General features: G+C 34.5%; 2 protein-coding genes across 2 annotated transcripts in view; one reads left to right on the plus strand and one right to left on the minus strand.

The window, feature by feature from the left end:
- Positions 1-1,457, minus strand: part of LOC142335251 (uncharacterized) — a 3,842-nt gene extending 2,385 nt beyond the window's left edge. The window contains exons 1-2 of the mRNA XM_075383672.1: positions 620-1,457; positions 134-321 (exon numbers count right to left, since the gene is read on the minus strand). Of these exons, the coding sequence (XP_075239787.1) occupies positions 134-321; positions 620-1,271 (840 nt within the window). The 5' untranslated portion in view covers positions 1,272-1,457. The remainder of the gene's footprint in view (positions 1-133; positions 322-619) is intronic.
- Positions 1,458-3,338: 1,881 nt separating this feature from the next.
- On the plus strand, positions 3,339-50,335 carry LOC142335252 (uncharacterized). Its single transcript, XM_075383673.1, has 4 exons — positions 3,339-3,608; positions 23,765-23,933; positions 37,459-38,076; positions 49,506-50,335. The coding sequence occupies exons 1-4, from the start codon at positions 3,387-3,389 to the stop codon at positions 49,895-49,897; spliced, it is 1,401 nt and encodes a 466-aa protein (XP_075239788.1). The 5' UTR covers positions 3,339-3,386; the 3' UTR covers positions 49,898-50,335.
- The last annotated feature ends 21,754 nt before the right edge of the window (positions 50,336-72,089 follow it).

The raw sequence follows: 72,089 nt of genomic DNA on the forward strand, positions 1-72,089 counted from the left end.
GGTCTTTTAACTAAATTGTGGCTACTTCGCTCAACGTGACAGCCATCTTGAAATTTAGGCTTAATCTGTTTATTAAGGGTACCATTGTCATCAAGTAAAGTAAATGATTAGTTTATTTGCTTGAAATATGTACCTGAGTCTCAGTAAGACCTAAACAAGTGGCCAGCTGACCCCTGTCCCTGCCCACCATGTACTGGTTGTGTGTGAACTCTTTTTCCAGTCTGAACAGCTGTTCTGGTGTGAATGATGTTCGCTCCCTCTTTGGCCGATCGAGGTCGAGCCCTCGTGGGAAGATCAGCTCCTTGATCTGGCCATTTGTATCTAGATGCAAACTTTCTGGTGATTCGGGATTAAAATTTAAATATTTTTCAACACTTTCAAAAATGGTTTGTAAATTTAGCCAAAGCTTTTTCTAAATATTATTCGGACACTTAAGAACGTTCGAGGTAAACACAGACTTTAGAATTTCGCAAAAATCTGATAATAAATGAGCTGATGTTTTTAGAGAAATGTTGATCAAAAAGTTGGAAACAAATATTGATTCGAAAGATCTGCGCTAGCTTGGTAGTTTCATCCGGAAAAACAGTCCCCCTCAAAATGATAAAAGAACAAGGTATACCTTTGATCAACATTCTTCTTGGCTCAGGAATAGTTTTCTCCTTGTCCTCATTGCCCGATGAATTCAAATTCATCAGGTCATCATCTTCGTCCTCGTCTTCATCATTCTCGGGATCTAAGTCGTCCTCGTCCTCCCCGAGATCGGAGACGCAATCGTTCTGCTCACACATTGCATACTTGATCTTTGACTGTGCTATTGGTGAAACGTGGTTTTCGTCGTGCTCAGACCAGCCGCTCGTTAGAGAATTGCTACTTGCATTCGGTGACGTCACTGTGTTGCCAACGCTGCCGTTCAATCTCCAAGTCGAAGGCAGATCTCCGATTCCTGAAGTGAAACGAGGCTGCGTGGCTGTCGCAATGTATGGTGAAAATTGCTGAGGAGCTGCTGGCGATTGAAAGGATGCAGAATTGTACAAAGTGTGGAATGTTGGATTGAGAAGGGTAGAAGTAGCGCTGTATAGTAAACTAGCCGCCCTACTGCTTCGCTCGTGTGTTGAAATGCCCAAAGTGACGGTAGGGTTCGGAATTTCTGGTTGTGCCGAGGGTTTATCAGCCACTGGACTGTTCTGTGGACCTTTAGTTTCGAAATCTGATTGTGATTTCTGCTTCTCATAAGGTTTCGAAAGAAGATTGTCAATTGAAAATGCGGCCATTGTGGTTTTTATTAGTTTGGGTCAACTCTCCAATTTGTGTCCAATGGTTCTTATTCCCAAAGTTTGTCGTTAGTGTTACAAATATTTGTTGGTTGCTGTTAACTGAGGAAAACAACTGTCAACTGGTTATTAGAATTAAAAGATGAGGATCACAACAGAGTGATGAGCGAGACTGCCTATAGGAGGAAGTGTCCCTACTGTTTCGAACAATCTGATTGGTCGAGAGTGGACTGCTACTATTTTCCATAGCAGAGCCTAAAGAAGAGGGAGAGAGGATAGCTGAGGAAAGGGGAATAATGGAGGGGGAATTCGCCAGTAGCGAAGCGAGCACAGTTGAATAATTGAAGCAGCAAATGAAATTAAAACAGTGTCTATTGTATAGCGAAAAATTGGATAATGTTGGACAGTGTTTACTTAGGAGAAAGAAAACAAGTTTTGCAAATTGTTAACGCTGCATTAATTTATCATCAGGCCTTTTCATCAGAATAAAGCCTGCTTTTTGTGTCATTTGGGCGCCTTTGTCCTATCAAAGAGAATCTTCTCTCTCCCCTAAATGGCATACCGGCGGCCTCATCCTTTTGTTAGCAAGTGTTAATCCAGATGAGCTACAGTAGTCGCAGCTTGTCCAGTTTGGAATAAAAACAATGGCTGTGCCAGTCATAGTTGTAAAAATATTGAACAAAAGGACATTTTTGCTCCTGTTTTGCCAAAACAATCTCCCCTTGTCAATATTGTTTTGCTGTGAATTAATTGCTTAATTATTCACGATTAGATCTCGCCTCGAGTTTAGTTTAATATTCCCAAGTCCACTCGAGCACTGAGCAGATTCTTTAATTAAAAGTTAAAGCGCCTCCGCTCCTCTCACAACTTGCAATGATTCAAGAGTGGTCCGAGTGCCTTCGATAGTCCTCGAACCTCTTCTTCAGCTCAAAATGGGAAACGTAAGATAAATGCACCTCAAATTCTCTCATCAATCTTTCATTCCCATTTTATTCTCATGTTCTTTCCACCAAATATATAGCCTATTTAAAGATTGATGGTGTTGTTGTGTATACTTTTGGAGAATCGACATTGACCCGAACGACATTTTTTTGGATCAAAATGATTTTTTAGGCCTCTTGATTGAAAGAAGGGGTTCATGAAATAAAAGTTGACAATGGAAACTCTTTCGAAGACCGAACAGGAAACTTAAGAATTTATTCATCTCAAGCTTTATTTGGTTTCTCTAAGTTCTTATATTTTAAAAATCAATTCAATTTATTCTGTGATTTTGTCTAGTAAGTTTTATTCATACTGAAAAAAAAGTTTATTAAATTTATAGTCAGTTAAACCGCTCAGCATTTATCCAAACAAACTGTTTCAAGTTTTCAGGTTAATCCGAAAATCTTATAAGAAAAGTACTTTTTGAGGAAGTCGAGATTTATGTTTCAACATTCTGTGCTATGCACAGGCTTTCACAGGCCTCGTATTGTTTAATTATTCATCGAGACGATTCGGTGTTTAATCAAACCGGACAGTACTTTAGTACTAACTCATTTAATTTAATACTCAGCGTGTTTTACTTTAAATGCTCACTGACCATAAGAAGAACTCGAAGTGACCTCAAAGCTTCGGAGCTTTCAAATTTGTCCTAAATTAGTTCATGTTTTTAGATGGCCTTTTTAAAAATCTGCAAGAAAAAGTTTGAAAGTCGAACTAATTACGTTTTTTAAAGGTTTTTTCCAGTGCTTGCCAGGCTGACGGTTTGATCATTCAGTGGCATTTCATTTTGGTTCAGCCTGAGCATATTACAAAAAGTTGATGAAACGCAACGGTGTTAGAATTGAAAACTTTTCAAGGTAGAACTTTGAGTGGAATTTTTTTGTGATTTTGTAAGCATTTTACTCCTTCTGTTTTAAAAAATGTAGATTTGACATTAGCTGTGCACGTACCAGCTTTCATTTTTTTTGATGTCAAGGAAGCTTTATGCCGTACTGAGGATATTCATTTGAATGTCATATCAATTTACGTGCCTTTTCGTGACATGTTAGAATGTACATGTTGGACTGAAAGCGTCATTACGAATAATTCAATAAAAGTTGTTCATTAATCTTATCGATTTCAGAGTGAAATAGAATGACACACGAGGACGAGCACTCAGTTGAGTACTGGAGGTGCAGATCTGAAGAGCTAGAGGGAAAATACTCGGAGTTACAGGAGGAGTACAAAACGTTGGAGGCAACGGGGAAAGAAGTTGAGTCGGAGTTGGAGGATTTCATACGTGTGTTGGAGGAACAGAATGGCAAGCTCAAGACGGAGAATACGCAGTCATCTTCAGACTTGGAGAAGTTAAGACAGGTCTAAAAGAGATCCATATTGTTCCTTTCCCAAATTCTGAAAAAAAAATGTAATTCTCTTCAGACTATTTGTTTGACGGGCTGGTTAAACTTAAAGTAAATAATTATTAAGTACTTGTCGTGGTCTTATAGCTGAATAAGTTGCACTTATATTGTTTGTAGGGACGTAATTTCTGAGGTGAAAGTAGCTAGCTAAAGCCATTTTTATCTTGGAATCGATAGCCTAGTGAAGCACAAATGCTGCAAAAGTTATATTTTCAGGCTGATACTGAATGTTAGTGCTAATGTTATCTGCTGCATTTTTTCATTCAGGGGCTTGACAAAATTTTTGAGGTCTCCCATTCTTAGGTGACGGTAATAGCTCATGTGCAAGGTCTGTTAAGTTTTTTCGTAGCACTTCCAACATCTCGGATAGATGGTTATGTAGTTATGGCTCCTAATTGAAGAAAGGTTTTTGCATTACCTTAAGCAACATTTTAATTTTGCATGGTCGGTTTTCAATGCCGTTTAGTATTTTTTTTTCTGTACTGCGATAGATGTGTCATTCAATAAGACCCCTCTTAGGCTTCAATTTTAAATATAGATCGGTTTTGTAATGATGACCTTCAAATGGTGACTTTTACGCGGTGACCGTAGCGAGAACAAGGAGTCTCGGAAATGTGCATTTGCACATAATGTTCCGGCTCACCAACATTTTTGACTTAATTATCTAACAAATCAAGAGAAGATATGTTCACATACGTTTCTCAAACTGTTAAATGAATCGAAAAATGCCATACTGTAATAGAGTGCCGATGAGAGACTATGAGGCAAGACAAACAATAAAAACCAAAAATAATAATTACGACTAAAGCCTCAATATATACTTGTTCCGACCCCACTTGTGGGGGAAGGAACTATATACTCAACTGGGTTTTTTTTGTTCAGACAATTTTGGCCGATCGATATGTTCGTCGTAGAGAAATGTGAGTGGTATCATTAAAAGCTCGTCCAGCGTAGAATTCGAAATTAAGATTTTTTTAATTTCGTTTTTTTCCGAGGAGTTGTCGAGGATTGAAGTTTTTGTGTGAGCACGGGATATTTGGCATAATTTTGTTCACTTTTATGTAATTTGTCTTCAAATTAAGATTTTATAAAATAAAAATATTTATTCACAATTATATTTCACGCAACAAAATGAACAAATTTTGAGTTTCTAATAGAAGAAAGGCGATAAAAGGAGTAGTTCTGGTCTCATAAGAAAGTTTGCTATAAAAAAGTTTGAATTCTGTTTGAGAGCTTTTTTTAGAAAACTTTTTATTCTTTCTAAGTCACCTAGAAACTAGTCACTTTTCATATCGAGGTTCTGTTAATGGCAAACATCATTTACAGTCAAATGAAGCCCAATGAAAAAAATTGTTTTAAAGGACTCGCTAATGTTTTTTTTGGCTTCGACGCGTGAGAAATTTTGATTTTCTTTCTGAAGTTTTAAATTTTTGGAGTCTTATGGGATAGACTGAGTGACTAAAATTGCAATACGTTTCATAGGGAACATTAAGTGAACCTATCTACTGCTTTGAGTGGACAGCTAATGGCTGTTGAAGGATTTTTCGAAAAAAAAATTCAACATTAACCCATCAAAAGCCTATGTTTGTGAACTGTAATTCAGTCTCAGTAATGACAGCATCACCGTCATGTCTACTGCAACCAAAATTAATCTAGTTAGCGGTTTTATCTTCTAACTATTGGTTACATGACTTCAATGCCACAAGATTTCAATTTTTTTTAGTATTTGGATATTTTCGTATTTTTGGTTCCTCCTGAAATTTTATCACAATATCCTAATATTGATAGCTCGCATTGGCTTAGAGAAGACGTTCAATGGATCATAGATAATAGTTTTCAGAGAAAAGCTTCTGGTTTAAATGGCTTCGACACTTTCTTTCCGCACTTTTCTTTTGAATTTTTGGGTTTTGCCTGTATTGTTGTTTTCATAGTCATAAGACTTATTGTGATCTCTTATTGAGTACCTATGCATGGAAAAAAATTTTTGTCCCGCATCGAGGCGTAACTGACTGTATTTATTGAATTCGGTTGAATTTTATAGAATGTAATGGCTGTTAAGACATAAAAATAATTGAACATTAATATTTTTGAACGTTAACCATTCTTGAACTTGTTTTCGTGCATTGTAGGTAACCGGACCCCCTGTAATGACCGGACCCCTTCTGTAATGACCGGACCCCCTTCTTTTCTACCTCAATCTAAATTTATCTATTTAGCAATTTTATCTTTAACTATTGGTTATGTGAGTTCAATGCCACAAGATTTCAAAAAATCTTTTTAAATGTTTTGATATTTGCGTATTATTGGTTCCTGCTGAAATCTGATCAGATTATCCTAATATTTTTAGCTCCCATTGGTTTAGAGAAGACTTTCAATGGATTATAGATAAAGATTTCAGAAAAAGCTTATGGTTTGAATGACTTCGACACTTCGTTCTCGCACTTTTCTACTGAATTTTTGGATTTTGCCTGTATGTTTCTTTTTTCATGCTGAATTGCTTATTGTAATGTCTTTTGATGACTTATGAATGACAAACATGCTTGTTGTCCCATCGAGGCATAACTTAGCTTAATTTTTAGCTTCCGTTAAAAGCTATTGAATTTATGGCGTTGATACTACACGTTTTCTCAAAAATTTCGTGGTTTTGTTCATATGTATTTGTTCATATTTGTTAATTTTTTGAAGTCAACTTGTTAAAAAGAAGAATCACATTGCTGTTAAAAATTATTTGAAAGTAGAAAAAGTTTTTAGTGAACATTTTATTTAATGGCTTCGACACTTTCCGCACATTTTTTTTTTAATTTGCGACTTTTGCCGGTTTTTTGTTCTTCAGGTTGCCGTTAAATGTTGACCTGTCTAATAAGCTTATAATCAAGGATTCAATGAATGATGTCAGTCAAAGCAGTCAGTTTATAGCGAATAGTCCTAAAGTTTATATTATAAAATTTCAATGGTTTTTCAATTTCTTATTCATCATTGAGAGGTCCCATCCAATTTCTTTTTCAAAAATTAACTTGTGTTTTGATTTTATGTTGTAACTGATGTTTTGTTTGTTGGACATTATGCGTTTTCAGAAAAAGTTTTGTGAGTGTTGGAGTTGTGTGTCTTTTTCTCTTGTAGCTCAATTGCGTAATAACAGATTGCAATGATGGGCAAATATGGCCCAAATGAACTTATTTATTCTTTCAGTATAATCTTACTTGAGTTAGTATAAATAAAAAATGAATTAAAAGTAACTACTATTCAGATAACACCTAATGGCTTTTATAGCGTCAGTAAGTTGTGTTTTTGCCTTGTTTGTAATTTATTGTTTAATTTTTTGAGTTTGTCTGCATCTTTAGTCCGTTCCTTTGGCTTAATTTTAAAGACAGGTCCTATAGGTTTCATAATGATTTTTTTGTAAATATCAGGAATGTTTTTGTTAAAAGCTAATGATTGTCAAGACTTTCGATTTATTTGGTAGAAAATATGTTGATTGATTTTTGAATTTCGCATTATTCGTCGCCTAATCTTATTAGGGATTTCCGATTTCTGCTGTATAGTTAGGAAAAAGTAAATTTGTGTAGTTATGGTTCTAACTGATTGAATTTTGACGTTGTTAATAGGTGCTTTAAATTTAGATATTGAGCTTTTGCCCTGAAATTTTTTGTTTTTGTTTATTTTTTTTTTCTCGCAGTTTTTTTTCTCGTAGTCTTTTTAATAGCAGATCTCGTGAGTGCTGTAATGAGGCGTGGTATTAAGTAATTCATTTAGTAGTTAGGTTGTGTAACGATTTTTTTAATCTTCTATTTTTGTTATCTCTTCATATGGTTGACAATTTAGTCATAAATGTAGATGAGCTCGGGTCGCAACATGTGCGAACGCACATTAACGCTCATGCTTGTTTTTTAAAGCAAAAATGAAATCATTTAACAGCTAGTCTACTCAAATTCACTTGTTCTTCACTAGAACGCAGATGGGACCTGACTTTAATGAGAGACTATGTAACACGTCGACATAAAGAAGAAAAAGGAAAGGGATAAGATTTAAAAATCCTTTTTTTTAAAAAAAAAGTGAAAACAACCATTAACTTTTCACCTTAAGATTCTAGATAAGTTCAAATATAACTTAGGAAGCCAATGGGACCTGTCATTAGTTATACTTTGTTATCAGAATACAAAATAAGAAAAATAGGCAAAACTCAAAAATTGACAAACCATTTACAAAAACAAAAAGATAAAATCATTTTCTAGAGATAAAGAAGGATTGCAGAACCGTTTCGTACGACTTATTTTTGATATTTATAAAGACTTTTCAATAATAACAATAATAAGAGGCGCCACATTGTTTTTTAATGCCGATTTTGTGCAAATTTGCCAAAAAAATGGCTGGCAACGTCTTCCTTTTAAGCTGAAAAGAGGCTTGTTTATACTTCCATTATCCAGCAGAGAGATGTGGTTCAAAGTGCTGTTTTTGCTAAATTGAATAGATTGTTATCCAATCTATTATAATACAGATATTTTTGCTCAATGTTCGATCTGTCCCGCTACTTGATATCAAGAGACCTCAAATTTGGGCCGATCATGTGAACCTTTTTTTGTACAGAGACTGTTCCTAAAAATCAATTTTTGCTTTAATGACAGAATATGAACTACATCTTTAAAGGCATTCTATCTCTGCTGTGATTGGTAGACTATTGAGACAAAAATGTGGATCAGAGCTGTGAGAACATTGTGCCATCGTACATTAGCGAGCTTCCTAGATGGAATTTTGATTTTGAAAAGGTTTGTTTTTGCGAATATTGTTTTTGCATGTTACTGAAGTCTCCATTATCATTGGCCATTTTGTTTTAATAGAACACAGGTCGTTAATAAAAATCTGCTATTGCTGCCTGGGGCAAGTCCTTAGAAGTCTAAAATTTCTATGTATTTCTTAATAATTTCGAAGTTATTTTTCGGTTTTATTTTCTATATAGGCTGATGTGCTATATTTTTGTGTGAGATTATATTAAATTAAATCTTTTTTTTGTTAGTTTGCTCTAAATGTTAACTGATTTGATGTTTCCATTGAATTTTTGACTTGATGTAGATATTTTTCTCTGTCGTTCTGTCAATCTAGCTAATGAAGGAACTCATTTTTTTCAGTAGTGGTATGATAGAAATGGATCAGTGTCCTGAGTTGATTGCCAATTGTCTTTTTACTGACACTAAATGTTTTCCAAGAATACAAGTGAATTTTGAGTTGCCGTTTGTTGTTTTTGTTGTCCTACGCTAAAATTATAATATTCGTGAGTCATATCCCACGATAAATTTTGAAATTCATAGCATACCATACATAGGGAATTGTCGACCTTCAATGTGGTAAAAATTTTGGTAGTTTTTGGACTTTTGTTTGCATATATTTTTTCTCTCGTTTGGTTTTTGGTTAAATTTGATTATTTACGATGGAATTCATCGATAATTCTGATTGCTTAAAAGAACAACTGGTTTTTCTAAGGGAGAATTATTGAAACTAGTGTAGAGATTGTTTGGATCTAGTTTATAATAGCTAATTTTGTTTTTTATTCGCTTTCATATGGTTTGTTTCGTATTTTTTTGGCTAACTTTTGGTGAAGTATAGTAATTGCGATGCTTTCGCTTGAATGGTGAGTATATGCTGTTCTGTGAATTGGTCTGTTGGCAACGATTGATTTTGTAAACTTCGTCCATTTGAGTCCCAAAACTGACAGGTCTCGTTGAATTTCTTTCACGTTCTTTTTGGATCCAAATATTTTTCTCCGTTTATAGTTTGTAGCATTAATTACATTGAAAGGTTTTTTTCGTAATTTTTTTGGTTGTTCTCGGTGGTGCTGTCACAGTCTGAGTAATGGACGGTCTCATTGATTTCAGTAGTGGTAAGAATTACACTCATCAACGGCTTAAGTTCATTGTGAATGGTTTTTTTTTTACTTCACACTAAAAATACAAACGCTTTACTTTTTTGTTGTCCTACGCTTCAGTTATAATATTGTCATATCTGAATCAAGATTTTTCAGTGCATAGCTTATCGTACATATAGAATTGTCGACATTCAGTGTGGTAAAGTTCTAATAATTTTTGGGGTTTTGTTTATTTGTGTTGTCGCTGATTGGTTTTAGTTAACTCTGGTTGTTTACAGTGGAAGTTATAAATAATTCTGAATGCTTAAAAGATAATTCTGATAGTCTAAACGATCAATTGGTTTTCTAAAGATGCATTATTGATACTTTTGAAAGTGTCAATTTGACAACAAATGGTTTTAAATTTGTTTCAAAAGTGATAACATATTATTCGAACAAAAATTTGCGCCTCTGTTTTAACTTGTCAACTTGTAAAGTTTTCTGGTTCTTAGTGGTTTCAGTTGCTGAATATTTCTGCGAGGTTTTATTTGTTTCTTCAGATTTTGTTTTCTTCAGTTTTGTTTTTCGAATATGTGAGTTTGTGTGGTTGATAACTAAATTGTTAGATCAAGTGTTTCGCAAATCCCATGGGCTAAGATCCAAGGGGCAAACCCGACATACGCAACTCTTGAGTTAGCTTGTTATTGTCGAGCACGTGTGACCTCTGTTTGAATATGCGCTCTCAATTTAGATTTCAGAGTTCGATTTAGAGTGCAGAGATCGGTCTTTTTAAATACTGCATTCTCTAGTAAATCTAGGTTGAATTGTTAGAATCTAATTGCAATTAATCATTAGCAGGCTGAATTTTAATGAAGGTTTCACTGGAGACATCTTTTTGAAATTTTGTTTAAAATGGGTAAATGTTGTTGACTGAATCTAACTAATGTAACGTACAAGTTTAATTGATGTTCTGAAGCGGCAGGCTTGGAACTTGTGAGTGTGGCCCTTTGACAAATGAATGTTGACAAATGAATGTCAACAAAAAAAAGCAAAGTCAGCAGCGTAAATTTATGTGAAAGAACACGCTGATAGATTTTTTCTGCTTCCAATCATTGAGAACGTTATCTGACAGACCTTTTTGTTTTTGCGATAAAGCAAACAAGTTTTTTTCAACAAGCAAACCGAATTATTGGGTATTCTATATCTGGACTTCAAACTGGTGAGACCAAACCAATTTAACTTTTAATTTAAAATAGTGTCATTTTCAGGGCGAGTCTTTTTTTTCTGGTTTATGCACGAATAACTAAAACCAAATCACCCTTAAGCATAGATATCAAGATGACAGATACTATTTCGGGTTTGTCGAAGTGGACAAAAGAGAAACTAATAAGCGAGGTGATGTAACTAAGAAATCAAAGAAGGGAGTCACCTAACTTAGCAAACAAGAATCAAGACAATAACCAAGAATTGGACAGACTTAAGCTTGAATTGGAAAATCAGAAAGAACTTTATAATCAAGCTCAATCTGAGATTCAATTTTTGAGGAGTCAGAATGATAAATTAATATCAAATTTAATTAGCGAAAAAACAGCAGAAAAAGATGTCGTAAAATCTACTGTCAACCGTCATTTTTATCCAAAGTTTGTTCCTCGTTTCACAAAACAGTTAATTATTTCTGACAGCTCGTATGAACTGGTTCGCCAAAATGACATCAGTAATGATGCTGCCATTCACTCTTATCCATCTTCGACAATAAAAGACCTCAATAATATCATTGACAATTATGCGCCATCAACAAAAGCAGAATGTCTGATTATTCATACAGGGCATAATTCCATTGATCAAGGTACGGAGAAGATGCCGCTAAAGAGTTGGGAGTCGTTTTATCGAAGTGCGTTAATAAAATAAAACCTTACAAAGTAGCGATTTGTAAATTACCCCATGTCAAAAACGGCAGTTTTGGACGCGAAACTAAGAACAATGAAATAAACAAATTTAACCGGGCTTTAGACGATATAGCAGATGGTTTACGCGGCGAGTTTCAAAATACCGACATAAAAGTTCTGGATTATAATTTGGAAAATTTAGATATACGAATGGATGGCATTCATCCTAATCACACTGGAATCCAGAAAATGGTTTTTGGCTTGAGAAATTACATATCAAGTGTGGGGTATCAACCTTCTGTCAGCAACGTATCTATGAGACAAATCAAAAAGCAGCCAATAGATAATGTCAATAACTGGAACAGAAATGGTCATATGGGATATAATGCGTTTGGGTGACTTTGAAACATATGTTTTCCTATTGCAAATTTTTCGTGTTTTTTAGCCTGTTTTTTGCAGAGAATAAAAAATGTAAGTGTTCAATCAATTGTCACCCAAGCACTTCAATTTATTTGATTTTCAAAAACAAAACAATGGTTGATAATGTATGTCTTGGATTTTGGTCTTTATACTTAATATACAGTTCCTAACTATAACCTACTTAATTTTAGTTTGCGGTGATGTCGAATTTAATCCAGGGCCCAATTTACATAATTTACAAACATTCGAAAGCTACGATAAACATAAGGCAAATGCAATTTTGCATCTATGTTTTTGTATACACAAATATTAGAAGCGTTAGCAACAAACACGAAGAGATTTCGGATTTTTTGCAGCAGCAGAACAGACAAACATGCTTTATTGTTACTGAAACATGGATAAACGATAATCAGAAGATACCCTTAAATTTTTTAAGCAACAATCACCACTTTGTTCATCAAAGTAGATCAAAATTGACGCAGTTAACGAGAGGTGGTGGAGTAGGGATATGGGTAGAAAATACGTTCAAACATAAAATACGGAATGATCTCAACTCTATTTACAGAAGTTTTTTTGAATCACTATGGCTTGAAATACAAGCACCGTTTAAGGAAAAACTTCTAGTTAACGTTTCTTGTTGTTCAAATAAAAACTTGGGCGAATTTTTTCTAGAAGAGTTGACATCAGAAATTTCAGGCGCATTTTCAATAACTGATAATGTAATACTATTCGGAGACTATAACATCAATTTTTTCAATCAAAATGAAAAAGAGTTATTGACAGAATTTGCTTCCAACAATGGGCTTGAGATAGTAAATAAAATTACTCCAACCTGGACAAATGGAAATCAGGAAACACTATTTGATCGCTGTTTAACAACGAAACACCAAATTTTTGATACAACTGTTATCGAGCAGTTCTTTGGAAGTGATCACTTTACACAAGTTTTCCTTTCGTCACTGGACATTGATTATGAAAACAAAACGCAATTTTTTTACCGGGATACTAGCAAATTTACTAGAGCTAATCTTAACAAAAAAATTGCATCCGCGGATTGGAGTTTCATGTATCAACAAAACAATGCAAACTCAACTTTTGAAAAATTTTCAATTGTTTGAAAATATTCTGAATAGTATAGCTCCCATCAAAATAGGAGAGCCATCATCAAAATCAACGAAAAAGAAATGGTTATCCAGAAAAATTTTGAATCTAATCAACGAAAAGCACAGGCTTTTCAATATTTGGAAGAAAAAAGCAGACGTTGACACATATAACTCATTCAAAAGAATAAGAAACCATACAAACAGACTACTTAGAAGAGCGAGTCACAATTATTCACAGAAATTGTTCGAAAGTCTTCCCGATTCAAAACAGTGGAAATTCATTAAAACAAAAATAAAACACGAGGATAAAAATGGCGAAATGTCTAGAATTCGGTTCAACCAAGATATTTTAAAAGACAAAAAAGAAATCGCTAACACAATTAATATTTGTTTTTCTAAATTAGGTTTATACGAAGGCGAGACAGAAAAGGTTGAGCTACCGGACTTTGCTTTTGACAAAACTGAGTTTTCCTTCAAACATATAACGAGAAAAGAACTGTTTACTGTAATTGATCAATTACCACAATACAAAGCAGCGGGTCCTGGATTACTTACTACATTGTCCTTCAATTGTAGCAAAATGTCTATTGGAACACATCTACAGTTTGCAATAAACGAATGTATATCAAAAAATATTTCTCCTGACATACTTAAAAAAGCATATGTAACTCCAATTTACAAAAAAGGGGATCCACTGGAAGCAGAAAACTACAGACCAATTTCAGTTACACCGACTCTTGCGAAAATTTTTGAAAGACTTGCTCCAACAAATGCTAGAACATGTTGAAAAGTATGAAATAATCAATAAAAATCAATTTGGGTTTCTGGAAAGAAAATCTTCGAATGACACAGTAATATCGTTGACAGAATCAGTGAATAGTTTGTTAGAAGAAAACGAAACCGTTGTTAGTATATTCTTGGATTTAGCCAAAGGTTTTAACTCAATATCTCACAAAATTTTTCTCGAAAAAATTACAAAATATGGATTTAGTACGGAATCAATTGCAATGCTAGAATCGTTTTTGTCTAACAGAAAACAATGCGCAAAGAACGGCATTGAATATTCGAACTGGGTGACAATAAATCACGGAGTACCTCAAGGAACGGTTCTCGGGCCTTTAATTTTTTTGATATATATCAACGACTTCCCTGAAAAAATGAAAAAAGAGGACGTTTTACAGTTTGCAGATGACACATGCATTATTTGTCATTCCAAATCCGATGAAAATCTCTTATGTGAAATTAACAGTGTATTTGAAAGTACTGACAGTTATACGAGACAAAATATGCTAACTTTAAACAGAGATAAAACAGAAATTGTGGTTTTTCAAAAAGTGGTGAATCAAAAATTGAACAATTTATAATGGAATTTTCTTAGAGCCAAAAACAAGTTGTCGTTTTTTAGGTATAATGATTGATAACAATCTAAATTTTGACATTCAGCTGAACAAAACATTAACAAAAATGGCAAATGCTATTAGGTCAATTTATTTAGTAAGACATTTTCTACCACTAAAAGCAAGAATCGGTCTTTTTAAATCACTTGTTTTGTCCCATCTCAATTTCAGTGCAATTTTTTTCAACCGTTGTTGGCTATGTCACTTCAAAGAGTTAATAAACAAATAAATTTGGGAATAAAGGTTTGCCACCTGCGCAAAAAGGTTGACATGGCAAGAGATCTATTACTGAAAGACAAAATTTTATCAGCAGAGCTTTTCATTAAAAAAGTTTGTCTTCTTAAATTTTTTGACCTTCTCTCACAATATAAAGAGAGTAGTCGAGAAACCAAAAACTCCTCTTTCAGGATTCCTGAAAAGTACGAATTGACCAAAAACTGCAGAACTGTCCAGTTTTTTTCCAAAGAATAAGTGCCAATCCAAATGGAGTGACAGGTTACTGATCAGAAATGTTTCTAGGAAGTGGAATAATTTGCCAATTGAAATCCGAAAAGCGAAAACTAAAAACAAATTTAAGGAAAAACTAAGCAGCGAAATTGTCAAACTGCATGAACGTGTTCCAATATATAGACAAGTAAAAGGCTTTAGGAATTTTTTCTACTGAAGTATAAAGACCAAACTATTCATATGTTTAAGAGGCGATTTCGAAAATGTAAATATTTAACCAAACGTTTTTTTTTGTGATTAGAACTTTAAATTTACATTTTTGAAGATTAAAAAAAATGTTTTCAAATTTCTTCAAAGCAGTAGATTTTAGAAAAACGTTTCCCCCTTCAATAGTTTGTCGACTTGTAAATAATCTCACTGACAAGATGAGATAGCTGATTCATACTCAAACCTCTCTGCTTGTGTTTACTGTTTTTAGTTCTTTTATTTTACCGTGTGTTTGTTTTCGGTTTCTCAATTTGTAGCATCAAAATTTTTAAATTTGCGGTTTTGTTAGGAGTTTTTCTTTTTTTTTGTTTTCGTTAAACATTTAGGTTACCATCGATTGAAAAGTTGCGAGGACAAAGCTGACTTACCTCAATGTTGAATTTGTTATTATTTAGATTGGAAACTCCTATTTGAATTTGATCTGTTTGCATTCTCAATAGTGTTTTCTAAATTGTGAATTTACAATCTAGTGATTCTCAATATTGAATCTTACAAACATGATAGATTACGTTTTAGTTAAGTCGAGGGAATATTTTTCATTAATATAGAAAACGGTTAATTAAATATATGTTCAATTGCTTGCAAACGAAGTTTGTAGCAATTATATTAGTCCTGTCGGTCTTTTTATTCGATTTTTCGCTTAACCGTTTTTTCGTCTGACGCTTTCGACTTTTCGTCCTCAAAAACGGGATAAACAGGTAGAGCCCAGCGGGCATCAATTGCTCTTAGAGCCTTTCAGCTGTTTCTGCTCAAACTGTTTTGGAGACTTATACATATGTTGTGAAGGGCGCTTCTTAGAGGTTGAAGACACCCCACCCCCACTGTTAACCCCCACCCCCACCGCCGCTGTTGCCCCCACCCCACTGTTGCCAACCTCCACCCTCCCTCCCCTTCAACCCCCAGTGCCCCCCCCCCCGGTGGCTACTGACGAACAACCGATCGCTAAAAACACGCAATTTTATACTATTTTTCGCAATTTTTTTCAAGCTTTTTTGAAAAATTTTCTGTTTTGGAGTTTTTTTAGCCCTGGATGTAAATAAACCTCCTCTAGGGTTTTATAATAGATTATTGCATAGTTTCTAATGGTAATGCAATTGTTTCAACATTTTAACATGACGGATTTTAGCATTTTTTTGACAGAATGTGCAAATTTTTACAATTTTTTTTATTCATTTTTCATTATTCACGTTTTTCTGGACGCAAGGGACAGAAAACGTCTTTAAGAGTTTGCTAATAAGTTACTGAAAAAAAAATTTATTTGCCATGTAATAGCTTTCAATTTTTTAATATGAGAAATTTAAGCATTTTTTTTTATAAAACTTGCCTTTCTTCCAAGTTTTTTGAAATGTTTTGTCTTTTTTAGGTTTTTGCAGTCTCAAGAGCCAACGAACCTCCTGCAGGGTTTGGTAATAGGTTACTGCATAGCTTCTAGTGGTAATAGAAGGTTTTCAACATTTAAACATAACGAATTTTAGCAAATTTTTTTGAAACTTACAATTTTTTTTGCACATTTAAATATTGTGATTTCTAGGTTTCTCCAACTTGAAGGGCCACCCAACCTCCACCTGGGTTTGATAATAGGTTACTGAATAGTTTCTGGTGGTAATGGATTGGTTTTTCAGCATTTTACCATCGTGAATATTAGCAATTTTTTTTGACAAAACCTGCAATTTTTTCATTTGAAAATTTGTCATTTTTTAGGTTTCTCCAACCTGAAGGGCCAGCGAACCTCCTCGAGCGTTTGATTATTACTGCATAGCTTTTAGATGTAATTGAATGTTTTCCAAGATTTTAATATCAACACTTTTTAAAAATATTTGCAATTTTTTCAAGTTTTTGGAGTCTTTTCAAATTTTTTATCATTTTTCCGGAACCAGGGTCCTAGTTCTCCTCCAAGGTTTGATGATAGGCTGTTGCAAAGATTTGTAAATTACCCAAGGTCAAAAACGGCAGTTTTGGACGCGAAACTAACAACAATGAAATAAACAAATTTAACCGGGCTTTAGACGATATAGCAGATGGTTTACGCGGCGAGTTTCAAAATACCGACATAAAAGTTCTGGATTATAATTTGGAAAATTTAGATATACGAATGGATGGCATTCATCCTAATCACACTGGAATCCAGAAGATGGTTTTTAGCTTAAGAAATTACATATCAAGTGTGGGGTATCAACCTTCTGTCAGCAACGTATCTATGAGACAAATCAAAAAGCAGCCAATAGATAATGTCAATAACTGGAACAGAAATGGTCATATGGGATATAATGCGTTTGGGTGACTTTGAAACATATGTTTTCCTATTGCAAATTTCTCGTGATTTTTAGCCTGTTTTTTCTTGCAGAGAATAAAAAATGTAAGTGTTCAATCAATTGTCACCCAAGCACTTCAATTTATTTGATTTTCAAAAACAAAACAATGGTTGATAATGTATGTCTTGGATTTTGGTCTTTAAACTTAATATACAGTTCCTAACTATAACCTACTTAATTTTAGTTTGCGGTGATGTCGAATCTAATCCAGGGCCCAATTTACATAATTTACAAACATTCGAAAGCTACGATAAACATAAGGCAAATGCAAACTTGCATCTATGTTTTGTATACACAAATATTGACCAAAAACTGCAGAATTGACCAAAAACTTCAGAACTGTCCAGTTTTTTCCAAAGAATAAGTGCCAATCCATATGGAGTGACAGGTCACTGATCAGAAATTTTTCTAGGAAGTGGAATAATTTGCCAATTGAAATCCGAAAAGCGAAAACTAAAAACAAATTTAAGGAAAAACTAAGCAGCGAAATGGTCAAACTGCATGAACGTGTTCCAATATATAGACAAGTAGGAGGCTTTAAGAATTTTTTCCACTGAAGTATAAAGACCAAACTATTCATATGTTTAAGAGGCGATTTCGAAAATGTAAATATTTAACCAAACGTTTTTTTTGTGATTAGAACTTTTAAATTTACATTTTTGAAGATTAAAAAAAATGTTTTCAAATTTCTTCAAAGCAGTAGATTTTAGAAAAACGTTTCCCCCTTCAATAGTTTGTCGACTTGTAAATAATCTCACTGACAAGATGAGATAGCTGATTCATACTCAAACCTCTCTGCTTGTGTTTACTGTTTTTAGTTCTTGTATTTTACCGTGTGTTTGTTTTCGGTTTCTCAATTTGTATTATCAAAATTTTTAAATTTGCGGTTTTGTTAGGAGTTTTTCTTTTTTTTGTTTTCGTTAAACATTCAGGTTACCATCGATTGAAAAGTTGCGAGGACAAAGGTGACTTACCTCAATGTTGAATTTGTTATTATTTAGATTGGAAACTCCTATTTGAATTTGATCTGTTTGCATTCTCAATAGTGTTTTCTAAATTGTGAATTTACAATCTAGTGATTCTCAATATTGAATCTTACAAACATGATAGATTACGTTTTAGTTAAATCGAGGGAATATTTTTCATTAATATAGAAAATGGTTAATTAAATATATGTTCAATTGCTTGCAAACGAAGTTTGTAGCAATTATATTAGTCCTGTCGGTCTTTTTATTCGATTTTTCGCTTAACCGTTTTTTCGTCTGACGCTTTCGACTTTTCGTCCTCAAAAACGGGATAAACAGGTAGAGCCCAGCGGGCATCAATTGCTCTTAGAGCCTTTCAGCTGTTTCTGCTCAAACTGTTTTGGAGACTTATGTTGTGAAGGGCGCTTCTTAGAGGTTGAAGACACCCCACCCCCACTGTTAACCCCCACCCCCACCGCCGCTGTTGCCCCCACCCCACTGTTGCCAACCTCCACCCTCCCTCCCCTTCAACCCCCAGTGCCCCCCCCCCCCCCCCGGTGGCTGCTGACGAACAACCGATCGCTAAAAACACGCAATTTTATACTATTTTTCGCAATTTTTTTCAAGCTTTTTTGAAAAATTTTCTGTTTTGGAGTTTTTTTAGCCCTGGATGTAAATAAACCTCCTCTAGGGCTTTATAATAGATTATTGCATAGTTTCTAATGGTAATGCAATTGTTTCAACATTTTAACATGACGGATTTTAGCATTTTTTTGACAGAATGTGCAAATTTTTTCAATTTTTTTTTATTCATTTTTCATTATTCACGTTTTTCTGGACGCAAGGGACAGAAAACGTCTTTAAGAGTTTGCTAATAAGTTACTGAAAAAATTTTATTTGCCATGTAATAGCTTTCAATTTTTTAATATGAGAAATTTAAGCAATTTTTTTTTATAAAACTTGCCTTTCTTCCAAGTTTTTTGAAATGTTGTCTTTTTTAGGTTTTTGCAGTCTCAAGAGCCAACGAACCTCCTGCAGGGTTTGGTAATAGGTTACTGCATAGCTTCTAGTGGTAATAGAAGGTTTTCAACATTTAAACATAACGAATTTTAGCAATTTTTTTTGAAACTTACAATTTTTTTGCACATTTTTTAAATATTGTGATTTCTAGGTTTCTCCAACTTGAAGGGCCACCCAACCTCCACCTGGGTTTGATAATAGGTTACTGAATAGTTTCTGGTGGTAATGGATTGGTTTTTCAGCATTTTACCATCGCGAATATTAGCAATTTTTTTTGACAAAACCTGCAATTTTTTCATTTGAAAATTTGTCATTTTTTAGGTTTCTCCAACCTGAAGGGCCAGCGAACCTCCTCGAGCGTTTGATTATCACTGCATAGCTTTTAGATGTAATTGAATGTTTTCATAGATTTCAATATCAACACTTTTTAAAATTATTTGCAATTTTTTCAAGTTTTTGGAGTCCTTTCGAATTTTTTATCATTTTTCCGGAACCAGGGTCCTAGTTCTCCTCCAAGGTTTGATGATAGGCTGTTGCAAAGTTTATGGAGTTAATGGAATGGTTATCAATGTTTTAATGACTCCAGCTGTAACAATTTTCTAGCAGTTTATTTTTTGTCAAATTTTTGGAAAATTTTTATGTTCCCAGTTTATGGATCTTTTTGAGCCAGCGAAACTATTTAAAGCTTGAAATAAGGATACTGGATTCTCTCTTGAGACAATGAAATTGTTTAGAAGATTTCAATATATTGAATTTCAGCAACATTTTGGTAAAATTTGCGATTGTTTTCAAAAATTTTTTTCCTTCTATGATCATTACTGCCCAACGAAGCTTTTCAAGTCAAGCAGATTAGTTACTTGACATAAATCTAGAGACAAAAAATAGTTTTGAACTTTTTCACTGCGGAATCTGGAAGCTTTTTAAAAATTTTGCAATATTGCACTTTTTTAAAATATCAGTTTTTTTATTTATTTACTAAAAAGCCTCGAAAACAAAGTTGCAGAGTCGAATCAAGCTAAAGCTAGCCTCACTTAACTGTGGCTAGCCACTGAGAAAGCCAACCGCTTGCCAGTCATTTGAGAGCAATTCGCCCGACGTTAGTCGGTTATGTTTATGCCATTACTCAAGTGGTTCCTTTGTTTTCGCAAGTTATATTGTCAAATTGGAGAAACAGCTGAATTTTGTTCAATTATCATTAGTCGCTTTGTTTTAATAGAACACATGGGGATGAAATTTTGGTAATGCTGCCTGGAGCAAATCTTTTGAAATCTAAAAAAGCCTAGAACTTTATTTCTTCATGATTTGGAAGTTGGTTTTGCATTGTAGATATTTTTCTCCGTAGTCCTGTCAGTCTGACTAATGAAGCAACTCATTGATTTCAGTAGTGGTATGAAAAAATTGATCAGTTTCCTGAATTGATTGCCAATGGTCTTTTTACTGACTCTAATTTTTTTCCAAGAATGCAAGTGAATTTGGAGTTGCCGTTTTAGTTATTTTGTCCTACGTTTAAATTATAATATCCACGAGTCATATCTCTATATGAATTTTGAAATTCATACCATACATATAGAATTGTTGACCTTCAATGTGGTAAAAATTTTGTCTGTTTATTTTCTATCACTCATTTGGTATTAAGTTGAATTTTCATTGCCAACAAGTTCAATTGATTTTCTGTAGTGGCGGAGTTGGAATTGTTGAATGTCCCGATTTGACAACGACTGCTTTTAAAAGTTTGCTTCAAGTGCCGTAGATTTTAGAAAATCGTTTGCCCTTTAATAGTCTGCCGACTCATGAACTTATGTGAATAGCAAAATGGCATAGCTGATTCATCCTCAAAACTCTGTTTTACTGTTTTTATTTCTTGTATTTTACCGTGTGTTTATTTTCGGACTCTCAATTTTTAGCATCAAAATTTTTAAATTTGCGGTTTTGTTGAGTTTTTCTGTTTTGTATTTTCAATAGTCGCCTTCATCTTCTCAGCCGGCTATTATAGCGCTCCTATTTTTTTACGACTCGAAGAGGAGTATTGGAGAAGTCCTTTTTTTCAATCAATTTTATTGGAGTGAATTTTGAGGCGGGAAATGAAACACGTGAAAAAATTTGGTGTGATTTTGTTGCTGAACAAAATGAAGGGTGGAGCGAACAGAGTGGTTTTTTGTTCATATCGCTGTTATCTAAAGAGCGAGAAATTGAGGTCTGAAAAAATTTCTGTAAGCGAGCAAAATTTTTTGTTCACGTGCTGCATTTTGAGCAGTTTTTTTTCTTTTTTTTGGTTAAGAGGTTTGGTTATAATTTGTTTTTAATTTTAGGCAGGGCTTGGTAGTGGTTTTGAGGGTTTCTGAAATTTTTTTGAATTTCCTGCGTTTTTCATGTACGTTTTTCATGTATTTTGCTGTTTTCTGGCCTAATTTTTACGATTTCGTTTACTCTTGTTTTGTTTTTCTGCCTCAAATGGGTATTGAAGATACCCCTATTACTTGAGAGCAATTTTTAGTTTACACGTGGTTACAGATTTGTGGATATGAAGCAGTTTTTTGTTGAGAAATATGACGAAAAATGTCGAAAATTGGAACTAATTTTCTTAATTTTTTTGCAATTTTTCGGCTTTCGAGTCGTTTCCGGAATTCTTCCTGCTATGTTTTTTACTTCTTCGAACAAAAAAATATTTCGCTTCACCTCATTTTGCCGCTTTTTCAACATTTTGCGTGAAATCTTTCTGACTTCTCTCTGCTAGTCTCTCTCATCCTGCTAAAAGTGATTTTGAACATCAGTTGATCAGCAAAGCAATTCAAAATGAACAGAGTCAGTATAAAAAATTGAAGTCAGAAATAGAAACGTGATAAACCCATAAAGCCCAATTTTAGATGCCCGCTATTTGAACGTCGTTCCTATGAGTCTTATTACCATCTCTAATGCTTATTGGTTTTGATAGTAGCCCCTGTAGCATCTCTCTAAGAAACGGAAGTATGTTCAACTACGAAATGCCATCAAAATAAATCGGACTTAAAAAATGTTTTTGTACAAAACTCTTTTTTTTCAATATCTATTCTTTCAATCCCAATCATGCTTATTGGTATCAACGGCGGCTATTTTCCGGCAATCTGCCGGGAGTGTTTTTTTTTCAATATCTTCTATTCTTTCAATCCCAATCATGTTTATTGGAATCAGCGGCGGTTATTTTCCGGCCATCTGCCGGGTATGTTTTTATCCGATAAACTTTTAGGTTACCATCGATTGAAAAGTTGCGAGGACAAAGATGATTTACCTCAATGTTGAACTCGTTATTATATAGATTGGGTAAGTCCTATTTGAATTTTGATCTGTTTGCGTTCTCAATCGTGATTTCTAAATTGAGAATTTACAATCTAGACGAACATAAAAGTAATTACTGTTTGAGATTTAGTTTGCAAATGGGATAGATCTCTTTTTGCATTTTTTTCGAGTGTGCAGTCTATTGAATTCAAGAAATTTGATATCGCTTAAGTGAATCTTTTTCGATTGAATTTTGTCCGTTGTTAAGATTTTATCAAAGTTTAAATGAAAGTATATCATCTTCTTTGAAGCATTCTATCTACGCTTCGATTGGTAGAAAATTGAGACAAGATTGTGGATCACGGTTGTTGGACCGTTATGAGCCTCCTTGTTGCAATTTTCTTTCAATACTGTGCCGCTCGAGCTCTTTCGATGTGATTCTCAATGTTGAATCTTACGAATATAATTGATTAGGTTTTAATTAAATTGGGAAATGCAAAAACAATATTTTAAATTAAACTTTTCAAGAAAAATTAGAGTTAATTCTAGAGTCATGAAAGAGTTCGGAAAAGATAGTGTTGAATTTTGTTTGTATGAGAATAGATTGCTTTAAATCGTCTCTCTGTTAGTTTGCTTTGAATGTTATTATGGATTTATTGATTTATAACTTTATTGATTTTTGCATTAGTTTTCGTTGCTGCTTGCTAGTTTGTTGCCATTTTCCAATTTGACAAAAACTGTACCGAAGAATTTGTCAGTGTATGTTAAAAGGCTCAGTCGATACAAAATTTGGCTCTTTTAGAAACAATCAATCAAATTTCTGTGTCCCAATTGGGCCTCATTGAATGAGGGACGCCTGGGTTTAGGTGAAAAGTTTTATGGTTTTTGTTTTATGAATCTTTGGTGTTTTCGTTTTTTACTGCTATTTTTTCTTTTTTAGTTGAAAATTAAATTCGACTGCAAGGATAATCTAACGTCAATTGATCATCTTTCATAGCGGCTTTTCTACCTATTTTTTTCAGTAGTTCATCGCGTTTTACAATTTTAAAATACATCCTCTGCTGCCCATTTGATCAAAATTGAACAAAAATTGGGAATAAGTGGGCCTCCTGGTTCAATTTATAAAAGTTCTTAAAAGACATCTCAATTGTGGTTTCAAGTTTACATAAATTTTTGTTATGAACAATTTTGCTCGATCTGTTTGTAGAGGTATGCCGAGATACAGAAAGAGAACAACGAGTTGATGAACATTCGGGACAGACAGGAGATGAAGATAAACGAGTTGGCTAATCGGGTCAGGGCGTTAGAGAATGAAAATGATACCCTGAGTCAGTCAGAGAGAAGAGCCAACTACACCATAGAAACACTGAGAGATGGTTAGTGGATGCTTAAATTGGCAATATGTACTGTTCAACTTAATTGAGACGTAGTTACTTCTTATTAAAAGCCGTGAGCGATGGTGAGGCTAATATTGATGTTAATGTATTTTGTTTACAATTCAAAGAATATGAATTTCATTCTGTGCGCTCCTTTCATGCAACCCAAAGGATTTGGAGTTTATTGTGGTGCTGTCATTTTATAGCAGGAAGAAGAGTGTTGGCGGAGCGTCTTTTTCAGAATAATTCTTATTAGAGTGTATCTAAGTCGGGAACTGCCGGACATGAAAATTTGGTTTTCAGGTCGGATTTCCAAACAAATTGAAGAGCTGATATAAATGAGAATCCTTTTCTTTTCATACTGCATTTTAAGAGAACAAAGAGAGGTGTTTAAAACTTTTCGCTTAGCGAGCTAATATTGTCAATGTTTAATAGCGGCTCTCCTTTTTACAATTCAAAGAATGTGAATTGTATTGGGGCGCTGTATGTTAAGATTGATCACACATTTTCATAATTTTTTAAGTCAAATTGGAGTATTGATTTTTGTCACGCCGAAACAGGAAGTGGAGCGAAAACGCGAAAGCGAGTAGTTTTGTGGCGTGAAATTTTTTTTACTGAAAAAACGGTGTTTGAACAAAAATTCGCTTTCTCAATAGTGGTTTTTTGTTCATATGCGGCAATTTCACTTTGATTTTTTACTGTTTTTTAATTTTTTGGATCGGATTTTTTTTCTAAATGGTTTTCCCAATTCACTCATAGTCAGGTTTAGGTCTAGTTTTTTGTCTAGTAAATGAAAATTCTTTGAATTGTACATCAGGACTTGTCCTGCAATGTTTTTTTTTAAATTCGCTCAGCTTTTGATCACTTTCTTCTTTTTAACATAAGTCACGATTTTCACGCTTGACTTCTGTCTTACTTCACTCACTGTTTCAACTGAATGAATTTTAAGTTCTTTTACGCATTGAATTACACAGTGTAGTGAGTACGGTCAAAGTCAAAAGGGCAAAATCAAAAGATGGAATAATTATATAAAGCCCGGTCATTCAGTCATTATTCATTAGGTTATCAAAGTTCATTAAAGCGATTGCTAGCTGGCGTTAGTATTATGCTTAATAGCCTTTAGTTTAGAAGCTGGATCGAGTGCAATCTTAGAATCTAACCCAATGCGCAGAATTTACACACCAAATAAGAACACTTTGAAAAATTTTGTCAATTTCTATCTCTTTTTTCTTTTGTTTCAATAACAATGGGTGTCAAGCGGGTCAACAGCGGCTATTTTCCGGCAATTTGGCGGCTATGTTTGAAATTTTAAAAATTGTGTGAGAGACAGGTGGGACATCTATTGGCCTTCTGTTGGATTTTACCACTCGAATGGGCGTAATTTTCTTGAAGTTTTACTACTCAAAGGGGAGCATGGGTTCTCTTGAGGTTTTTTAAGCTGAAGCAAGTTCATTTATGACTTTTGTTGTTGAACGTTGACTTCTATCTGCGATTAATAGACTTAAGCAGTAGTTTAGTTTCTAATATATAGTGAGTAGTTTTCTTCCCATACTCCTCCCGATCCAAACTACAGACACCTCAACCTTCCTCAACTTCCCACCTCACCACTCAACCCCCCCCCCCCCCCACACACACACACACACACACACGACCTGCACATCACACCCTCTATCGACTACCCCCACCTACCACCCCACTGCCAAACATTCCCCCCCCCACCCCAACTACCACTGAACTCGCCCCTCCCACCTACTCCCCACCTCCTACCCCCACCCGCCCAAGCCTAGCTACCCCTACCTAACCAACCCCAAACCTCCCTTTCACTCCACTTAACTACCACCAGCCAGATAGCGAATCCCTGAACAAAAAATTGAATTATCAGTATTTTATAAACAGTAGTTTTATTAGGCAGTTCAGCGAGTAACATTGCCGATGTACATTTTGCTGAGCGAGAAAAGTTTTTTGATCATGTGTTGCGTTCAGTGCTTGACTTTTGTAAAAATTATTTTTAGTCGATGATCTTTTATTATCGCCCTCTGAAATTGATGCCACGGTGTCTTTAGAGCCTGATAATGCATGTCAAGCAGACAATGGGCGAATACTTCAATCGTACTCTTCTTCAAAAATCAGGGTTATGTCAATTATTTCATGCCTTGAGTGCCTCATTGTTATGTGATTTTTTGGCAGTTTTTGTCCAATTCTCCGTTTTTTATTCCTGTTTTTGTCCAAATTACTAGAAGGTCTTCTTTTGCGACTTCAAGAACATCTTTTGATTTTTTTGATGCTTCGGATCTTTGAACCCTGTTTTTACTTTTTAGTTTCTCTCAAAGGGAAGCAATTATTGTAAACATGGGTGTACTTTTATGCAAAATTTTTGCTTGACCGTTTTTTGACTTTGCCAAAACGCCCTTAACTTTCTGCGTCTTGAGCGATCTAAAGATCTTTCATTCAAAATTTCAAGCAGCTGAACTCAATTGGAGGCAATTTAATACTAAAAGTTAAATGATAAGTGCGCCGAAACTGGTGCCATTTATAATTTTAAATCTTAATAGTGGTTATTTATTAACATCTAATGAGGCTATGTGAAGCCTCGAGTGAATTTCTTAGTCCCATTCAGACTACAACCCCTCCAATGAAGCAGGCGCAGCAGTTGGTTAGAATTCTCACTAGTCCTTCGAGAGCAATTCTTCTGACGTAAGTCTGTTATGTTTTAATCTATGCAGCAGGATGGATATTTATTTTTTCAGCCTCAATTATTGAATAATAAAATGTGTTTGTCTTTACTTCATTTTTACAATTTGTTTCAGTATATTTTTTGTTTTTTTTTAAATCAATTTGTCCATATTTTCCACATTTTAGCAGTTATCATTCTAGCTGTTTGCTAAGACCTTTAGTTTTATTTGCTGTGCTTTTATCAGTTAATAATTTGGATATTATTTTTGTTGTTTTGTTGTTTTTTGGTTTTCCTGACACTTTGCTGCAATTAATTTCAAATATTTTGACTGAGTCCAATTTTGTGCGAATTTTCTTCGGGCATCGGTTTTGGTTTTAAACCGGGTTTTTTTCTTTGAATAATTTTCGATAAATAATTCTTGTCATTAATTCAATTTTTGCTATTTTTGTTTAAATTCATTTTGTCTATGATAGCTCCAACAAGAGACAAGAGAATCTTTGAATCTTTTTTCTTAATTGCTTTGAATCCAATTTAAAAAATGTGTTTTGAGTCCTAATTCTCTATATTCTTCCCTTGAAAGGTTGAGTTTAGTTTCAGAATATTATTTGCCTTTTGCTTTCACAATGTGTCTTTTGGGTCGCAGAGTTAATTGCCGAGATTGCGGACTTCTAAGTGTTTAAGACCATCATCACAAGTTTCTTCATTGCAATCGTCAGCCCGGCAGGTTTTTTGAGCCTATAAATCCATCCTAAGAACTCTGGCTTTTTTAAACTTTCACAGATATGTTTTTGATAACAAATTTTTTGCGGCATCAAGAGTTAGCTATTTTTGTTTTTCGAAATTATATCTTAGGATTTCAATCGTTGCAACCTTTATCTTACAGGTTTCTGAAAGATGTCGTAATCGGTTTTATGTTAGCTTGTTTCATTGATGTCAACTCTCAGTTCTCTCTCGTTGTCAGAGGACAAAATTTTTATCAAATGTTTTTTTTTCAAATCTCTCAGTGAAAATATAATGTTTTTGACTGCAACTATGGTTTTGTTCGTGAAATTCTGACGCTTCTAGATGTTTCTGGAGTTCTTTCGCGTATGTTCTTTGTTTCTTCGTCAAATTCTTTTTGGTTGCGTTCTTTATTGCTCATCTTTTTTTTTAGTTTAATGAGTTATTTCATTATAATTTTGTTCTGTCTGTTTTTTGACCTATTAGTTTTTCAACATCCTAAGACTTGGCCATTTTTTGACGTTAGCAAATTTTTTTTTCAACATGAATTTTTGCGGTATCAAGATTGCGGTGATTTTCTCTGTCAAAGTTATAATTTTTTTTAGAACTGTGGTTTTTTGTATTGTTACTGAATGATATTGTAATAGTTTTTATTTTAATCTGCTCCCGTGCTGTCAATGCTCACAGCTTTCGTGGTGTGAAATTTCCCAGTTTTTTAAAAGCAAATATGGCGAGGTAAAGAGTTTTTGTTTTAAGACAAACGGTAATGGTTTCGGCTGCAATTACGGTTTTATTTGCTGAATTTTTGACGCTTCGAATCACTTCCGGAGTTCTTCTGGCTGTGTTTTTATATAGAATGTAATATTCTTTAAAGCGGAGTTTTGATCCATAAGCAATAGCAAAGGAAATTAGCGTGTAAACCAATTTTTTCTGAGAGATTGAAGTTTACTGTTCATTTGCTGCCTTGAATGATTGACTTTGTGATTTTTGGTATCTTTTCGACATTCTGGTGCTTTTAACTTAATGTTTTAGCCGTTTGTTCGTCGATTTAGCTTATTTGTTTTGCTTGTATTTTGTTTTTTTGTAAAAATTTGTCTTGACCAAGGCTGTAATAAAATGAGCCCCAGAAGTGTTTCGGTGAGCCTAACAAAGGTTTTTGAAGGGAATGACTTTTTTCAATCAGTGTGTACGGATGTGGATTTTCAATCAGACATTGATTTCTCAGGTTTTTTTTACTTGCCGTTGTATTCTTTTGCACAAATCAAATCAAAAAGAAAGCGGTGATTTCAGTGGTTGTTGTGAAGGCCGAGCATTAACGATTTCCTCAAAACATTCATTCCTCAAAACATTAAAACAATATTTATGTCGACATATTTCGTTTCTAAATTTCATACATCTGTAAACGTGTAAGAAGAGCCCCCAAACGTGCGAACAGGCTGACCGGGTTAAAGTCTTAACAAAACGAGGTCACTAAAACTGCTGTATACCAAAACTGCGTTTTACACCTGGTAACAACAAAGGTTAGTTTGACTTTTCTAAAAAATCACAGCTGCTGCCACTTATACGGAAGTGAAATGAAAGAACTAAGACTCGTTAATTTTCGCATAGATCTGATTCCACGCACTTCAAAGCTTAATAAAAGTAAGTGTGTGTGTGTCGCAGATTGCTGTGAACAATCAGAAAATGAAGCCTGGGCTTTGTTGTGATCATAGAAACCGGGTTCAGTTTTGTGGAAAAACGGGAGCTCTAGCTTCAGCAGAACACCAGAGATTTTAGTTGAAGTCAGGTTGGCTTCGAAAGAACTAAGAAAACTGTTTTCACAAGGAAATCCAGTCTGCCAAACAATCTCACTTGAGCAGTAAAATACTGTGTCTTGCTAACGTGAAATTTGTAATTTATCTTATCATCGATTTGGTCTTGAAAGTTTGAGTAACTTGAGAGAAAGGAAATTAAAGAACCTCGTATAGCTGAACATTAGGGTGACAAAAATTCACCTTCTTTGACCATACGAAGGACTTATAATCAGTTCGTTGAAAATAATAGGCGGTGAAAGATAGATTTTAAGTTCAGACTTGAGTTTTCCAAACCAAAAACCTATATGCTACTTAGTCTCTATGGCTTCGGCCCCAGTGACTAACGAAGGACCTCTGTTTTGGTCAACAATTCAAGTCCGCTCATGGCAAAAGACGGGTTCTCCTCTGTGAATTGTGTTCTATTCTGAAACCGAATGTACCCCCTTAGATTCGTTTATAAACATAAACAGTGAGCAACCAATAGGGATACAAATTTTGGTTTTGAATAGCCCCAAATTGAATTTTTGAGTTATTAACCGAAACTCGGAAATTTATTTGATTATTTAATTGGAACTTACTGAGAAGTTCCAGCAATTGATTTGATTATTCAGCAAAACTGAACGATTAGTTATTTGAACTAATAAAACAACGTTTAATGCAACGGTAATATACAGAATAACGGATATAAAGTTACCAAAGCGAATTGCACAACTTAGTATCCCGACAGCTTGTAAACCGCTAATAACGAACTGGGCGGTATAAAACTTTCCTTGTCATTGATAGGAAAGCAGCCGTTACATTTGGTCCGCCGAGCCGGACAGTGGAATACAAACTGCTGTCTAATCTTGAACAAAACAGAAGGACAACGAAGCAATTCGAGTTGCACAGTCAAACAACGTTGAGGTGCGAACTTTGCCGAAAACAAAACCACGGGACAGAAAAGCATCAAGCTGCGGCGTCAAAGTAAACAAATTGTGACTCGGTCTCGTAGTCACAGCAACCTTGAGAGACAAATCAAGCACTGCGCAAAGCAGGTTGAGCTAAAGGAGAAAGAAGGCTACGAACTGATCAAAAATAAGGATCGGCCTAGCAAAGTTAAAACAGTATATAACCAAATTTTGCAATTCGATATCAACCTAGAGAAGCTACTTGACAAGAGGGGTGATATCTTCAACAATTTGGAATTCTACCGACGACACAAAATCCAACAACGCGAATTTTTCATCAACTTAGAAGCCGATTGGTTGCCATATATCCACGGCCAGACAAGCATGGCGGATCAGCAGAATCAGACCCCTCTCCACAGCAGGGCTGCAGAGTCAAATGATAAAGTTCCAAGATCTATGGGAGAAACATCCCAAGTTTCAGTTAAGAAGCAACAAAGGGAAAACCAGCATAACGAGTCCAAAGCGTCTTCCGATAAAAGGGCAAAGAAAGCAGAGACGCTTGCAGCTCTAGACGGAGAATTTAACACCAAAATGCGTCTGAGAAAAATTGAATATGAGATGAAGCAAAAGGAGCTCGAGATGGAACTGCACCGTTTGGAGGAAGTAGGTGCGCTCAAACTGCAATACTGAATTATTGAGTTATTAACCTAAACTCAGAAATTTATTTGATTATTTAATTGGAACTTACTGAGAAGTTCAAGCAATTGATTTGATTATTCAGCAAAGCTGAACGATTAGTTATTTGGACTAATAAAACCACGTTTAATGCAACGGTAATTTACAGAATAGCGGATATAAAGTTACAAAAGCGAATTGCACAACTTAGTATCCCGACAGCTTGTAAACCGCTAATAACGAACTGGGCGGTATAAAACTTTCCTTGTCATTGATAGGAAAGCAGCCGTTACAGTTGTTGATCATTTTTTCCTTTTATATCTATATTCGTTTTACTTACTAATTTAAAATCTTCGGTATTTTTTTCGGGCTTTTGTTATCTACTTTTTGTGACCTTCTGTGTTTCTTATTCAATAATAACTGGTTTCTTAATGGGGTTCTAATTTTTTTGAATTTCTTGAAATCTTGAATTGTTCTGCTTCTTTCGGTTCGTTTTTCACTGTTTTGTTTCAACAGGAGCATCACTAAAGAATTTTACCAAGAATTTAAGGCTAAATTATTATTTATAATTATTGACTGAGAATCAATCGGTGCCTCATTCCAACAGATCTACGCCTGTGAACGTGAATAAAGAGCCGTGAATTTACTCGGCTTATGTTTCCTTGTACTATTACAAAACTTGTAATGCTTTTTCTAGCTTTTGAATTTGTTTTTGATTGCCGTTTCTATTCTTCCTTAAATTTTTTATGGCATTTGTGGAGGTTCAGTATTCATAATAGTTGTTCTAGTTGTTTAGTCATAGTTATGGCTAATTTTCTCCTTCGAGTCGTTTCGGGAATTCTCCCGGCTATGTTTTAAGATCTGTTCACTTATCATGATTTTTGAAGTCAAATTAGAGTAGTGATTTTGGTCACGCCGAAACAGGAAGTGGAGCGAAAAAGCGAGTGGTTTTGCGGCGTGAAATTTTTCCCCTCTAAATTTAAAGTAGAGTGAGAAAACGGTGTTTGAAAGAAAATTCGCTTTCTCGCTAGTGGTTTTCTGTTCTCATGTGGCTATTTCACTTTGGTTTTTTTCGTTTTTCAATTTTTTGGATTGGGTTTTTTCTAAATTGTTTTCGCAATTCCTTCATAGTTCATTCTAGGCCTAGTGTTTTGATAGAATCAAATTTACATTTCTCTCTAGTTGGTTTTTTTCGCTAGCGGCATCGGGAGCTTATGGGGATCTGTTTTATGTAAACAGGATCTTTTTAGTATCGGTGACAGCAAAGTGAAATTTTTATTGTTTGTATTCCTATATTTCCAAAATTCATTATTTTGGGTCGCATACTTGATTGCACATCTTTTTTAGTTTCATGAGTTATTAAATTATAATTTTGTCTTTTCTTTTTGAACGTTTTATTAATTTCAACATCCTTAAAATTTTGCCATTTTTCATTGTTAGCAAATGTTTTTTCAACATAAATTTTTGCGGTATCAAGAATGCTGTGATTTTCTGTCAAAGTTATAATTTTTAGAACGGTCGTTTTCTGTATCGTTACTGAATGATGTTGTAATTGTTTTTTATCGCATGCTGTCAATGCTCAAATCTCGTGGTGTGAATTTTCTCAGTTTTTTAAGACAAGTATGGCGATGTAAAGAATTATTGTTTTAAGACAAACGGTAATGGTTTTGGCTGCAATTACGGTTTTCATTTGCGGAATTTCTGGCGCTTCGGATCACTTCCGGAGTTCTTCTGGCTATTTTTTTTATATAGAATGTACTAATTTTTCAAGCGGAGTTTTGAACGAAAAGCGAAAGCAAAAGAAATCAGCGTGTGAACCAATTTTTACTGAGAGGTTGAAGTTTACTGTTCATTTGCTGCCTTGAATGATTGACTTTATGAGTTTTGTTATCTTTTCGATATACTAGTGCATTTAAACTAATGTTTTAGCCGTTTTTTCGTCAATTTAGCTTACTTGTTTTGCTTGTATTTTGCTTCTCCGTAAAGAACTACTTTGACCAAGGCTGTATTAAAATAAGCCCCAGAAGTGTTTCGGTGAGCCTAACAAAGGGTTTCAATTCAAGGGAATGACTTTATTCAATCAGTTTGTACGGATGAGGCTTTTCATTGAGACAATGCTTTTCTCAGGTTTTTACCTGCGTTTGTAATCTTTTGTACAAATCAAATCAAAAAGAAAGCGGTGATTCCAGTGGTTGTTGACTGTCTTTATCTTATATCTTGTTTGATTATATTCGTTTGATTTACTGAAATAAGCAAGTTTGGTGTTTTTTGGGTTATTTATTTCTACTTTCTGTGGCCTTTTGTGGTTGCTTTTCATTGATAACTGGTTTAATGAGGTTTTACATTTTTCTTTCTAGCTTTCTCGCTAGTGGTTTCTAATATTCTCACTAGTTTTTTTTTGTTCACATGAGTCAATTTCAATTTAGTTTTTGCTGTTTTTTTTGATTTTTTGGATTGGATTTTCTGTAATTGGCTTTCGCAATGCATGCATTGTTCATTCTAGGCTTAGTTTTTAGTTAATCAAATTAACATTTCTCGGAAATTGTTTTTTGTTCTCGCTAGCGGCATGGGGAGCTTATGGTGATCGGTTTTATGTCATGAGGATCTTTTTAGTAGCTGTGACAGCAAAGTGAAATTATTAGTGTGTGTAGTCCTAGTTTTTTTTCGAAGATTGATTATTTTGGGTAGCATACTTGGTTGTGCATATTTTTTTTGGTTTCATGAGTTATTTAATTATAATTTTGTCCTGTCTGTTTTTGAACCTATTAGTAATTCAAACATCCGAACGATTTGGCCAATTTTGAACGTTAGCAAATTTTTTAACATAAATTTTTGCGGTATCAAGTTTGCGGTGATTTTCTCTGTCAAAGTTATACTTTTTTAGAACGGTCTTTTTCTGTATTGTTACTGAATGATGTTGTAATTGTTTTTTTTTTCATCTGCTCCCATGCTGTCAATGCTAAAATCTCTCTTGGTGTGAAATTTCCCAGTTTTTTAGAAAGAGAATATAGCGAGTTAAAGAATTTGTTTTAAGACAAACGGTAATGGTTTCGGCTGAAATTACGGTTTTTTTTGCGGAATTTTGACGCTTCGAAACACTTCCGGAGTTCTTCTGGCTTTGTTTTTTAGATAAGGTACTGTTTTTAATACATTTTTGATAACATTTAATACATAAGGTACTGTTTTTTCAAACGGAGTTTTGACCGAAAAGGGAAAGAGAAAAATTGGCGGGTGAACCAATTTTTTCTGAAAAATTGAAGTTTACTGTTCTTTTGCTGCCCTGTCTTTGTGAATTTTGATAGCCTTTTGACATACTGGTGCATTTAACCTAATGTTTTAGCCGTTTGTTTGTCGATTTAGCTTATGTTTAGCTTGTATTTTTTTTCTGTAAAAACTTATCTTGACCAAGGCTATATTAAAATGTCCCCCAGAAGTGTTCCGGTGAACCTAACAAAGGTTTTCAAGGGAATGACTTTTTCAATCAGTGTGTACGGATGTGGCTTTTCAATCAGACAATGCTTTTCTCAGGTTTTTTACTTGCCGTTGTATTTTTTTGCACAAATCAAAAGGAAAGTGGTGATTCCAGTGGTTGTTTATTATTTTTTTATATCTATATTCGTTTTCGGTATTTTTTCGAGCTATTGGTAACTACTTTTTTTTACCTTTTGTGTCTGTTATTCAATGATAATTGGTTTCTTAATGGAGTTTTAATTTTTTGGTATAATCTTCCAATGTTGTGCTTATTTCGGTTCGTTTTTCGCTGTTTTGTTTCAACAGGAACATCACTGAACAATTTTACCGGGGATTTAAGGCTAAATGATCATTTATAATTGTTTCCAACTTTTTTCTTTGTCAGTTTTCAAATTTGTTTTTTACTATTTTTTCAATCTGTCGTAACCTCTGCATTTAGTGTTTGAAAACTTTTTGTGTTTTTCGCTGATTTCAATGATGATTTGTCGCCATAATCGTTGTTTGACTTCATGAGTTGTTAAAAACATCTCTTAAGTCTTTTTCCTTTACGCTCCGGGTTTTTGTTTGCTGTTGATTTTTCATTTAATGTAGTGCAGTTCTGAAGTTATGTTCGATTTATTATTACAATCTTTTTAACTGATAATTATGACTGAATTAACCGATATTTATATAGTGCTCCTTTTACAATTCAAAGAATTTGAATTGTATTGGGGCTCTGCCTTTTTTTAATATCTGTTCACACATTTTCATGATTTTTGAAGTCAAATTGGAGTAGTGATTTTGATCACAACGAAACAGGAAATGGAGCGAATAAGTGGGTGGTTTTGCGGCGAGTGAGAAAACGGTGTTTGAACAAAAATTCGCTTTCTCGCTAGTGGTTTTTTTTCACATGAGGCAATTTCACTTGGTTTTACTGTTTTTTTTTTTCAATTTTTTTTATTGGTTTTTTTCTAAATGATTTTATCGAGCCATTCATTGTTCTTTCTAGGCCTAGTTTTTTTGTTAAGTATCAAATTTACATTTCTCGCAAGTTGTTTTCTGTTCAGACATTTTGACATTGATTTTTTTTGTTTTTTTTTATCTGGTTTTTTAGAAGTAGTTTTCAATGAATGTCTAGTCAATGAAAGTTGCTCGGCAGAGCAGTTCAATGAAAGTTGCTCAGCAAAACAATTCAAAATGAACAAATTCGGTATCAAAAAAGAAATCAGAAATAGAAATTTGGTAAACCCATAAAGCCAGATTTTAGATGCCCGTTACTCAAACTTTGTTCTTTGTTACCATCTCCAATGCTTATTGGTGTTTATACTAGACCCTGTGTGCTCCTATTACGAAACAGGAGAATGTTCAGCTCCAAAATGACATCAAAATAGTTCGCACTATAAAATTGTTTTTACAAAAATCATTTTTTCCCTATTTTTCAATCCCAGTCTTGGTTCTGGGAATCAAAGGCGGCTATTTTCCGGCAATAATAATAATAATAATAATAATAATAATAATAATAATAATAATAATAATAATAATAATAATAATAATAATAATAATAATAATAATGAATTCAACCAAACATGGTTACAACCATCTTGATAGTCCCCTGATTAGGGGAGAAATCAAATTTCAGTGATTATAATTTCTCGAAAACTTTCCATCCTGAAGGGTAACTTTTATATTTGAATCTTTTCACTGCCTCCGCTTCCAAAAAGCTCTTCACTTCTGTTCGATACTGACATGGATTTTTTGTGGTGAATAGTTAGAAAAACTTAAGTTGAGACAAAGAATTACTGAATCGGGCCACTCTGTTAAAGTAATTATCTTCAGAACGTTTCCGAAATGTTTTTCTGGCTTCAATAAAAAATTTTTCACTTGATCTGGTCTTTGGACAACCAAAAGTTATTGGCCAGTAGTCTGAGGCATTCATAGAAGTTAAGCCCTCTAAAATCTTGCTAAGCAGAGTTAGGTCGTTACGAACTAGAAAATAACTGACTGGCAACAGGCGATTTCGAATTAGGCTCTGATCGTATTCTTTGTCACCCAAAATTGAACGGCAAGTTATCCATTTTAAACATTATATTTGCAGTCTCTCTAAGCGTTGAAGATACTGTGGTCCTGGGTTCCAGACATTTGACGCATAAAAGTCCGCAGAGAATATATATGTTTTCACCAATGTGCATTTGACAGTTTCTTTTGTGGTGCGGGGTATAACTCTTCTTAAATGATTCAGTTTTTGAAATCCTTTCTTTATGGCTATTTCAAGGTGACAATTCCAAGTCATGCTGGACGTAAAAATTAAACCGAGGTCTTTATCTGCCGGGTATGTTCATCATTGAGGAAAAGAACTATTTAATCCAGAAAAAAAGCAATTTTTTGAGGTTGTGGATTGTGTCAATTGTGAATGTCAGCCAATTCCGGAATTTTTTCAGCTGTTCTTTTTTGCCAGTTCTGCTACGACCGTATTAGCTCACATCCAATTCAAATCTGCAAGTTTCGGAATCTGGTGTAAAACATCATACTCGAGCCGAAACGTAAATGACGACAAGACTACTCGTGTGAGACTGTGCGTAGCACAGAATATTCCAACACGTTTGTCAAACTTTTTAGTTGCCCTCAAAGGAAGTTTGTAGCAATTATATTAGTCCTGTGGTGTTTTTGTGCAGTTTTTCGCTTGACCGATTTTTTTTCTGGCCCTTTTCAACTTTTCGTTCCCTAAAAACGGATATACAGGTAAAACCCGCAGGGTATTAAGGCGCTGAGAAGCTCTCAGTCTTACTAGTCTCTAAGTATGCAATTCAGTGCAACTGTTGAGGAGACATTTCATGGTATGAAGGGCGGGTCTTACAAATTTTGACTCCCTCGGTCACCCCCCCCCCTCCCTCCCTCCCTCCCTCCACAACACCACAACACTCCCCGTCCACCCTCCTCCACTTGTCGATTTGGTCTTTTGGACTCCCCCTCTCGTCCAGTTCTCACAACCCTACCCCTCCTCGCTTGAACCCCCCACCCCTAAATGCTAGCATCCGTAAACCCCCAGCTAGCTACTACCGAAGCCAAACGCTCGCTGGTCGTTTGAGAGCAATTTGCGCGATGGTAGTCGGTTATGGTTGTTAGTTGGTTTTTTGATTTTGGGTAGTGCATACGTTGACTTACCAATGTCATGTCTCTGTCAAATGATTGGAATCATTGACAGTAACTATTATATTTTGTAAACATTAATGTAATTTTTATCGGGGCAGTGGGAGTAATTTTCTTGTCAAGTGAATGAATGATTAACCTGTTGGACTTACCAATAAATTGTAGTTATATATTAACAGAGCTCGAGTCGCATTTGTTGCGTCTGTGCTCACTGGAAGAGGAAGTAATACAAAAGGATCAGTTGTCAGAAGCTCTGCAGAGGATGAAGGACGAATTCAGAGACATGGAACAAGAAATGCGACTTCAAAAACAAAAGGCCACTGCTGTTACCAGTCTCAACCTCTTGAACGGTAACAGCTCTGGTGTCCACGTTGGAACTTCAATTTCCAACGTGTCCAGTCCTGTTAACGCATCACACAATTCCCTAATTTCACAACGATTGTTAGCCCAACAAACGAACCCATCTCAACCACAGGGTACAACAGCGGTGAAATCCGATACTATTGATTCAAATGGAGTCGATTCCACCGCCGAAAACGCCAACAATATTCAAACAACAGACAGCAGTATGGCGAACAATAACAATACAATTGTGAATGGTGTGAAGGGCGAGACGGTGGACGGTGCAGCTACTGAGAATCAATCGGTGCCTCATTCCAACAGATCTACGCCTGTGAACGTGAATAAAGAGCCATCTAGTCCAAATCAGAGCTTTAACACTGGCAGATCTACTGCAGTCAATGGCAGATCGGGCAATTTGAGCATTGGTGCATTAAATTCAACCGTCATATACTCGAGTAAGTTCACATTTTTCGCTCAGCCATAGTAAAAATTTCCAACATTTAGACAAAATGGAGCGTGATAACACTATTTAATAGCTGCGATAGCGATAGCCGTAAAAAGTCATTCAGTTTTTTTTTGATAATTTTTGCTAGCTTGTATATTATTAATAGCCGCGTCCTCAAATCCAGGCGGCTATTATAGCGCTCCTAATTTTTTTATAGCTGCGAAGCTGTAAGCTGAGCGTAGCTATATTGCGGTGCTCTTGGTTTTTTTACGACTCGAAGAGGAGTATTGGTTTTCTTAAGGTTTTTTTTTTTACCGGAAGTACTATTCGTTCAGACGCTGTTTTGACCTAAAAGCGAAAGTGAGAAAAATTGCCGTGTGAACTAATTTTTTCTGAGCGAGAGAAGTTTTTTGATCATGCGCTGCGTTTAGTGAATGACTTTTTGACTTTGAAAAGTAGTTTTTGACTGAATGGCACATATAGATAACCGTTTTTTCGTCTAAGTGGCCCATTTTTTTTGCTTGTAATTTGGGTTTTTGTAGAAATGATTTTTATTCGATGCTATATTGAAATGTAAACCTTGGAAATTAATAGCACAGTGTTTTGCAGAGCCTGAAAACGCGTTTCAAGTTCAAAATTGGCATAAATTTCTTGATTTTTTAATTAATTTTTGGCTTTTTTCCTATTATTTTCTTCATTTTTGGATCTTTTAGCCGTTTTTTGGCAAAAATCAGTCAATATGACAACTTCCCGTTGACAATTCATATACTCGATGCCTCTTTTTACCTGGATGTATTTTTGTTTTATAAAATTGTACATATGCTAATCCGATTTTGGTAGTTTTTTTCCTATTTTTCTCAGTTTTTTGTCTGTATTTTGGTTTTAATTACCAGAAATATTCTTTTTGTGCAACATGAGGGTCTTTAATTTCGTTTCAATAAAAACGTCAATAATTTTTTGCGTTAATTTTTTGAAAATTAGTTAAATGTTTTTTATAAATGCAGTCCTAAAAATTTTTTGACCTTTTATTGCAAAATGTTTCGTATGTTTGTTTTCTGCTTTTTGATCTGTTCAGGAGGATAGATTTTTGTCTCGGATGTATCGTTGTGTTTTCTATGTCTCGAATGCTGAAAAATGAAATGGTGTTAGTTTTTCTTGTTTTTTTAAATTTGATTTTTAAACTTTGAAAACTTTTAAACTTTGATTTTAACTTTCAAAAATCAAGAATTAGTCTTTGTTAGGGTGTTCCTTACATTGTGTCCATATTGTTCACATTCTAGCTTGTGTCATTCTATCTCTGTCCTGGCACCTACATTTATACTGGTTTTATTGATTTTTTCAGTTATTAACAAATTGAATGATTTCGGCTTTTTCTTAGATTTTCGTCATTTCTTTGGGTTGCAATTGATTTCATTCAACATAAGGCAGTACTAAGTGTTTACTAGAAAGCCTTTTCCAGAATTGCTACTTATTACTTTTTATTGTTTTTTTTCCGACCTTGGTATTGTTCTTAAACATTTTTTTTGCCTTTAAATATTACTCGGTTGCTTTTCTATGATTATTTTAATTTTTGATTTAGTTTGAAATCATGTTGTCTAGCATATATACAAGAAGAAAAAAGTGTATGTTGTTTTTGTCTTAATTGCACTGATGAGAAATCTAACTGTAGTAGTTTTCTGATTCTTAACTTTGAGCATTATTTTTTGAAAAATTTAATTTTGTTTCTAAGTGTATTATCTGAGATTATTTTGAGATTAGAATCATGAAATATTTGAGGGAAGTTGATAGTACTGTCAGCTTTTTGAGACTATCAGTGTTTTCACTATCCTATTTATTTTGCACTTATCCTTAGCAAACGTTTTCAATAATAAATATTTTTGGGGCATTTTGTTTCTCTTGGTGACAGTGGTTTAAATTTCACCAATTTTTAGATCAGACCTGGGAGGGGGGGGGGGGGGTTAATGAGTTTATGGTTTATTAAAAAAAGGTAATGGTTTCAGCTGCAATTAGGGTTTTTGTCAAGTTTTTACGCTTCGAGTCGCTTCCGGAATTCTTCCGGCTATGTTTTTTTGTTTCGTCGTCTGACGCTCTTTTTTCGTTTTACATTTGTTCACACAGCAAAGCTGAAAAAGTAAAAATTTTTTGATTGACTTCCTCTCACTTTACATAGCTTTTTGAGTTTTTTTCGTTTTTGAAACTTGTCTACATTGTCTATAAGGTTATTTCAGACTAAAATTATAATTTTCAGCTTGCTTTGATAGCGTTTCGAAGGTTTTGGTAATTAAAGGGAGTTTTATGCTAATTTGAAGGTTTCAATAATGTCGGGCGAACTGCTACCGAATGATCAGCAAGCGTTTTGCGTCGGTAGTAGCCTGCTGCTAGGGACGCTAGCATTAGGGGATGGGAATGGAGTGGGGTGGGGGGGTGGGTGAGGTTGGAAGCCTGGACGAGGGCTTGGGGACTCAAAAATCCAGAAAGAAGGGTGGAAGGAGGATAGGTTGGCGTTGAGTGGGGGGAGGGTAACTGAGTGTGGTCAAAATCTTAGTTAAAACCGCCCTCCACAACAGGATTATATGTATGCTCAAAACAGTGAACCCCCCACTACGCTATCCTCGCCCATTTTTTCCTATTAATCAGAAAGGTGCTTGATACTTGAGTTTACCGGAACTGAGACGGTTAACCGAAACTGTATTGAGGAGACAAATATTCCTGTTGTGAAGGGCGGTTATTAAACTCAAGATTTTGGCTCAACTGATTTACCCTCCCCCAACCACCCTCCCCTATTCACCACCAACCCACTCACCTCACCACTACTCCTTGCACCCTTCTTTCAGGCTATTTTTATCACAACCCCCTCGTCTCTCAATTATTTTCTCAATTAATTCATAGTCCTTTCTAGGTCTAGTTTTTCTCTGTTTAGTCAATGAAAATTTTTTGAATTGTACGTCAGGACTTGTCCTGCTATGTTTTTTTGTTTCGTCGTCTGACGCTCTTTTTTCGTTTTACATTTGTTCACACAGCAAAGCTGAAGTCAAATTTTCTGAATGACTTCCTCCTCTCACTAACGGCATTTGCGCGCGTATCGTCATTTCTCACTCGCTCTAGCAAAAGTTTTTAGGTTATTTGCGTGATTAGATTTTGATCATACGTGACTTACCTCACTCAATAAAATGACTTTTGCACTTTAAAAACTTAAAAAGTTTAATTTGAATTAGTTTAAGGTCAAATGAACTCATATGTGCAGTAAAGGTCCGTAATAAGAGGCTTCTGTGGAATGAATTTTAACAAGCTTTACCAATTTATCGCTAAATGTTTTTTTACCTAGCTTTTTGAGCGGCGTCGATTTTTTTTTCAATTTAGATCTGTATCTGTTTCTATCTCTATTATATGGCACTCAGGTCTATTCTTTCGCAGCTTTTCCGGCAATCTGCCGGCTATGTTTTACAATTCAAAGAATTTGAATTGTATTGGGTGCTCTCTTTTTTTAATTGCTCTTGAACGCAGTTCATAGCAATTATTGTAAACGTGTGTGTCTTTTTTTATGCAAATCTTTCGCTTGACAATTTTGCGCTTTTCTTCTAGAACATTCTTTGACTTCTCAAGTGACCTTTTCACGCTTTCGTTCATCATTTTTGAGTGATCTCTAGTGCTCCGAAGTTGCTAATATAAAATCGGTTGCGGCATAGCACAATTAACTGACTTGTAGCGCAGTGGTTAGTGAGGGTGGCCATGGATCCAGAGGTCAGTGGTTGGAATCCCGGTGGGGTCAAAGTTTTTTGCACCCATTAAGAAAAACTGATCTAGGCTAGAGCCCCTGATGAATTAAATTGCCTCGCATGTCGTTCAAGAGCAATTCTTCCGACATTTGTCGGTTTATGTTTTAAGATCTGTTCACACATTTTCATGATTTTTGAAGTCAAATTGGAGCAGTGATTTTGGTCACGCCGAAACAGGAGGTGGAGCGAAAAAGCGAGTGGTTTTGTGGCGTGAAATTTTTTCGTTGTAAATAGTGGTTTTTTGTTCACATGAGGCAATTTCACTTTGATTTTTACAGTTTTTATCGATTTTTTGGATCAGATTTTTTTCTAAATGGTTTTCCCAAACCATTCATATTGGGACTTGTCCTGCTATGTGTTTTTACTTCGTCTAACAGATTTTCGTTTCGTCTTACCCTGACTTCTTGGAACTGACTTTTTCAATTGACTTCTGAACTCACTTATTGAACTTTATGAAAATTTACTTGTTAAATGTCAATAGTGTGCATCTAAGTAGTGCCAAACATATATGCCCTAATTCTTGATTATTAGAGTCTTGAGTTTTTGTTTTTGAATATTATTTTTGGGATCTTCTCCGTTTGCGCCCCCAGTACGTTATGCGCCCCAGTTACAGAGCACGTGCCATTACATAGTAAGTCATTACGTAAAAAATATTTCACGTGCATCTGAGGGGTGCAAATAATATGCGGCCACTAAACTGAGGGGGCACAAACGGAAGAAATTCTAATTTTGAAAAGCCCTATTAGGGCTTTCTCCTTATAGAGCTTATGTGTCACTAAAATGACAGTCCAAAGCTGACCCAAAAAGTCTAGTGGTCTATTAAAGGACTGGTGGTCGATCTGTCTATCTAATCTCTTTAGTTGTTTCAATTCATGGAAGGCCCCAAGCGTCTATCGCGGCTGTTTTCCGGCAATCTTCCGACTATGTTTATTTTTTGTTTAATGTATCTATTTTCGAACATCTTGAATGTTCGGAATTGATATTTTTAGTGATTCGATTGTTCGATGTATGAATTGGTGACATACTCATGCATTATCCAAATGATTTCTTGGTGGATCTTATATTCTGGTAATTGGAGATGATGTACTTGCTCTCGAACAAAGTTGGAAGCAATTATTGCAATCGTGTGTCCTTTTAAGCGAAATTTTTGCTTAAACGTTTTGTGCGTTGAGTGATTTCTATCTAGTTAATATTTTTGTTTTTGCGTGATATAAGGTACTCTATCTCTATTGAAAATAAAGATACATATAGGAAATATCGCAAAAAATAAAGAAATCGGGCGTGAAAGAATTCACCCAAAGATAAAAACGTTCAAGCAAAAATTCTGCCTAAAAAGACACAACTGCAGCAGTAAACAATGTTGAATCGGACTGGTTGAGATTAAATGAGGCCAGCTTCCTTAAGCTTAGACTAAATTTTACTAAAACCAACTCTTCCTCAGTCGTCTTAGTGCAGTTCACCCTATATCAGAGGGTCATGCTTAATTGCCCTCAAAGGAAGTTTGAAGCAATTATTAGAAAGGTGTGTGCCTTCTAATGTAACATTCTCTTTACCATTTTTTGTTCTGATACGATTATAGGATTTGACATTACAAGGACCTGATAGCCGATTGGTTAATGCTGAAGTTAATCATTTTTAATAGCCGCATCAGCAATTCCAGGCGGCTATTATTGCGCTCCTATTTTTTTTACAATTCAAACAATTTGAATTGTGTTGGGGCGCTGTCTTTTTACGACTCGAAGAGGAGTATTGAAGAAGTCCTTTTTTTCAATCAATTTTATTGGAGTGAATTTTGAAGCGAGAAATGGAACGCGTGAAAAAATTTGGAGTGATTTTGGTGCTGAACAAAAGTGAAGAGCGGAGCGAAAAGAGAGTGGTTTTTGTTCATACCGCTGTTTTTGAGAGAGCGAGAAATTGAGGTGTGAAAAATTTCTGTAAGCGAGCAAATTTTTTTGTTCACGTGCGGAATTTTAAACTGTTTTTTCTCTATTTTTTGGTCAAGAGGTTTGGTTATGATTTGGTTTTAATTTTAGGCTGGGTTTGGTAGTGGATTGCAGATTTCTGAAAATTTATATGAATTTTATGCTAATGCGGATGTTTTCCATGTGTTTTGCTAATTTTTGGGCTAATTTTTACGATTTTTTCACCATTGTTTTGTTTTTCTGCTTCAAATGGGTTTTGAAGATACCCCTATTACTTGAGCAATTTTTAGTTAACACTTGGTTACAGCTTTGTGGATATGAAGCATTTTTTGTTGAGAAATATGACGAAAAATGTCGAAAATTGGAACTAATTTTCTTAATTTTTTTGCAGTTTTTCGGTTTTTTCTGTTCTTTAGACAAGTTTCTTAACCTATTATGACTTGCCTATTGTTTTGCGAGCATCTGGGTACCTTATTGGCTGAAAAGATTTTATGTTTAGATTTGTGTGCTCTTGTAATTATTAAAAATAACTTTTTTCCAGTGTTTTAGTCAAAGTTGTTTGTAAGAGCTTATTTTTTCATGATTTGGCTTCAAGTTTTTTTAAAAGACCTCATGTGGTTTTAGTAGTTGCTAGTTGCATTGGGGAAGTAATTGTGGCGGAGATAGTTTTTTGGGTATCAGTTTATGACAGAATTTGATCAGATTTTTAATCAATTTTTAATAGTTTTGATTTTTTTTACTTTTTTGTTTTATGGTTTTATTTCAAGATAATCGTGAATTATTGGATGCACGATTTGTCTGATGAGTAGTTGGATGGCATTTAAGTGGATTTCCACTTGGTGTCGTTTTCGGAATTTTTGCGGCTATGTTTTTGAGATCTGGTCGCACATTTTCATGATTTTTGAAGTCAAATTGGAGTAGTGATTTTGGTCACAACGAAACAGGAAATGGAGCGAATAAGTGGGTGGTTTTGCGGCGAGTGAGAAAACGGTGTTTGAACAAAAATTCGCTTTCTCGCTGTGGGTTTTGTGTTCACATGAGGCAATTTCACTTGGTTTTACTGTTTTTTTTTTTCAATTTTTTTGATTGGTTTTTTGTAAATGGTTTTATCGACCCATTCATTGTTCATTCTGGGCCTAATTTTATGTTAGGTATGAAATTTACGTTTCTGGCAAGTTGTTTCTGGTTCAGACATTTTGACATTGATTTTTTTTGTTTTTTTTATCTGGTTTTTTAGAAATGGTTTTCAATGAATGTAGAGCAGAGCAGTTCAATGAAGGTTGCTCAGCAAAGCAATTCAAAATGAACAGAGTCAGTATCAAAAACGAAATCAGAAATAGAAACTGGATAAACCCATAAAGCCCGATTTTAGATGCCCGTTACTCAAACTTTGTTCTTAGTTACCCTCGCTAATGCTTATTAGTGTTTATACTAGACCAATTGAAAATTAAGATACATATAGAAAATATATCGCAAAAAGCGAAGAAATCGGGCGTGATAGAAGTCACCCAAAGATATAAACGTTCAAGCAAAAATTCTGCCTAAAAAGACACGACTGCAGCAGTAAACAATGTTGAATCGCACTGGTTGAGATTAAATGAGGCCAGCTTCCTTAAGCTTAGACTAAATTTTACTAAAACCAACTCTTCGTCAGTCGTCTTAGTGCAGTTCACCCTATGTTAGAGGGTCATGCTTAATTGCCCTCAAACGAAGTTTGAAGAAATTTTTGGAAACGTGTGTGCCTTCTAATGTAACATTCTGTTTACCGTTTTCTGTTTACAATTTCAATTTGGTTTTACCGTTTTTTTTCAGTTTTTTGGATCTGATTTTTTTCTAAATGGTTTTGCCAATCCATTCATAGTTCCTTCTAAGCCTAGACTTTTGCTAAAATCAAATTTACATTTCTGGTTTTTTGTTCTCGTTAGCGGCATTTTGACATTGATTTTCTATTTTTTTTGTTTTTTATCTGATTTTTTTAAAAATGTTTTACCCAATTCACTCATAGTCCTTTCTAGGTCTAGTTTTTTGTTTAGTCAATGAAAATACTTTGAATTGTACCTCAGGACTTGTCCTGCTATGTTTTTTTACTTCGTCTAACAGATTTTCGTTTCGTCTTTGACTTTTTCAATGACTTCTACTGCTTTGAAGTTAAAATTTGTCTGCGTGACGTCGTTTCTGCTTTTAGGTCGATTGCGTGACTTATCTCACTCAAAAAATGACCTCTGAACTCACTTATGGAACTTTGTTTTATGAAAATTTACTAGCTAAAGGTCATCAGTGTGCATCTAAGTAGTGCCAATCTTATATGCCCTAATTCCTGAGTAATAGTCTTGAGTTTTTAATTTCGAAAATCAATTTTGAAAAAGCTCTTTTAGGGCTTTTTTCCTTATAGACCGTATGTGTATCATAAAAATGACAGTACGTATCTAACCCAAAAAATCTAGTGGTCAACTAAAGGACTTTTGGTCAATCTGCCTATCTTGTTTCTTTAGTTGTTTCATTTCATGGAAGGCCACAATTGTCTATCGCGGCTATTTTCCGGCAATCTGCCGGTTATGTTTTTAATAGCCGCGAAGTGATAGCTGTTAAAGATTTTTTCAAGACCTTTTAAAGCTGTTTGTTCGCAAGGCACCTCACTCGTATTGATATTTCAATTGTAGGAGTTGAGGTTAACTGTAAGCTTCTCTCTGTAATTGAATTGAAAGGTAATGGAGGGCAACTGTTTCATCAGACTTCTGATGGTGCTGGTCTACACATGGATATCGCCCCTTTTGTCGTTGTTAATTTGTTCCAATTCCATTTGTGTGTTTGGGAATCAATCGCTGCTGTTTTTTCAAAAATTTGCCGTATGTTTCATGCTGACGAAAGTATTCGCCAATGATAAGCATGTTCTGAACGAGATGGTAGTGTTTTTTGCCTTGTCTGTAATACAAACTGCTTTCTGTAAGCGGATAGTTGTTTAATTGTTCTCGAACGAAGTTTGAAGCAATTGTAAAAGTGTGTGTCTTACGCAATATTTTTGTGTGACTGTTTTCTTCTAAAACATTCTTTCAATTTCTCGAGTGTTTTTTTCACGCTTGACTTTGGTCTCGCTCAAACCGATTGGGAGCGATGATCGTACATAGCCAGTGAAGCTTAGAGGGTAGTGTCCCCGCCCCGATTGTCATCCGAGAGATCGCTGGTATGAAACCCTTCCCAGTCAGAAGTGTTTCACCATAAAAATGTTTCTGGTCTATACCTCCTAAATTGTTTGAAGAGCCAGTCATTCGAGAGCAATTCGTCAAACTTAAGTTGATTTATTTTTTGATAGCCGCACAGCGATAGCTGAGGCTATTATTGGCCTTCTCTTGGTTTTTTTACAATTCAAAGAATTTGAATTGTATTGGGGCGCTGTCTTTTTACAATTCAAAGAATTTGAATTGTATTGGGGCGCTGTCTTTTTTTTAAGATCTGTTCACACATTTTCATGATTTTTGAAGTCAAATTGGAGTAGTGATTTTGGTCACGCCGAAACAGGAAATGGAGCGAAAAAGCGAGTGGTTTTGCGGCGTGAATTTTTTTCGCTCTAACTTTAAAGTAGAGTGCAAAAATGGTGTTTGAACAAAAATTCGGTTTCTCGCTAGTGGTTTTTTGTTCACATGCGGCAATTTCAATTTGATTTTTACTGTTTTTTCGATTTTTTGGATCGGATTTTTTCTAAATGGTTTTTCCAATCCATTCATAGTCCGTTCTAGGTCTAGTTTTCTGTTTAGTCAATGAAATTTCTTTGAATTGTACGTCTTGACTTTGGTCTCGCTCAAACCGATTGGGAGCGATGATCGTACATAGCCAGTGAAGCTTAGAGGGTAGTGTCCCCGCCCCGATTGCCATCCGAGAGATCGCTGGTATGAAACCCTTCCCAGTCAGAAGTGTTTCACCATAAAAATGTTTCTGGTCTATACCTCCTAAATTGTTTGAAGAGCCAGTCATTCGAGAGCAATTCGTCAAACTTTAGTTGATTTATTTTTTAATAGCCGCACAGCGATAGCTGAGGCTATTATTGGCCTTCTCTTGGTTTTTTTACAATTCAAAGAACTTGAATTGTATTGGGGCGCTGTCTTTTTACAATTCAAAGAATTTGAATTGTATTGGGGCGCTGTCTTTTTTTTTTAAGATCTGTTCACACATTTTCATGATTTTTGAAGTCAAATTGGAGTAGTGATTTTGGTCACGCCGAAACAGGAAATGGAGCGAAAAAGCGAGTGGTTTTGCGGCGTGAATTTTTTTCGCTCTAATTTTAAAGTAGAGTGCAAAAATGGTGTTTGAACAAAAATTCGGTTTCTCGCTAGTGGTTTTTTGTTCACATGCGGCAATTTCAATTTGATTTTTACTGTTTTTTCGATTTTTTGGATCGGATTTTTTCTAAATGGTTTTTCCAATCCATTCATAGTCCGTTCTAGGTCTAGTTTTCTGTTTAGTCAATGAAAATTCTTTGAATTGTACGTCTTGACTTTGGTCTCGCTCAAACCGATTGGGAGCGATGATCGTACATAGCCAGTGAAGCTTAGAGGGTAGTGTCCCCGCCCCGATTGCCATCCGAGAGATCGCTGGTATGAAACCCTTCCCAGTCAGAAGTGTTTCACCATAATAATGTTTCTGGTCTAAACCTCCTAAATTGTTTGAAGAGCCAGTCATTCGAGAGCAATTCGTCAAACTTTAGTTGATTTATTTTTTAATAGCCGCACAGCGATAGCTGAGGCTATTATTGGCCTTCTCTTGGTTTTTTTTTACAATTCAAAGAATTTGAATTGTATTGGGGCGCTGTCTTTTTACAATTCAAAGAATTTGAATTGTATTGGGGCGCTGTCTTTTTTTCTAAGATCTGTTCACACATTTTCATGATTTTTGAAGTCAAATTGGAGTAGTGATTTTGGTCACGCCGAAACAGGAAATGGAGCGAAAAAGCGAGTGGTTTTGCGGCGTGAATTTTTTTCGCTCTAATTTTAAAGTAGAGTGCAAAAATGGTGTTTGAACAAAATTTCGGTTTCTCGCTAGTGGTTTTTTGTTCACATGCGGCAATTTCAATTTGATTTTTACTGTTTTTTCGATTTTTTGGATCGGATTTCTTCTAAATGGTTTTTCCAATCCATTCATAGTCCGTTCTAGGTCTAGTTTTCTGTTTAGTCAATGAAAATTCTTTGAATTGTACGTCAGGACTTGTCCTGCTATGTTTTTTTATTTCGTCGTCATGATTTTTGTTACGACCATATGATGTCACAGCCATTTTTTGTTCATTCGTTCATGCAATTTCAACTGAATTGCATGTGTGACGTCATTTTTTGCTCTTAGTGGAGCGAGTTTTTTTGTTCATGCGCCTGATTAAATTTTTGGTCACACTTGACTTACCTCACTCTCAAAAATGACTTCCTCACTTTGAAATTGACTTTTATTTACTTTAATTCAAAGAGATAAGGTCAAATGGGTGCGTATCACTCTAAATGAAGGTTATTTGAGATCAGCTAATAGAGGCAGCAATAACTTGTACAGATTTTTAATCAAAATATAACAGATCAGCCTTCAATGAAAAGACGAATTTCTGTCTTTTTTACTGTTTTTTAGACTGCCGATCTACGAATCTATTGCGGCTATTTTCTGGCAATCTGCCAGCTATGTTCTTAATGAATTGTGATTGTCTTGAGATACTTTTCTCTTCTCCTGGCTTGATAAATCATTAGTAAAACTTCTTTTTGCACATTGTTTAGACAACAACGACAAAGGCGACCTTGGGCAACAACAGGCTCAGCCTCCCACTGCCAAAGTGCATCCCATTAAGAAGTCGATGAATCAGACGCATCACCATCACTCCCAACAATCGCATCAAAATATGGCGATGCGCCACTCTTCGAGAACACAGGCACTGCAAATAGTCAGTGATCTCCTTCGTAAAGTATCCAACCTTGAGAGCAAGTTGGAATCGTGTAGAATGTACTCGGCCTCCAATCAGCTGGTTGCTAACGGGACCACCGCCACAAACACTGCTAGCAATGGCCTGCCAACCATTGCGTCTGAAAACCTCTCACAGCGAGATGTAGTCTCTGAGTTTGTTCACAGTACAGAAGCTGCCTCCTTCACTGATCAGATCCGTTACTATTAGCTTACTTGTTCTGTCATCAACTCTGTTTGTTCGCTTACAGTCATGTTAACTTCAAATTTATGTTGACTGATTCTGATCTAGGTGCGACAAAGTTTTCAATTTATTTAAAACTTTTATTTGTTGGACTATGGTTTGTCGATAACAGCTTCAGATCAGATGTTGCTGAAAAATATCAGAACTTCATAGAAACTTTTCTCAAACTTTTCGTCATAGTTCTATATTCTCTTCCTCAATCCTCAGCTGTTTTACAATCGAATTCTACTAATTTTATTGAGCTCGCGGATTGAGGTCCATACATTTTGAATCTTCATATTTAGGATGCTTTGTCACAGTTCCACTTTTGCCCCTAGTTAATGTGACAAATCTATTTATGATACAATATAGATTAAATTGAACTGTATCTAAGCTTTTAAATTGTAAATTCAGATTTTGATCAGTCTTCGTTTTAATAGAAATCTGAAAAGACAACCGTGTCTGGGAACATAAATTATTGGCCTTTTCTTGGTTTTTAATAGCTGCAAAGTGATAACAGCTATGCTATTATTGGCGACATCGTGGTTTTTTTTACAACTCGAAGGGTGGTATTGGTTTTCTCTCTGTCTTTTTACGACTCAGAGAGGGTTTTTTTAACCGGAAGTACTATCTGTGCAGGCGGCGTTTTGACCTAAAAGTGAAAGTGAGTGAAATTGCTGTGTGAACTAACTTTTTCCGAGCGAGAGAAGTTTTTTGTTCATACGCTGCGTTCAGTGAATGACTTTTTGACTTTTGAAAAGAGTTTTTGAGAGATTGGCGCATATAGATGACCGTTTTCAGCTGTGTTTTCGTCGATTTGGTCCATTTTTTATTGTGACTTGGTTTTTTGAAGAAGTAACTCTTGATCGAGGCCGCATGAATTTGCAACTATCTGAAATTGATACCACAATGTTTCTGAGAGCTTAATAATGCGTTTCAAGTGCAAAATTTGCCCATATTTCTCATTTTGTCAATTTTTTTTTATTAATTTCTTCATTCATGGCTCCTTGAGCCAATTTTTTAAAAATCAAATTAGTAAATATGGCAAGGTCTTTTTGATTTTTCTTGAATTGGATTCCACTTTCTAACGTCAGTTGGTTTCGTTTCCTGAAATTGTACACATGCTGATACGATTTTGTCGGTTTTTTGTCAAAGTTTTCCAAGGTTTTGTTTGTGCTTTGAGTTTGTTTACCATAAAATTTTTTTGTGCACCATCGCGGTCGGCGTTTGGGTTTCCTTTTGTTGCTAATTGATATTTTTTGGCTATTGCTCTTTTTGAATTTCAGTGAAAATTTTTACCATATTTTGAACGTTTGTTTTTGTTTTTTGAATTATTTTACTGTTTCGCAATTGAGCTGGTTTCACTTCTTTCTGAGATAGGAAGATGGCTATGCAATGTTCCTAAACCTCGATTCTTTAATAGCAAAAGAAGCCATGTTAATGACATCAATTTTCATCTTGATTCAGTTTCCAATTTGTTTTTTGATTTTTCAGAAACTGAATTAGTTTTTTTTTAATTTGATTCATAATGTTTGCTTTCTCCAAATTCTAGCAGGGTTCTTTCTAAAGTTCCCCTAAGAACTTAAGTTTTTTCGCCCTGCCTCTATTAACTAAAAAAAATTTGATTTGAACTAATAATTTTTTGTCTTTTGCCTTTGAATTTTTTCAAGTTGTTGTTTGCAATTGATTTTTTTTATATACGGCACTGAGATTTTGATAGCTTAACCTTTACAAATTTTGAACAACTCTTTTTTGCGGATATTCTTATGGCTTGGTTTCGGTAACATACGAATTTTTGAGTTTGAAAATTGTTCTGTCTCTTTGGTCTTTTTCATGATTAATTTCGATATAATTAGTTTTTTGGTCGTTTTTTTTTAGTTTTATCGCGTTCATTGCGATTTACAGCGACAACTGATGTTTATAGTTAAAGCGATAAAGTTTATTTAGTTACCAATTGATTAATATTTTTGTATTGTAAAAGTGTTTCGATTGAGAGAACTTACGGAAATTGATAGATTTTGACAATTTTTGGCCATTTCTCGCAGTATTCAAATTTTTTGTCCAAAGTAATTTTTTGGGAGCTCAACATGGCTTGACTTTTGCTGCTCGTGTGCTTTGATTTGGCTCGTTTATATAGATGAGTTTTTTTAAATTTTTGTTTTATGAACAGTTGCTTCTTACTTAGTTCGTTGATTTTTTGTTTTTATTATTGTTTTGTTTGATTTTTTATTAGTTACATCAGTAGGAACCAGTTGATTTAGAAGGTAATTCTTCCAAGAAGACGACTCTTCGAGTCGTTCTCGGAATTTTCCGGTTATGATTTTACAGAAAGTAGTTTTGTTCACGCGGCATTTTGACCTAAAAGCTGAAGTGATAAAAACTGTCTTGCTGAGCAAATTTTCGAAAATCAAGAGAAGTCTTTCGATAATTCACTGCGTTCAGTGAAGGACTCCTTGACTTTGAAAAATGTTCTTGAGATAACGGCGCATATAGATAACCGTTTATAGCCTTTTTTCGTCCATTTGGCTCATTTTTTTTGCTTGTAATTTGGTTTTTGGATAAATTATTTTTGATTGATGCTGGATTATTATATATCTTTAGAAAATTGATGCAAAAAATTTTGCAGAGTCTACTAATGCTCTTCAAGTGTAAAATGGGCTCATGTTTATCAATTTTAAAGTTAAATTTTAGATTTTTTTAAATTAAATTCTTCCTGTTTGGATCTTCGATCGGACTTTTTTCTGAAAAGTCCATGTATATGGCAACGTTCGATTGGCAATTCATGCATTGAACAACGCTTTTGAACGTGAGTTTTTTTTATCAAATTGTACACATACTATTTTTTTATTTTCATTTGTCCAATTTTTTTGCTTTTTTGTTTTACTTCGAAGAAAAGTCTCTGTGCACAGCGAGTCGTTTATCTTCCTGTTATTAATGACTGATGTTTTTTTGATGTCTAATCATTGAAATTCAAGGGCAGTGTTTTTGAAATACAATTTAAGTATTTTTTAAATTCAATAGTTTGACAATTTTGAAAGTATTTTAGTTTAGCAAATTTTTGTAACATTTTCTCATTTTTTATTCCAACAGAAGCATGGATGTGTAATGTTTTTGAACCATGATTGCTAAATACATATTTGACTTAGTTTTGGATCGATATTTGGAATGTATTTGAAACAGAGTTTAAAAATCAATGACGAATGTGAAAACTGTATTTAGGTCAAACGGCTGAACTAATCAAAATCAGAGAAGGAAGAGTAATTTTTTGATCGAATCGTTGGAAACTTTTGTATATATTAAAGGCTAGAAAAGTAGTTGTGCAAAAAAGCAAAAAAAAGAGCACCAAGTTTTTTGATCACGTGCGGCTTTCTAGAACAGATTTTTTTTGTTACGCAAAGGTGTTTCTCACACTTATCTAATGTAGTGTGTTTGCAAGCTCTTTTGAGCCTCTGAAGCACACATTAAACATTTAGATTCAATATTCATGTGTTTTTACCATTTTGCCTATTTTAAGCTTTTCTAGCTTTTTTTGTGTTCTTGATGTTCTTTGTCTTTTATAACCTCGGAGTTGTGTGCTTGAAACTAGCTGTTTTAGTGCTCGTTCATTATGATTGATTGCTTTAAATTTTGAGGAAAGTTGACTAATTTCGAGCAAATTTTTTGCCATATGTTAAGGGGTTTTTGACTTTCTTCTGACCTTACTTCGTGGTCTAATTTTTCCCAGTCAATTCTAAGTTGAGAGTTACTTTTTAGGTGTTGCTACTTTGAACTGACACTTCAAATCTAGTCATTGCATTTTTCTCAAATAAATTTCCTAACTTTTTTCTGTTTTTTTTCTTAGCAGTTTCCAGCAGTCAATTAATTTTGCTCTCCCTCATTTTGGATCTGGCAGAAAAAGTTGTAAAGGTTGTTTGACAAATAATGGCTGGGAAGAGTTGTGAAAGCTAAAAACAGAGCTCATATCACTTTATTAAATTAAAGAAAATTTCCAATTTTGTTTTTTTGCTCTTGTGTTTTAATTATTGTTTTTTTTTCTCAGTCAAATTTTGGTTGGGTGACTTATGTACGAGAGAATTTAATTAACATTTTCTCAAATTAACGGTTCGGAAATTTCGTTTAGCCTTTGCAGAGCGTTTTCCCATAGAATTTTACTTCAAGGTTTTGTCCGTCATCACCTTTCCCTTTCGAGGTTTTTTATGAACCCATTTTTATCGGGTTTCTGTCAATTGTTAATATTTTGTTGCAAACTATCTGTTTAACAGGTTCCTTTAGCAATAGTTTTTTTGGAGTTGCCACTAAAGTTAATTTTTATCAGGTTTTTTTATCAGTTTTTGTCCGATACTTTTCTCATATTTCTCCTGTTTCAAAATGCCTAATATAATTATGTGAAATAAGCATTAGGTCAGCGAGGATGGTCACCTTTCGACTTCAAGTCGTTTCCAAATATTTTTCTGCTGTGTTTCTTAATTCGTCGTCTCCATTGATGATTCGTGCGACCTGACTTCATGGAATTGACTTTTTCAAATTCAGTGACTTCTGCTTCGCAGTTAAAATTGCGTGTACGTGACGTCATTTGATCTGCTTTTAGTTCAATTGTATGACTTACATCACTCAAAAATTGGCTTCTGAAATCAGTTAAATAACTTTAAATTTTACGAACATTTACTAGTTAAAGATCAATAGTGTGCATCCAATTAGTGTCAAACGTATATGTCCTGATTCTTCACTATTGGAGTCTTGAGTTTTTGATGTGGAATAGTATTTTTGATAAAAGTTTTTGTAGTAAAAATTTTTTCCTTATAGAGCGTATGTGTCTCATGAAAATGACCGTCCGAATCTAACTCAAAAATCTTTTGACCTATTAAAGGACTGGTGGTCAATCTGTCTGTCTTATTTCTTTAGTTGCTTCAATTCATGGAAGGCCACAAGCGTCTATCGCGGCTATTTTCGGACAATCTACAGACTATGTTTTTAATTGTATTGGGGTCCTGTTTTCTAACGTTTTGAAGATCTCCGCTCGAGGAGGAATTATGGTTTTTTACTACTCGAAGAGGAGTATTGGAGAAGACTTTTTCAAATTATTTTTATTGGAGTGAAATATGAAGAAGGAAATGAAATGAGTAAAATAAAATTGTTGGTTCAAGTGTGGAAAAAAATTGGAGAGGCTAGCAAAAGGAGTAGTTTTGTGTTGATACTGCTTTTGAGAGATCGACAAACAGATGTGAAAAATGTTGTGAGCGAGCAATTTTTATTGTTCACGTTTGGCTTCTTCACCCAGTTTTTTATCCAAACTAGGTTTAGTGGTTTGAATAGGCATATTATTTTAAGCATATTCAGATCGTGTTTTGACTTCTTAAAATTAATCAGAGTTTTTAAGGTATTTTTTAATTGCTCACAGCCAATAGATGTCTTAAAGTATTCTTAATTGCTCTCAGTCCTGTCTGTCTTTTCGTCCTCGAAAACGGGATAAAGGTAGTGTCAAGCGGGCATTGAGTTCTCTTATAGCCTTTCAGCTAACTAGTCTTAAAGTATGCGATCCACAGGAACTGTTTTTGAGACTTATATTTATGGTGTGAAGGGCGGTTCTTAAACTCCCCGCAACACCACCCCCTCCCCTCCCCCCGCTTTGCTCACCTCACACCTCTTCAATTATGCTAAAGATGCCTCACTAAACCGTAGCTAGCTAATGACAAAGACAAAACCGCTCATCGGTTGTTTGAGAGCAAATCGCTCCGACGTTAGTCGGTTATGTTATTGGTCCTGTGATGTTTTTATGCAATTTTTTGTTTCACCGATTTTTGGTCTGGCTCCTTTTAACTTCCGTCGTCAAAAATGAGATGAGTGCCTGATGGTATTAAGTGCAAGAGTGGCTCTCTAAGAGCCTTGCACCTTGCTAGTTTTTAAGTACGCGGTTCACCAAAAAATTGTTAGCAATTTCATGTAATTGTAGTGAACACCCCCCCCCCCCCGCCAACATTCGGCCGTCCACCCTACACCTGTCAACTTCGACCCCCCTCTCGTCCAGCCTTGGCAATGATTATTCCTCGCTTGAAACCTATCCCAAAGCTTGACTCCCCCAATTCTTGCATACTGAAGCCCCAGGTAGCTACTACCAGAGCCAACCACTCGCCAGTTGGCAGAGTAGTTTGCCCGACTTCCGTCGGTTATCTTTGAAGTTTTTCAGCTGTTTTGCTCACTCTCAAGCTTTCTTAACGTCTTTTTTGGCCAATGTTTTGTTTTGCTTTCAATTGGAATTTAAAAGACGCTTATTAACCAAATTATTTTTTAGACAGTTTTTGTGACATCAAACAGTATTTTTGATGAGAAAAGCTTTTATTCAGTTGGTTTTATGGTCTAATATTTTTTTCGTCTTTTCATTTTTCAATTTGATTGGTCACTATAGTATTCACCAGGTAATTGAGAAATTCGTTTTCTTGACTGAGTGCACTCTTGACCTTCTCTTGGTTTGTATGATTCGAAGAAGAGTATTGGTGGAGCGTCTTTCGATCGGTAAACATGGTGGATTGTTATAATACAGGAAGAAAACTGCTTGATAGCAAAATGTTAGACAAATTGCTGAAAAGTAGAGATAGAACTGAGTAGTTATATTTTGATCTATCGTGTTATAAAGAGAACGAGAAACGCAGGTGAACATTGTTTGCTAAGCGAAACTTTTTTGGGCCTAGTGTGGAGTTTTCAAAGCTGTTTTCAGTTTGAATAGTACCACACGGTTGTTATCGCCACCGAGAAGTTATCAAACTCCGAGGCGAAGCCGAGGTGTTATGATAACTTCGAGGACAACAACAACCGTGTGGTAATCAACACCTGTTGCGATGATGTTTGTTTTTTAGACTACAATTTGATCAAACTGTTTCCATCATTAGACTTCGAGTTTATCGCCACTGTTTACTTAAAGTAACAGTGGCGATAAAAGATTGTGATAAACTCGTAGTCTAATGCTGAAGTGTTTTTCCAGTGTCGATCGGGCATTAAAATTTGTTACACTGGCAGTTTATTTAACTCCTATTATCGCAGCAGGTGTTGATTAAAAACTATTTAGTATAGTGCTTTTCAAAGTTGTTTCGACCATCTGAAGCAAATAATAAACATTGGACGCTTTTTTGTGTTCTTATTCAAGTTTTTAAAGAGTTTCATGGTGCAAATTAATTGTTCTGGTTGTTTTGGCTGCCTTTTGATGAAAGTAATGTTTTTGGAGGGTTGTTTTCGTTAATTGAATAATTTCAGGCCGATATTCGCCGTTTCCTCGTTTTTTTTTACCTTTTTTGCCTATTTCTGATTTCTTGCTGCAGTTTTTTGTTCAATCAATCTCTAAATTAGAGCTTTCCTCTCGGTTTTCCCCCCAAGGCGTGACGCGGCTTTTTCACTAATATAAATAATACAACTTTCTTTTTCAGGTTTTTTTGTTTTCGTTTCTGTGATGCTTTTTCATTTTTGTTGGCAGATACTTTTCCTTTATGTTAGTTTTCGTGACAAGTTTTCCGGATTCTTCGGGCTATAATTTTGGATAAGCGAGCATGAAAATCAGAAGTTCAGAGGGTAAATAAACAGAAAGAAATGGTGTGAAAAATTTTTCAGTTATTTCAATTTTTCGGTCGTATTCAGCCATTTCCGGGATTCTTCAGGCTATGCTTTTTGGATAAATGAGCGAGCAATGATATCCGATGTTCAGGGAGTAAATAAACAGAGTGAGAAATGTAGATATAAAAAAATTTCGAACGGTGATCGCGTTTTGTTCACTTGCGGCTTTTTCGAGCTGTTTTTTCTTTGTTTTTAACAAATCTGTTGTCTAACATTTTGTCCTAAACTTAAACTAAATTTCTAACCCGTTGTAGTGTTTTGTATGTCGATGAATATAAGCCTAATATGCGTAGGTCATTGCAGGTTAGAAATTGAAAGCAGGTTTTTTACATTTTTTTTCAAAATTAGTGATGTGTGTGCAAATCATTGCTTGTATGAAGTTGTAAAGCAATTTTATTGTCGGAATTGATTAAACTTATCTTTTTAGTTTCCATGTGTACTTGTACAAATTGAAAACGCACGTGAAATTGTTATTATTTGTTTTAATTTTCCTTAAACCTAAATTTGCTTTCGCTATTTAATTTAATATTTTTACTCTCTTCTTTGTTGTTCATTATCATCACATAAAAATTATTGGAAGGCTTGGTTTTCAGAATTCTTCTTTTTATGGTTTTTAATTGGTCGGTTTGTTGTGAAATAGAATGTAGAAGTAAATGCCGAATATTTTAATATTGATTTTTGTCTTTTGTTGAACAGATTAAAAGAGTAGAGTGAAGAATGGTGGTTTTTTCTTTCAGGAGTTTGAATGTGCAAGACAAGTGAGAATTAGTTGTGAAAAATATCTATAAGTGAGGTCCGGCTTTTTTATAGGAGTTTAATGGTTTCAACTAATCTTTTCAGCCAACATGGGTTTTATCAACTATATTAATTCTTAATTGTACGTTTCGTTTGCAAGCGTGTTTGAGTGTCGCAAGAAAATATTAAACATAAGATGCAGTTTTGGCTGTTTTTTCCTATTGCTGTTTTTAGACGTTTTTTCATAATTCAGTTTGTTTCTGTATTGTGGGAGTTGCTTATTGAAGTTAGTTTGTTCGCTAATTGAATTAGGTTTTCAATTAATTGTTATTCGTAGAAGTTAAAAGCAATAAAATTTGTAATCAGGTTTCAGCCGTTTTGACAAATATTTCTTTGTTATTTTCTTTGTTTCCATTCCTTTTTCCCAGCTGTAAAGGTCAGTTTAGATTATTTTGATTTATTATGCATCACTTGTTTTCCCTCAGTTTTTCTAAAATAAATTTTAAAAAAACTTACGTATAGTGAGTAATGTTCATTTTGCAGTGTAAGTGAATTATAACTTCGAGGCAATTCGAGAGTCTTCCGGCTATGTTTTGTAATATGTGCTCGCACATGTCCGTTATTTTTAAGGCCAATTGAAGTGATGATTTTATTTTGGTCACTCCGAAACAGAAAGTGAAATTAAAAAGACGGTGGGGTTTGCAGCATTTTTCTAAGTTCTCTTTTAAACTAGAGTGATCAAACGATGTTTGGAAAAAATGCTTTGTGGCTGTCGTTTTCAACCACATACGGCAATTTGGCTTTGTTTGTTACTGTTTTTTAGTTTTTTATCGAATTTTTTTTTGGTAATTGTGTGTACTAATATTCATATTCGCTTCTATGTCTAGTTTTTGTTTATTCAATGAAAATTGTTTAATTGTTCAAGAATTGTCCAGCTGTGTTTTTATTTTTCGTCTCGATTTTTGTTATGACCATATGATGTCACAATCACTTCAAATATGCTGTTTGTTCAATAATTCATTCAATAAGTCTTTCAGTTTCGGCTGTGTGGTGTGTGACCTCCATTTTAATGGACCTAATTGAAAGTTATACGAGAGCAGCTAATAAAAGCAATACTTTTATACAAATTGATAATCAAAATATGGGGTCTCGGCGATTGATAAAATGAGAAATTTTTTTGTTACCTTTTGTATGTGTTAGTGACCTTTCGTCAATTGTACAATTCGTCTTATATGGGGATGCAGCAGTTATTTTGCTCCATTTAGTTCGACATTCGTGGATATTTTGTGGGAGTCTTTCAGCTATGTTTAAAAATTCGATCCAACTCCTTCCTCTTTGGCGGATTTTTTCTCGTCTTTTCAAATGCTATCCTTCTGAGGACACTATGGTTTTTTCATTTCATTATCAGTTTATGAGAGTTTATTATTGCTAATATGAGGCGAAATCCCAGATTTGAAACTTCTCCAAATTTTCAAATCGTATTTCGGAAATATCAGAATCTTCCCAGCTCTCGAGAAAAGTTTAAAAACAGCACATTTTTAGTGGTATGATTTTAAGTTAGTTTTTAATTAAATTGTACGTTTCGTTTGCAAGCGTGTTTGAGCGTCGGAAGCAAATATTAAACTAAAAACAACTTTAAATCACGTTTTCAATTAATTGATATTCGTAAAGGTTAAATGCAAAAAAAATGTAATCAGGTTTAAGCCGTTTTGATAATTCTGTCATTTTTGTTTCCATTCCTTTTTCCCAGCTTTATAGGTCAGTTTGGATTATTTTGATTTCTTATCATGCATCACTATGGTATATTCATTTCATTATCAATTTATGAGAGCTTTTATGAGTGCTGATATGAGCCAAAATCCCTTATTTGAAACTTCTCGAACCTTTCAAATCCTCTTTCGGAACCTTCCCAGCTCTCGAGAAAAGTTTAAAAACTGCACATTTTTTGTGGTACGAATTTAAGTTAGATTTTAATTTAATTGTACGTTTCGTTTGCAAGCTTGTTTGAGCGTCGGAAGGAAATGTTAGTCTAAAGATGTAGCTTTGACTGTTTTTTCCTACTTCAGTTTGTTTCTGTATTGTGCGAGTTGCTTATTGAAGTTAGTTTGTTCGCTATTTGAATTACGTTTTCATTTAATTGCTATTCGTAGAAGTTAAAAGCAAAAAAATTTGTAATCAGGTTTCAGCCGTTTTGACAAATAATTCTTTGTCATTTTCTTTGTTTCCATTCCTTTTTCCCAGCTGTAAAGGTCAGTTTAGATTATTTTGATTTATTATGCATCACTTGTTTTCCCTCAGTTTTTCTAAAATAAATTTAAAAAAAACTTACGTATAGTGAGTAATGTTCATTTTGCAGTGTAAGTGAATTATAAATTCGAGGCAATTCCAGAGTATTCCGGCTATGTTTTTTTAATATGTGCTCGCACATTTTCGTTATTTTTAAGGCCAATTGAAGTGATGATTTTATTTTGGTCACTCCGAAACAGAAAGTGAAGTAAAAAAGACGGTGGGGTTTGCAGCATTTTTCTAAGTTCTCTTTTAAACTAGAGTGATCAAACGATGTTTGGAAAAAAAATGCTTTGTGGCTGTCATTTTCAACCACATACGGCAATTTGGCTTTGTTTGTTACTGTTTTTTAGTTTTTTAACGAATTTTTTTTGGTAATTGTGTGTTCTAATATTCATAGTCGTTTCTATGTCTAGTTTTTGTTTATTCAATGAAAATTGTTTAATAGTTCTAGAATTGTCCAGCTGTGTTTTAGTTCTTCGTCGTGATTTTTTTTATGACCATATGGCGTCACGATCACTTGAAATCTCCTTTTTGTTCAATAATTCATTCATTCATTCAATAAATCATTCAGTTTCGGCTGAATGGAGTGTGACCTCCATTTTAGTGGAGCTAATTGGAAGTTATACGAGAGCAGCTAATAAAAGTAATAATGTTATACAAATTGATAATCAAAATATAGGGTCTCGTCTCGGCGATTGATAAAATGAGAAATTTTGTTGTTACTTTTTGTATGTGTTAGTGACCTTTCGTCGATTGTACAATTCGTCTTATGTGGGGATGCAGCAGTTATTTTGCGCCATTTAGTTCGACAGTCGCGGATATTTTGTGGGAGTCTGTCAGCTATGTTTAAAAATTCGATCAAATTCCTTCCTCTTCGTCGGATTTTTTTTCTCGTCTTTTCAAATGCTATCCTTCTGAGGACACTATGGTTTATTAATCTCTTTATCAACTTTTGAGAGCGTTTTTTAGTGCTGATATGAGGAAAAACCCCTGATTTGAAACTTCTCGAACCTTTCAAATCCTCTTTCGGAAATATCAGAACGTTCCCAGCTCTCGAGAAAAATGTAAAAACTGGACATTTTTAGAGGTACGAATTTAAGTGGTCCGCACTAATAAAAATAAGTCGTTGTAATAACTTGCCGATAGCTACCGATCTTGCCACGCCATCCAAAATCGAAGATTCAAATTTCTGCATTATACATCTTTTCATTGCGAGTTTTTTCTTGTTGGCTGCTTCGTCCTGTTGTTCTTTTTCGTGTAATTTGCGAAGTGGTCGCTTTATCTTTTTTTGCCTGATCGTTGTTGTCCGACCGATTTGACTTTTTGGAAAGGAAGGTGTAAAAGACGATGAAGGATAGGTTGATGTCATTAACTCCAAATTTGGCTTGTTTTTGTACGAGATTTTAATCAACCTCAATTAAAGTTGGTGGCAAATTTTTGGGTCCTTATGTATGTGATTCTGCAATGGACAGTATTTTTGTCTCACCTATCTGTTTTTAAGCTTTGTTAGCTTGGTCTCCTTGCTTTTTCTTGAATATTGTGATTTATGATTTGAGATCTTCTAGACCGTTCTTAAGGAGTCGTGATTTCGGTTTGCGCGCTCATCTTTCGTAGTTAGTTGGTTATGTTTCATCGATTGCACACTTGTGCATGCAGTAGTTGTTTTGCTGCATTTAGTTCGACAGTAATATGTTCTGTTCTAGATTCTTGATCTTAATATGGATTTTCTTAATAGTTTTTTTTTGGATGGTTAAAAATTTTCACAAGGCAATTTTATTTTGAGTTCTGATTTTAATATGAATTGTTCTCATATGTATTTCTAGCGCAATGCTTGGAGAAAAGGGATTGTGTCAGGCTTTTCTTTTGGTTTTACGTGCGGTTTTATTAATATCGACAGCGTATTGATGGTGAGAAGGGCTATTGCTGTTCTCACCGCAATTGGTTGTAATTTTCCGTTGATATTGCGTTGGCTTGACGATGAGAGGCAGTTTTTGAATCTTCCTATCAATGCTGTGACCGTCTCTGAGCATTTCTTGGGTGTTTTCCGTGGATTTTTGGATTACAAGTGTTTGTAAATACGATTTTTGCTTGTTCCAGTTGTTTAAAGTTTCTGTGTTGACTTTTTATTCGCAAGCTAACAAATCAGTTGTTAATTTCGTATAGATCGAGAATTTCTTAGCACTGGGTTTCATTTATTCCTTTTCTGTCGGCGTTTTTAATGTGACCTTTTATAATTTTGAGTATTTTTTGCCTTATTTTCCATTTTTGATGTTCTACATCTCAATCGCTTATTTTGAGCTGCTGTAATAAAGTTGCAAGAGTCAAATGAAAAATTCGTTTGGTTTCGTTTAATTAATATTTTTAATAGCCGCCCTCATCTTATCAGCCGGCTATTATAGCGCTCCTATTTTTTTTACAATTCTAAGAATTTGAATTGTATTGGTGCGCTGTGTTTTTTTTTTAAGATGTGTTCACACATTTTTCAATGACTCAGATCTTTCAAAACGGGATAAACAGGTAAAGCCCAGCGGGCATTAAGTTTCATTAGAGGCCCAAAGTGGGCTTTAGTAGTCCTTTAAGTGCGTATAGTGGTGCAGCTGCTGGGATGGCCTTAATTTAAGGTTAAAATGTCATTTTTAGGAGTTTTTCGGCTCAAAATGGTGCAATTTTTCATGTTTTTGTGATTTTTTTTGAGATTTTTGTTTGATTAATCTTAGGTTGAAGTTTTTAAAAGCTGATGAAGGCTCTTTGCGAGACAAAATTGCTTGTTATGACCATTTTTTGAGCTATATGTTGTGGTACTACAAACACAAACACACAAAATGATACTAATTTTTGCAATTTTTTTCAGGTTTTTTGAAAATTTTTGTCATTTTGAGTTTTTTAGCCCTAGGTGTCATGAAACCTCCTCTAGGGTTTGATAAAGGGTTTGATGATTGGTTACTGCACAGTTTCTAGTGGTAATGGAACGTTTTTCAACTTTTTGACGTCATGAATTTTAGCATTTTTTGACAAAAGTTGCAAATTTTTCATGTTTTTTGACATATTAATTGTCATCATTCAAGTTGTTTGAGTCCCAGGGGCAAGAAAACCTTATTAGGGGTTGGATAATAAGTTACTGAAATATTTTTAGTTGCTACGAGATAGGTTTTGAACTTTTGAATATCACAAAATTTAGCAATTTTTTTGAACAAATTTGCATTTTTTTCAGGTTTTTGAAAGTTTTCATCATTTTTTTCGTTTTCAAGTTCCAGGGACCAGGCAATCTGCTTTAAGGTTTGATAATAGGGCACTGCTTAGTTTCTAGTAACGATGGAATGTTTTGTAAACTTTTAAATGTCTCGAGTTTTAGCATTTTTTGATAAGATCTGCAATTTTTTTTAATGTTTCCTAAAGGTTTTGTCAGTTTTTGCTATTCGTCCATTCTCAAAAGCAAGAAAACCTATTTCACGTTCTGATAAAAAAGTTACTGCATGATTTTTAGTTGCAATGGATTTGTTTTCAGCAATTTAACCTTTGGACTTTTAGAAATTTTTTGATAGAGTTTGCTATTTTTTTAAACATTTGTTTTTTATTTAATTTTTTTTTTGCCTCAGTAGCCAGGTAACCGCATCCAGGGTTTAACAATATGTAATTAAATAGTTGCTAGGGGCAATTGAATGGCTTTCAACATTTTAATAAAACGAATTTCTGTTTATTGAAATTTGAATTTTTAAAAGTTATTTCCTATCGATTTTTCCTGTCGAGTTATTTCCTATCGAGTTTTTTAAAGCGTGCAATTGGGTTACTGGATAGTCTCTAGAGACACAGAGATGATTCTGAAGATTTTTATAGCACGATTTTCAGCAACATATCCTTATAATTTGCAATTGATTTCTTTTAAATTTTTTTGGTCATTTTCGAGTTAATCGATCTTCAAGGGCCCATGAATATTTTTCAGGTCTTGCAGATATAATACTGGACCGATTTCAGAAAGAAAAATTGATTTTGAACATATTTTTGTAATAGGTGTTTTCAAAGGGAAAAAATTTTGCCTTAGGTTTAAAAGCTTCGAGAGTTTTAGCAATGAGTTTGTTTTTGCTTAGTTTTGATTCTTTTAGTTTCTCAATTCTTTGATGATTTTTGTTTTCTGGCTGGCATTGTTCAATTGATCTGCTGGTCAGGTAGAGTACGTCTCTTGAATTTTTCATTCAGTTCTTAGAATTGTATTTCAGGACTTGTCCTGCTATGTTTTTTTTACTTCGTCGAATAAAAAAATGTTTCGCTTTACCTCATTTTGCCGCTTTTTCAACATTTTGCGTGAAACCTTTTTGACTTCTCTAGGCTAGTTTCTCTCTTCTTTCATTCTGCTAAATGTGATTTTGAACATCAGTTGCTCAGCAAAGCAATTCAAAATGAACAGAGTCAGTACAAAAAATTGAAGTCAGAAATAGAAACGGGATAAACCCATAAAGCCCAATTTTAAATGCCCGCTATTTGAACGTCGTTCCTATAAGTCTTAGTTACCATCTCTTATGCTTATTGGTATTGCTAGTAGCCCCTGTAGCCTCTCTCTAAGAAACAGAAGTATGCTCAACTACGAATTGCCATCAAAATAAATCGTACTTAAAAAATGTTTTTGTACAAAAATCTTTTTTTTTTTCAATATCTTCTATTCTTTCAATCCCAATCATGCTTTTTGGAATCAACGGCGGCTATTTTCCGGCAATCTGCCGGGTATGTTAATTTGTTAGTTTCGCTGAAGCAGGCGACAATTGAAAACCATTGCCTGTTTATTGTTTGAGAGCATTTCATCAGATTTTAATTGTTCCTACCCACTTTTGTGGGGAGAGGAACTATATATTGAAACGTTTTTTTTTGTTCAGTCAGTTTTGGCCGATCGATATAATCATTGTAGAGAGTTGTGAGTGGTATCATTAGAAAGCCCGTCCAACGTAGAATTTGAATTTATTTTAAATTTTTTTTACAGCAGTTATCAAGTTTTGTGAGCATTCAGCCGAATTACGATGCTTTTGTTCAAATTTTCCGTATTTTGCGTCACAATTTTTGTAAATATTGCTAAAATACATTGCAATTGTTAACGGTAGTGTTATTGATTTTATCTTTATAGATAGAGGAGGTTAACAGAATTGTTCACTCCGAGTTTTTTGGCTGGATTTTATGCTAAATTTTCAAAATTTTTCCGTCAAAAATGGGAACAAATATGCTTTTTTAGCTCATTTTCTTTAAATTTGCGGGAAATAGAAACCCAAGAACTTCGGAAAAATTCTTGGCAGGCGCCAACAAAGAGCTGGTTGTACTCCTGCTGGCTTTAAGAGTCTTCTGCAATAATAATTTTCCAATTCGCAATTTTAAACTCGATAATTATACAAAATGCATTATTTATTTTCTATTTACTGCAAAAATTTATTTTAAAAGTTGATCTATTTCAAGGCCTGTCAAACAAGTAAGTGTAACTGAGATCCACAGAAATACCGGGGCTAATCTTGATCTCTCCATTGATCTTTACAATAAAAAATGTTTAGATTTTATTGGGGCGCGGCCTCATTTTCAAAATTTTTCTACATTTATGGTTTCCTATGATAATTACTGACAAGCGATTCGAATAAGGGCTCAATTTTTGGCAGAGACTTTTAACAAAAACTGATGCCCCACATATATTTTTTTCAGTTTTGAGTTAAGCTCATGATTTTTTTGGCTTTGGCCGTAAAATCATTGATTTATTATGTTTGCTTTCATTTGTTTATTTTTTGTAGTCGAATGACTTAGTCTCTCCAATCAAAGACCCAATTGGCATAAGTGAACCTAGACAATGTTTTTAGTCTAATATCGCTTATGACTTCAAATATATTTGTTTTAACAAAATGTCGGTAAATTTTTGAAATATACCCTTATTTTATCTTTTTTCTCGCAACTTCCGGCGTAGTCTCAGTAAAGACGCAAAAACTCATTTGCCCTGAGTTATAAAATAATGTCTATAACGGTTTATATTGAACTAATCGTTTTTCGGGATTGATACTACGAGTTTTCAATTTTTAATTTTTGAGCATAATTGCACTTTTTATAGGTTCATTGTTTCTTTGCCGAATTATAAACTTATTGACAGGTCAAATCGAAGGAATGCTTAGTTTAGAAAATGCACAGCGTCGAAAATGGGCGCAATTGAATTTGTTGATGGCTCCTGTTGAATAGTTTATGGTGTTCTGGGTTGAGACACAATTCTCCCGCAAAATTTTAACGGATTTTTATTTTTGCCTGTGTCTTTCTTTTTTGTGGTTAGACGACATATACCTGAAAATAATAGGTCTCAATTGCTTCCCGAAGACGTATAATAACCTATTTAAAGATTTAAGTTTAAGTCTAATTGTTTTAATGACTTTCAATTGAGTTTAAAAAAAACAATGTTTTTTCAACTGTTTCTTCTGTGCTGATTTTTATGTAACTCAACCTCATTAATAAGAAATTTCAATTTTCTTGATTCAAATAATAATTGATCTGTTGCTTATATGGATATGTTGGTTAATGGCTTCCACCGTTTAATTTCATAAGAAATTTTCGAGTTTTCAATACTGTTCAATTTTTGGGTTTATTTTGACATTTCTGTTATTTTTTCAAGGAAGACCCGATGTTGTACAAATGAGAAGCAAGTGGTGATTCACAGTTTTTGCAGTTAACATATAGTTACAGTTCCTTCAACACTGTGGCGTAGTAAAATCGTTCCAAGTTTTGGATTCTGCCTGCATTTGCTGTTATTTTGTTGTCTCTTGACGTAGTCTCAATAGTAACAGGCTCAATTGGCTTCCTGAGGTGTTACAAGTTAGTCCATCTCTTTTAGTTAAAATCTTCTGTCTGTTATAACTTTTGAAAGCATATTTGGATATTTGAGCATCGCCTTTTTTGAAAAATAATATTTGCCGAAGTGTAGCTTAGTTCAAAAAACTGATCCATTTCGAGGCCATTCAAACAACTAAGTGGTTCCTGAGACGCGCAGCAGTATCACGGCTGGTCTTGATCTCACCATTAATCTCTACAATAAAACATCTGTAGATTTTATTGGGGCGCTACCTGATTTTCAAAAGTTTATATGTTTTTGTTAGTCATATATGTTTTCAGAGTTAGGCTCATGTTTTTTTTGCTTGACCAAAAGTTTTTGTAAAATCATTCATTTATTCTCTTTGCTTTCATTCGTTTGCTTTTTGTAGTCCAATGACTTAGTCTCCTCAATCAAAGACCCAGTTGCGATGAAGTTTTGGTTTCTGCCTGTATTTGTTGTTGTTTTGTAGTATCGTGACTTAGTCTCATTAATAACAGGCTCAATTGGCTTCCTGAGGTGTTGCAAGTTAATTCATGTCTTTTATATAAATTCTTTGTCTATTATAACTTTTGAAAACATAATTGGGTTTTTGAGCTTCGCCATTTTTTGAATCATATTGATCGAATTGTGGCTTAGTCTCTGAAAATACTGGTTACAAGCCGTTTTCAACTTGTTATAATTTAATCTATAACGGTTTTATTTTCAACCATTTGTTTCCCGGCTCTGTTACAACGAAGTGGTATAAGGTTTTGTTTTCTTTTTAAATTATAACATTAACGGTAGGTGCGATTGGCTATGACAAATTGCGCAATTGAACTTTATTAATGTTCTTTGTGACATGGGGTGTTAACGGCTTGAGTGCCATTTTCACGCAAATTTTGATCTTCTTATTTTGCCGGTATTTGTCTTTCTTTTTGTAGTCGTATTACGTACACTGGATAGTGACATGACTTAATTGCTTCCTATGGAGATATAAGTGAACATTTTATTGATCTCAGTTAATATCCAATGATTTTATTCTCTTTGAAATTACTGGTTTTCAAAATTAGAAAGGTATTTGTTTGAACTTTGCTCCTTTTTGCTCTTTTTTGTCGACCTATTACCAGTCGCATTGAAGACAAGTCATTTTAATCAATGTAGATTAATTTGTTTTGTTTAGGTTTTTTCTGATGCAAATTTGTCTTTATTATTATTATTATTATTATTATTATTATTATTATTTTTATTATTATTATTATTATTATTATTATTATTATTATTATTATTATTATTATTATTTTATTTAGACGTCAAGTTTTAGTCAAATTTAATCTTTGTTTTCTTGGTTTTCGAGTACTCCTATTAGCAACAATTTTCATCGGTCCTCTAACGTGGCATTATTTTTTTCCATTATTGGTTTGTTGAACGACGATGTATGTATTTGGAAATTTTTATCTCCTCCTCATCTGGTACAATTTATTCAGGAGCGTGGATGAGTGGGGTGGGAACATTATGCGTAAGCGTACATTACCGAGCCTCCTTTTTCACTTTGAAAAATATTTGGATTTCTTGAATAATTGTTTTTGCATTTTTGGTAGAATAGATCAGAGTGTTTAATTTAGAGTTCAGAAATTAATCTTATGAATATCAATAATAGTTTACAGCTCTGCTATCTACCTTAGAAAGCTATTTTCGTACTTAGCTGGTCAATTCGAACCTATTTTTAAAATTAGATAACTTTATTGTTTTTACTTTTGTTTAATAGGCCTTTATTTTTTTACAACTGCCAAGAATGAGCTGATTATTGTTTATAAAGAATTGAGTGTATCAGAATTTTGCTTTTTGTGTAAATTGTGCACATGGTTTTTTGTACTTGTTGTAGCTGTCTCACAGAGCTGCAATTCGCAGGTAATTTTGGCGGGATACAGGCGCTTATTGCCGTTTTTAAATGGTACCCTAGTTGCATTTGTATCAAAATAATAAAAGGTTTATTAGTAGTAGTGTGTGACTGCCTTTCCACAACTTGCCTGTGGTGCGGTGACCTTTCAGCATCTACGCCGTGGTGAATGACATGAGGTCCCCGGATTAGGGGGCATCTTGAACATCAACGGAAAGGGACAAGGAAGGTGGATTATTCTGTGCAGTGCGGTCGTGTAGGACTGATGGAATTAATTCCAGCCATTTGGCTACCTCTACTGGTCTTTCCCACAGGTGAAATAATTTCAGGCCCGTTGTGTTCTTACTGCAGTTGAAAATGTGGTTTACGTCATGTGGTGCTACATCATTGTCACAATAATGTCACAGATCCTACTCAAGTAAGAGTTTAGCAGGGCAGATCATCCAGTTCTTAGTTGTGCTAGTCGGATACGTGCAATTCGTGGCAGCGTTTGTTCTTCAGTTTATTTGTTCTAGCAGGATTTTTTTCGTACTTGATTTTGGGGTCGAATTTGTATGCTAGATTTTCTGATTTCTAATTTATCTGCTTTTTAGGGTTGCAAAACAAGCCAGTTGACTGTGTGTTCTGGGAGCTTTTGCATCGAAATGGCTTACAAGTTGATTATGCTCACAATTATTTCAAAACCCAATGGTTGCTACAGATTTTTTTTCGCTCTTTTTTTAGCATGTCAACGTACCCTTACCAAATAAAAGCTCGAAAAAATGATAATTTTTTAAATAATCGCCTGTCAATGAATAGATAGATTCTTGCTTTGAATCAGGGAGCAGTACAAACCAATCGTAATCAAATGAATCCCCGAGAATTATAATTTTATTCTTTTATGGGCAGTTCATGAAAACTTGAAAAGCTCTGATATTTTACAATAACAAATCTAGGATGACAAATATTCGAAAAAAAAACGAAATGGAAAATATAGTTTGCTGTAGTTGTTTTCTCCGTTTGTTTTCATCTTCGGTGCTGTCTTCTCGGAGAATTTTTTGGCTTTGTGTCTGATGGCTATGTATTTGAATTTTTCGACGGCTTTGGCTTTTAATTGCTATATTTTCCATTTTGTTTGCAGTCCTTCAAATACCGCAAAACCCAATTGTTGGGTATCCAGGCTTTTAATTCAACTATGTTGCAAAAACACACTCTTAGAGCAGAACATTTGGATTGGAATTGAGTGACTGTTGAAATGAGAAACTATGTTGGATTAGACATAGCAAAATTGTTTATTTTTTATAATTTGTTTTTCAATGGCTGAGATTTTATCAAATACTAAATAGAATCAATCCTTAGAGGTCTGTAAATTGACCGAAAGGTTTTAGTAATAGTAATTGAACTTCTCTATTTTCATTTTTCATATTTTTTTCTATATAATTCAATTGTTTTCGAATACATGAAGTTAAAATTGAAATGTATGCATTTGACTCGGAAAAAAAACAATGTGTCCATCATTTTTGTGGTAAAGCAATTGTAAAAACTGCTCGAATATGTTATACCCACTATTGATAAATTGATTACCCTCATTTGGCGAAATTTGCAAACTAAGCAAAGGTTTTTTTGCTAATCAGTTAGATCGATAGTTGAATATTATTAGATCTTGCGGCATTTGTCCACGAACTAGTCCAAATACCGTTACTTGATTGTTGTTTTATGAATTCGCTGCTTCGTAAAGCAAGTTTTTTTGAAGGTATTAGTAGCGTAAGTTTTGAGAAAAGTATAGGTTTTTGTAATCTTTTTATACTAATTTTTTGAACAAATGCTGACCTATCTGATCATATGTACAGCCATTGATGTATGATCACCTCATTTTTGTGTCGGGTGGTTTTTTTTGTAGTTGTTTTCTGCTTTTTATATTTGCTTATTTATTCAGGGTCATCTTCGGTGTTGTCTATTCGAAGAATTTTGCTGGCTTTGTATCTAATTTTTGAGTGCTTGAATTTTCAATTTTGGACTGCTTTTCATTGCTATATTTTCCTTTTCGTGGTAGAAATTGATATCTAGTGTAACAATGTTTAAACGTTTAAAATAAAAATTTTACCACTATGCAGTATCAGTGTTTACCTTTTTTTTAAAGTCATGAACAAGAATATTTTCTAATTGGAATAGACTTTCGTGGTTCAGCTCTGTCCAGGTAAGAATTCAATTACTTTTATGATAAGTATGTTTCATACGAGTAAAATGTTTTCGAGCATTTGGAAACATTGGAGAGGAGACAGAAATATAAGAAAACGCATCGTGGGAACCACGTTTCGTGTGATGTATTTTGAACTATAACGGCAGGGTTTTTCTAAGGCTGTTTGCACCAATTGACGTTTCACCGGAAAGTTTTGTTCTCAGAAGAAATAAAAATATTTTAAAGTTTTGTGTTTTTTCAAAAAGTTTTAATATATAGTAGTACCCCCCCCCCCCACCTATTCAAATTACAGACACATCCGCGCACCTCTCAAACTGCCCGCGCCCTCCCACCACCCATCACACCTACCTACCCCCCCCCCCCCCGCCCTCCAATCTACCTACCTCCTCCACCAACATCCGTCTCCCCTCACCACACCAGAGCGGCCTACCTCCCAGCTCTCAACCCCCCTCCACCTACGCCCGATTTCCACCCTCTAAACAGACCACAGCCAATCCTATCGCGCCCACCCCCACCTATAAACTAAAAATTGTGTCTGCAGTTTTTAAAACACTTTCTTAGGAAATTTTTTTCTTCTTTTTTGATATTTCTAATTTTGTTTGATGTAATGTTAGTTTAGTTAATTTAGAGATTTTATTGGACAATGCTTCGAGTCGTCCGTGATATTCTACCGGCTATGCTTTTTTAA

The sequence above is a fragment of the Convolutriloba macropyga genome, chromosome 2 (assembly GCF_964194025.1).
Source record: "Convolutriloba macropyga chromosome 2, txConMacr16.3, whole genome shotgun sequence".
NCBI classification, from domain to species: Eukaryota; Metazoa; Xenacoelomorpha; order Acoela; family Convolutidae; genus Convolutriloba; species Convolutriloba macropyga.

Bases quoted from the DNA above. Each gene is read 5' to 3' on its own strand.
- LOC142335252 (XM_075383673.1), top strand. From the start codon at position 3,387: ATGACACACGAGGACGAGCACTCAGTTGAGTACTGGAGGTGCAGATCT. The intron at 3,609-23,764 runs GTCTAAAAGAGA...ATCTGTTTGTAG, and splicing joins ACTTGGAGAAGTTAAGACAG to AGGTATGCCGAGATACAGAA. The intron at 23,934-37,458 runs GTTAGTGGATGC...ATATATTAACAG, and splicing joins CATAGAAACACTGAGAGATG to AGCTCGAGTCGCATTTGTTG.